This window comes from Anarhichas minor, unplaced genomic scaffold (assembly GCF_050575085.1).
Source record: "Anarhichas minor isolate MPS153535 unplaced genomic scaffold, ASM5057508v1 ptg000087l, whole genome shotgun sequence".
In the NCBI taxonomy this organism is placed as follows: domain Eukaryota; kingdom Metazoa; phylum Chordata; class Actinopteri; order Perciformes; family Anarhichadidae; genus Anarhichas; species Anarhichas minor.
The window spans coordinates 1,297,222-1,369,310 of NW_027466533.1; the positions used below are offsets into that span (position 1 = coordinate 1,297,222).

The 72,089-nt window shown below is 41.5% G+C and overlaps 1 protein-coding gene across 5 annotated transcripts; it reads right to left on the bottom strand.

Moving 5' to 3' along the window:
- Positions 1–2,413: 2,413 nt before the first annotated feature.
- plekhm3 (pleckstrin homology domain containing, family M, member 3) lies at positions 2,414–47,270 on the bottom strand. 5 transcript variants are annotated; one of them, XM_076081766.1, is made up of 9 exons: positions 47,217–47,270; positions 43,412–44,459; positions 34,010–35,104; positions 28,975–29,034; positions 23,449–23,594; positions 23,024–23,217; positions 17,652–17,715; positions 10,069–10,226; positions 2,414–7,241 (listed from the first exon to the last, which is right to left on the bottom strand). In XM_076081766.1, the coding sequence occupies exons 2-9, from the start codon at positions 43,932–43,934 to the stop codon at positions 7,079–7,081; spliced, it is 2,403 nt and encodes an 800-aa protein (XP_075937881.1). In that variant the 5' UTR covers positions 43,935–44,459; positions 47,217–47,270; the 3' UTR covers positions 2,414–7,078. The 5 variants fall into 5 exon arrangements, with proteins under 5 accessions (XP_075937881.1, XP_075937883.1, XP_075937882.1 ...); XM_076081768.1 differs by lacking the exon at positions 47,217–47,270 and adding an exon at positions 45,144–45,630; XM_076081767.1 differs by lacking the exon at positions 47,217–47,270 and adding an exon at positions 45,140–45,630.
- Positions 47,271–72,089: the final 24,819 nt, after the last annotated feature.

A 72,089-nucleotide genomic window follows, 5' to 3' on the forward strand; every position in this document is an offset into this window, starting at 1 on the left:
GGGGCACTGTGTGTGTGTGTCAAAGCCATACACCCTCCTCTCATGTTGGGAGAGCAGAGGCCCAGTCCTTCACTCCCCTGTGACCGTTGTCCACCCCCCCCACCCTCCTTCTCTCTTTTTCTCTCCTCCGTCGTCCTCTTTTTCTCCTTAAACTGTCTTTTGTTTTCATTTTCGTTGGCATTTCTGCTCCGTCGTTGTTCGGGTCCTAAATGAGTCTTGACTGGCCCGCGGGCCATTGGAGAAGCACAAAGGACTTCGTTCTATTCGCTACAGTTGATCCATTGTGGGCGTCCCACAATGCACTAATTGGCGATGACAATTAAGCGTGGTCGACACTCAGCTTCAATTTGCCCGCTGCTGCGACATACATCACAGGCAAAGGATTCAGCCTCCAAGCCCCCTGCTCTCTCTCAGACAATATGCATATTCACTCAGGCAGGTTTACATGCACCTTTTATTCACATGAGTCTGTTATTTCTTTTTTTTCTTTCTCTCAGCTCGGTTTGAGGCTGAGCTCATAACCTGACAACCCAGCTGCAATCTGACACATTATCGTTTGTCATCTCAGCAAAGTTTGAGCCAGTTTGGAAGTTCATCCTTGACCCCAAGGAATCAGCAGTTGACAAAACAATGTCACCACAAAGGTCTATTTAGTAGCTGTTCTGGAGCTTTCCATCATATCATACAATCTTCTTCAGCAAATACAGTTTATTTTTCTTGTCATGAAATTGCAGTGGAATGAAAAATTGTTTTGACTTCTATTTGAATGTCCATGTTGGCATGCTAGCAGCTCTGTGAGGCGTTAGAAGAAAAGTCAGAAGATCACCAAAGTTTCATGCCATTTCATGCTGAGGGCGACATTAATGTGTGTACCAAACTTCACGGCAATTAATGTAGTCGTTTTTGAGACTTTTTATTCACAACCACAAATGCACCAAAAGTCATTACAAAGTCAACAAAGCCGTCATCAGAATTCATTAAATAGTTGTGGAGATATTTCAATCTGGACTGACCAAACCTAGTCATGCTGCTAGCATTGCTAAAAACACCAGTCCACATGTGTTAATAAACACCAGTAACCATGAAAGGGACTTGAACTTCAGCAAGAGTTCATCTTTAGTGAATAAAGCCATCTCAAATTTCAAACAATCCCACCTTTCTGCATGTTCTAAACTGCTTTTCTCTGCGTAACTAGTCGGCCATCATGCTTCTTAAGGCTGACCCCTCACCGTTTTAATGATCTGCCCCAAACTCCTGTTTTCAGCAGGAGATGCTTCACGGCAAGGAAATAATGAGACCTGTTTCATGGGACCTTTAAACGTACCTGTGCATCAGTGATACTCTGATATTCTAATGGAGGGTTTTCCTTTAGTTACAGATCTGTAAACTCAGAGGATGTCGACAAGACCAGATGTTGAGTTCAGCGTTGCTGAAGTGAAGCAGGAAGTGTTCCGTGAATGTCGAGGTCAGCAATTTGCTTTCTTTCAGTTACGGTAGGGATTTGTCTACCCGGGAATGGCGCGTCTGGTCTGTTTCAATCGACAAAACAATCTCACCGCAAGGTTAGCTCTTATAGAACTTTTGATCCTAACATAAGATCTTCTTCAGCAGATGGAGTTTTCCGTACAATTGTAGATGTTCACATTTTATTTTTTGAAGTTAATTTCCACCTGCTGACGAAGATTGTGTTATGCTGTTCCTTTGCGGAGGATTGCAGTGGTTGTCAGCTTGACTTCATAACAATCCAGTTTTATGGGGAAAAAATAAAAAGGGCTCAAACATGAATTAAAACATCTCAAGTCATTCCTGTTGCCCAATTTACTTGTCTGCTGTCAATTCATATGCTCAGTATATTGCTGAGGTAATAAATACTATACACAGCTGCCATTTGTAGCCAGCTCTGTTCACGGACCCTTCTCTAAGTGCTGCCCCACGCTGCTACTCCGCCAATCTGTCAGAGCCACCACACTGTCACTAATTTCACTCCCTGAATAAATGATCTAATTTATGAAAAAACAAAAAATGTATTTCAGAGAGAAGCAGACAGAAGGCTCTACGATATGACAAACTGATTCAGCAGTGAAAAACAGTTCAAAAGATAAAGATAGACGCTAAAGTTGACAGATTACAGAGTAAAAGTGAACCAAGTCTCTATTCACTGTTATAATCATTACAAAGCCAAAGCAGCATGTGTAGACATTCAGTACACCTTCAGTAGCTAGCGTAGCATAGATGTGGTAAAGCTAGTTAGCAATGTGCTAACGTACTCTGCTAATGTTAGCTCCACAAGTGTTTACGTAGAGCTGGCCGATGCAATGATGCGATTGGCCAGTTTGGTCAACTGCAGGAAGTCAAACCCAAATGTCCTCAGGCAAACAATAGGAACATTTCTCCACAAAGGATTCAAACACCATTTACTATTAAGAAGTTTGTCTTTATTGGCATCAGTGGCTAGCGGACAAATTTGAACAAAACCAGACAGGAGGATTAAATCAGAAAATCAACTCCCCGTATTTGCATAAGAAGTTTGGCTGCAATTAATAGGATAAAAAAAAAGAACAATAACTTAAAAAGTGCAAAAGAGAGAAGAATTTCCGTCCAGTTGTTCTACTACTTAAATACTGTACAATATATTCTTCTCCAAACACGTCAAGTAAAACATACTGCAATGATGGAAATGTGCCTGCAACATAAACATAAACATCTTCAGTCGTGTGACAACCTGTAAATACACTTTAATGTACTCATCGTTTTGTCAAACTGGGTTTCACTACAGCGAAAAGATAACAGAGATTAACAGGAATAAATTAAACACAATTCACAACAGGTTGTCTGACATGGAAATGAAAATTGGCAATATTGTACGAAGGACAGTCAAACAAAAAAACAACTAAACACAAACCTGCACGAATGAACAGACAAACATACTGCATAAAACAAGCAAATAAATAAATACAAGTTTTAAAGTCATCAGATGCAGAAGTCTACAAGTCGGCTACTGTAACTACATAGAGGCAGACTACAGAGCCCAGCAGGTATTTGGAGTAATTTGTGCATAAATGAATAACTCATACTCATGAATAAGCATCAATATTCTGTATTTATTTTGTCCCACTATATTTGGATATGGTTCGATATATTTTCTTCAGTTTGATGTACCTTGTGAACCAACAATTACTGACAAATTAGCCTAACAATGTCTAATGTGATGTCTAGATTTAATATGTGTATAACAAAAACTGTAAATGGCAATTCACACTTAGAAAATGTCAGCAATATTTCAAAACTAAAAATTAAACATGCTTAGATTTGATCCAGATTATCTAGAACAGTCCGGAGGTAAAACTGAATATATCTAGATTCATATTTTAGCTTCAACATATTTCACAAGCTACCAGTTTGTTTAAAGACATGTTGAATCAATTACTTCTCTCCCATTAATACATCTGTGATAGTATTGCTGCCTGAAATAATGTATGGCGTAAAGCTTTGAGCTTATTTTCTGTCAGTCATCTACTTCTGTGTTTGTCACGTGTTGCATTGTAACATTGACGACGTGAAGCTGAACTATAGCGCCGGATTGCAAGTTGGGTTGGGGTCTAAAATTGAGCTGTACCGGTCTGGTTCAGCCGGGTTAGCGCTCTGTTTTAGGACAGTGAAGAACTCTTATGTGTGCATAAATAAATAAATAACAATGTAACAATCCCTAAAACATGCCGGGCTCCGTGGTACACAAATGAACATGATTTAAAATAACCCAAAATAAAACATTGACATTCTGTCAAAATAGCAATCAAATTTCAACCAAAGGGTTTACTACCCTTCCATCGTTTTTTATGCAGCAGGCACAATCAGTCAACAATAACTTAAACATTACATTTTTAATACCACCTGTAAATGAAAACAAAAGAAATGTAATCAACTGACACATCAGTGCACTTTTCCTGCCACATTTGAAACTACACTCGGTTATTTAGTTTTAGTCTACAGTACCCTACATGCTTCATAAACAGGAATAACTTGTCAGTTTGAGCTCAAAAGTACCTATTCACGCATAAACATACTGCCGACTACGGTGGATTATTCATTCACACATGAATTCTCTTCAAAGTTAAAATGTTTTATGGCTCAAACGAGTTTGGAAAAACAGGATGAAGACAGATGAGCAAAAAGAAATAACACTGAAATAAAGATAAAACCCGTCTGTTAGCACTGAGAACGCAGTTTCTCAGAAAAGACAAGTAGCAGGAAGAAACAGCTGCTACGTTTGAAATTCTTACAAATTCAACCATGGAGTGCAGCCTTCAAAGATCAATGGAAGCAGCATTTACTAAAGGTTTTCAATTTGTGATTGGAGCAACAATGTGTTTCGAGTTGTAGAAAAATAAAAACTCACTGTTTCTGACTTTAAAAATTCTCTTTGTTGGATGAACCACATTAGTTTTAGAAATCCACCGAAAACTTTAAACAGATTCTGAAACAAATATTTGCAGAGTTTTCTAAAAATGTCTGTTTTCCTTTCATTTTTGGGCATCAGTTAGCTGATTTATTAGCTTTAAACCTGACTAATGTTGATTTTTCTAACAGTTTAGTAAGATTAGCCTGAAAACAGGATGGAAACACAGCATCAATGTAAAGTGTTTCCGGACCTTTACACATGAAAGCAGTGAGTTCTAAAGGCCATCTAGGTTGCATAGAGATACTAAAAGCTAAAGCTGCTATCATGTGTGATAGAGTCTGCATGAAGAAAGCACAACAGGAAGTAGAATCAGAGGAAGAGGGGAGGGAAGAGGCGACAACGAAAGGATACGTGAAAGATTATTGCCCCCGTTAATTTACAGTAAGACTGATGGAGGGAAGAAGATGTGCTCAGACAGACTGACAGAGTCCCTTTCTAAATTCAAGTCCGTTTGCAGTTTTACATTAAAATAACACCGATTTAAAATGAGTGACTTAAAAATCATCATTCATTCCACATGTACAAGTTAAATAACTTTTCTCAAGGAAAATGAGATCTGATGAAAGATGGATTTCTATACTTCAATCACAGCTATTTATAACTTCTACTATTAATAATATTATTATTGAGTAAAACATCCCAATTTATTGGCTCCAGTTACATCCCAAATGAGCCCAACATGTAATCAAATATGTTTGGATTTGTTCAGTTACCATAGATTTCACGACACGTTGTCAAAGCTGGAGAGAGAAAATGATCAGAACGTCAAATGAAACTTCTGACACCGTCCCTGCAGCACAACCCGTTTCCTGCTGTTGATCCACAGAAGCACAACAAAATAAGACTAAATACACTTGATTATTACTAGTAATTAATAACTTTACTGGGGCTATTATTTTCATTATCGATACTTTTCCTTGATGAATCTCTTGGTCTCTAAAACTTCAGAAAATAGTAAAATGCCCATCAAGTTGTTTTTTTTGTTGCTCTTTTGTCGAACTAACAGTCCCAAACCCAAAGAACTTCAGTTCATTGTGATGTAAGACGAAGAAACATTCACGAGTATCTAAATGTACTTGTGAGTCTACTGGAGCATTACATGAAAACAGGAAAAGCATTGTTGCATTTGTAATAAATATATTTCTTATATTTACACAGCCTTTTTGTGTGTTTTAAACGATATTATAGCAAATGTAACAGTCTGGAACAGACTTAACTCACAGACGGACGGTGAAATAACGGATTTTGCTGCAGTGGTGGTTTGAGAAGCCTCTATTGATGTTCTGATAACTGATTAAAGGACAGGTTCACATTTTTTTCAAGTGCATCTTAAAATAATCCCCACATACCCTTATGTGCATTGTGAAGTTTTTGCTTGCTGTAATCATTCCTCCTGTTCATAGCGGCCTTTAAAAGATCATCTACTATTGAAAATTCAATTCGAGTGATGGGGGACAAAACTCCACAGTCCCTGTTCTGTATAAAAGTATATTTCAGACTTTATTTAAAGTTCATATGAGGCTTCAGGCCGAGTTAGATTGATTTGTCGAGGTAGACAAATCTAGTGGATATATTCCAGCCTTTTTTCTACACAATTCCCTTTTTTGGTTCCCTGCACAGTGTTTCTTTGCTGAGCTGAGGTGGAGGGACAGTTACACAAAGATTTATATTTAACAGACAGTAACTTTGGAAAATAACCACTTGACTTGACTGAGACTGCTAAAAGCCTTGAATTCACTTGCATTTAGACAGGGATCTTTATAAATGCCACTGTGAACAGGAGGAATTATTACATCCAGCAAAACCTGTCCCATTGCTCATATTAGCACCCATACTTTAATATTTAACTTCATAGCAATGGACATTAATGAAAGTTGACAACAACTGATATTCTCTGTAAAGAAGGAAACTTTTTGCAGCCACCTATTAAGACTACAGTGTGACAGTTTAATACTGAAATACTCATGTACAGTCATTTAATCTGTAAACAAAGACAAAACAAAAAAGGATGACATGTTCCCAAAATGAGCTTCAAACAAAAAAACTAAAAGGAAAACAGCAAATCTTCACATTTGAGAGGCTGGAACCAGAGAATGTTTTCCATATTAGATAAATTATTAATCAATTGATAATTCATCTTCTGTCCATTCTTCTAATGGTTTCATCACAGAACTTGTGCTGGAAGACGTTGGTTAAAATAAACCACCGAAATGTTCCAACTGTTACTTTGAATTTCTCTAGTTTATCAGCCGTGATTTGGGATTAAGTGAAAGTAGCGATGTGGTAAAAGGATGGAGACGGCGGACCTTGACGTGTGATGTTTGAGTACAAAATACAAGCAGTTCAGTCTGTAAAGCCTGGTGCAGCAGTTCTTCAGGTGGTGTTCTCCCTGCTCTTCACTGTCGCACAAAGAGGGCTGAGCTCAGGTGTGTGTGTGTGCGTGCTAGCAGGTACACACACAAGAAACACAAACCTGAAACAAAAAGGTCAGAGATATTGTTTTGGTGCAGGCTGAACTCTTGTCACAGAATTTGTCCTGTGGTGACACATGATTCAGAAAAGCAGGCACTTTGTCCAGCGTCATGGCCTGGCAGCACCCTAATTGTGTGTGTGTGTGTCTCAGGTGTCTTGGTAGGGCAGGTGAAAGCAGCCGGGGCTGTCGTCATCAGGTGACCAGAAGGAGGACGGCCTCATGTGGTGGAGCTCTCTGCGAACACAGCGAGGACACGGCTGCGCTTTCTGCCGACACTCTGCGTGGAACACGGCGCCGCAGCCGTCACACCTGCAACCACCAAGGTGAACACACAGGTGAGTCATCGAGCTGTCTGTGGGAGACAGCCATCAGCATGTCATAATTCTGCATTACACCTGACAAAAAACACTTACAAGTGAGAATGCTGAAATTAAAAGACATTTTCTGCGTTCCAAATTACACCAGTGTTCAATTCAAAAAATATTTGGTAACCTTTTTTTCCCCACAACTACTGCAGGAGTTGTGTGAGAGTTTGTAAACAGATGCTTTGATGATGTTAAATGCTGACCCCATTTACTCCAATTCATCAAGACTTTAGTCAGTTTTTGGATTCTCCTAAATGTGGAGGCATGAGAGAAAAACAAAGTTCTCTTCAAGAATTCATGGTAAAATGAGGTCGTTTTGGGGGTGAAGTATTCCTTGAGTATTTAAAAACTACTCCCTTGCAATTTTGTTAACAAACATTTTGAAGAACAATATTCTTGACCCTTTTTCAAATCTTAGATTTTTGTCGTGACACAATTTCAGATTAATACCAGTGTTCATTTTGAACTATGAAGAAAAAGATTTGTAGACAAAACTGTTTTCACAACAAAAACAAGACTTAAACTAAATGAAGAGTAACCTTTGCTAACTTTGATGCTATGTAGAACATTTTCGGTGTGTCACAATTCCGTATTGCATTGTTAGTTTCGTTAACAAAGAAATATATGCATCTACACACTTCTTTCCACTTACAAGTCAGCAGAATTTAGATAGCGTGTTTTTGATTTTGCAAAATCTTTCAAGCATTCATTTTGTCAGTGAAAATATTTGTTGACTTACCTTTTTCACGACAAAAACAAAATAAAGTAACCTTTGAAAACTATGAGACAATGTATTACATATTTAGTCACCAAATAAAAACTAAATGATGACGTGAAAGACAAACGGACTAATCACTGTTTTAATGCAACAACCTGCATGTGTCTCACAAACTGAACATGATCCATTAAGTATGGTACCGCAGGCTGATCACATCCAGTTATTGCTCATTTCCTGCACCGACGGAGTCTGAGTAACTAAGTCAACAGCTCCACTCAGTTCCGGTAAGTACAGTAGGTAGAGCTGTTATCAGTTAAGACTTCACACCTCCTTCACAAGTCATAAAACACAACTCAACACACTGTGTGTGCGTGAGTGTGAGTGACAGCACAGACTGTGTGCCGGTGTGATTCTTGTAGGAATCGGTCCTGATCGGCTCTTATCTCTCTGCTGTCCGTCACTATGAGTTTAAGTGACGAGGCTCTGGACTCTGTTAACTGTCCATGTCGGGAATGAGTGTCCACACACAGCTCTCTCACATCAACCAGTGTGAGGAACAAGCTGCAGATACCCCGAGAGACAACTCACTCACACGTTTCATCTCTTTCCTTTATTCATGCAAAATTTGGTCATTAGTTTCATTGTATACTATTTCATTAAAATGTCATAAAAGAAGTCATAGCATTTTAATGCCAAAAAAAGTAATAGTAGAATATGTCATAGTATAGTATGTCACGTCTAAATGTCACTATGAAAACTGTTCACAGCATGTTCTGTTGATTACATAGAGAAATAAGAACATTGTTTCTGCAAGGAGACGTTGCTGTTGAATTTTTTTTAAATGTTATGTTTATCTGCAGTGCTTTGTACCACTTTTTAAAAATAACGTATGTTTTCTAACATTTGGATGAACCGATCCATTGGCCCGGAAACAACCCTTTGATAAAGTCAGCAATGACCAAAATGTCTTTCCTCTCAAACTTAAATTGGTCCTCACAAAGACAGAAGAACATGAGCAAACACTCAGGTACGCAGCATGTAGAAACGCATACTCAACCTGAGGGCCTGGAACAGAAATAAATGGAGCTAGTAGCACAGACAGTGACATTACTACACTTTATGTCCTCTCACCCCTGAGAGTTTCCCTATGGCTCTCTACTGCTTGCTTATTATAAAAGGAGTTCATTCAGCATGTCAGTCTCAAGAGATTTTTTTGTTTGTAATGCAGGTGCTTTGCTTTTAGGTGCACTCTCAGAAGAAGAAGAGTTCTTGATTCAACTCATTACCTTCTGAAGAACCTCTCCAGAAGCTTCTGCAGAACGGCATTTCTCAAGGTAGACCGAACATGAAGCAAACTTTAGAGGCAGCAGAGACAGTGGAGAGACACGAGCTGACACTCGGTCCAGGAGTAGTCCCCTCCAAATGAAAATGTTTTAGCCTGAGCTACAGATGTGCTGGTCCTCAAGGTGTTTGACGCCACTTCATGAATGTATAGAAACAAGGAAATATATATAATACCGTAATACAATAATATACTTACTGGTACTGCATATACATGGTCTAGTACACTGGTTCTGTCTGCTCCAATACTGTTTATATGTATATATACTGTATGTGTGTATGTGTATATGTGTGTGGATACACATTTACTACAGTACTGCATAAACTGTTTACATCACAGTTTATACATTTTACAATAAAAGTACACTTTTATACTACAGTATTATATTGCATTCCTATATTGTAGTTGCTGCACTTTTTGTATCTTTGATTCTAATTAGAAATGTCATTGCAAACGACTGCTTCGCTGTTAATCGTTGAATGTGACAATAAAGAACTTAAACTCGATCTGTCCTTTGGAGCAGTGGTTGTGTCTATACACAATAGTTCTTCTGCTTTTTCATGAAATCCTGTCTTGTCTAAACCTTTTCCACTGAATCAAGTCTTTTCAGATCAAATAATGGAATGTCTATGATGAATGAGCAGCCCAGACTTGTTTGGCTAAGTAAATGTTCTACTGTTCTGTAGAGAAACATTATCTGAGGATATGTACCTCTTGGTGGCGTTCTCCTGGAAGGGGTAGATGACCTGTCTGTTGTGGCAGAGCTCACAGATGAAGCCTTTCTCTCGACACAAACTGCAGCTGAACACGTGGGAGCTGGCAAACTTGATCACCTTAGACAGGAAGGGAGCCAGTTTCCCATCGATCACCTGGAGGGTGAGGAGAGAGGGATGAACGGGGGGAGAACAGAAGAAAGGACGTGGTCAACAACAATAAAGCATTTTAGCACTCTGCTAAAAGTCTACGTGGGTCTGAATTAGTGAGGATGAAATATGAGAACCTGAAGTGCGATTCAAGGAATTTAGTTTGGATTCAGAAAAACCTGTCAAAAAGAAGAACAAACTGCTGTTAAAGGAAGGATGTTCGCTTTTAAAACGCCTTCAAAGTATTCTCCGTCTTTAGAGTTACCAGTAGAATTAGATTTAATTAACTCGCTACAAGGTAATTAAAGGAAGCAGGACATGCATGACGGGGTCAGAAAGTCCAGCTGCTGTTTGACAACAAAGATCACAATGTGCACAGTGATCGATGGTATTCAGTTAAATGTAATCATGTTTAATATCAATCTAGAAAGCAACTCAATAAAAAGAAACACTGCCAATGGGTCATGTAGTATCTATGACCAAAGTATGTGACCATCATCCTGGCGTTGCTTTGAACCGATATGTTTTAATCTGTTGTTATTTGGGATGATGATAGGTTGTTGTGAAATCTCTAGCTGTTGTTTTTTTTTGCACATATTCTTTTTTCTTCTTCTTTATACTGTGAACATTTGCATATTCTTTAGTCAACATTTGACATATTCCACTCTCTTTATTTCAGCATATATGTACACATAATACATATATAAATTGCACATTGTTGTTATACATTTCTGGCGGATTTTTTGACTTCACATTACAAAAAAACGTATTCTGAAACTGTCCGACTGTTCATGAAAGTGCTGACATGACGGAAAGGAAGGGCCATGACTTCATGGTAGATTTTGAGATCAGTTAAAAGGGCTTGGAGGAAAGACTGGAGACAGGAGGAGGAAACTGAAGGAAGGAAGGAAGGAGGAAGACGGTGAAGGTGGTGAACGCCTTGTAATGGCAACGCTTGGCAAGTTCCTTTAAGAACTCAGGCGGGGGTTCTGGCGGCGGCGGGGGGGGGCTGTATTGTAGTGAATAGACAGTGGATGACTTAAGAGGACAACACTGTTAGTGAAAAGAAAAGCTGTGCAGAATCTCAGAGATATAAAACTGAATATGGTTGTTTTGTCGTGTCATGTTAATAATGACACGACAAATACACTGTGTATGTGAGACACAGAGTATAAGGTTGGAGAAAGACTGCGGTAGAGATACAATTTACAAGAGAGATCTTGAGAGAGAGAGCGAGAGAGCTTGTATTCAGATACAAGTGGTTCCACCTGGCAGAGCTCTGGACCTCCCAATTATAACCTCCTTCATGCTGTTTGTTACACGACGAGGAGAAGAGGAGGACGAGGAGGACGAGGAGGAAGAAAGCACACAAACAGAGGAAACATGGAGGAACACAGATCCTGTTTACAGTAAATCATAGACTGAGATTAAATGGCCTACACTGAAGGCCTTTACTATAACAGACCTTACGTACAATCTTGATATGAAATGATCAGTCTCAGACCAACATGAGGGTCGTGTGTCAGATCAAATCTCACTAAAAACAAGATATATTCCAGTCAGCCTCTGACTCGACTTTTACAGTAAAACAGATTAGTGATTATTCATTTGGTGTTGTTTTCAAACACTATGCACTGGGCAAGATAGAATGTCCCAATATTAGTCCAGACCTCTACATTAGGCCTGGGTGATAGGGCCAAGATCAATCTCCATATAGGTCATTTCATATCTCGATGACAATATAAATCACCATACTGCACGTTATTCTGTAATTCCATGATTAAATAGTCCATACAACATTAACAAATGATGAAGCTTATACTTGTGTACGTATACTCCTGTGTGAATGAAATACTTGGCAAATGAAATATTAAGTATTTTGTCCTTTATAAAAATCTTTAATTTAAAAAACGGTTTCAAGGGAAACCATAGAGAAAAAATATAAATATATGTCCATATATACATCATTGCTGTATTTCTTGATGAAACAACAGTTTAGCAATCAGCGAGCAAATCCTTCAGTGTCCATAGCTCTGGTTGTATGGAAACCTCACTGTGTGACGACAACCACAAATTGTCATTTTAAAATTTCTGTTCGTGAACAAATTATACAAACAAGAATTTACTTGTTAATTAGAGTGCTTTCGGGATGCTGGTTTGGCACATTTCTTTCTAGCTGTTAGGCTAAGTTATGCTAAGCTAGGCTAGCTAGATTGGTAACAAGTTTTGATACAGGCTGCTGGTGTGTGATGAGATCTGAACTTTTATTCAAACATGGTCTCGACAGATGTTTTTTACGTAGGAAATGGTTCAGACATCGTGTCTTACGCACACTGAGAACGTTTCGTTTTAAAGGAAAATTCCACAATGTACCTCCAAGTGTCCCTAATTAAATTTTTGCGTCTGTATGTGAGAACAAGTCCAGTACAAATGATGAATGTTATATGTGTCCCCACACTAAACCTAAGCAGCCCCGCTCAGTCCGGTCCAGCCCGGTCCGCATGACGAATGGCTCTCCTGATGGAGGCTGACAGGCTCGGTAATTAAGGCCCTCTATAATTGGACTGGGCAGAATCAAACGACTGGCAGCACAGCTCTGGTGGCTGCTGGGTACTCTAGAGGGACGGTGGGAAAGATGGAGGGCGGCACAGGAAGATGGCTGGACGGGGAGGGACGGAAGTAAACGGACAGGAGAGAGCAATATAAAGAAAACAACGTATTGTACATGTATGAAGCCTGGACCCAGTCATATATCATAAATTGATTAAAAAATAACTGGTCCATGATATTATCAAATTAATTTCTCTAAAGTCACAAATACTTTCCTCCTTTTTAAAAAATAAATGTCCATATATTTGCCGTACTGCTTGCTATAAATATCCGCTGACCATTTTATTTGCTACTCCAAAGTACAAAAGCCCCGCTGGGTCACACTGGGACAATCATTCAGACAGGAACCTAAATTTTAACCCTATTAATTTGCACACTTGCTCGCGTCCAACAAGGACAACAATGAAGTCAAATATTGATGGCTGTCCCGAGTGTCTGGGCCAACCAGCAGCGAGCCCGCTGGCAGACCTCTCAGTGCTCCGATGGGAGTTCAGGGTCGGCTGGCTCGGTCTAACTTCTGTCTCCACAACGGACAGGGTTTGTTGACATGTGGATCCCGCAAAACGATTAGAGTCCCTATGAGGGGTCGGCAGTCGGCACAGGCCCCGAGATAAAGTGAAGCAGTTCTGAGATGATTAACAGGATGAGAGAAAAGAAATATATTCTGTTAGACTACTGTTTCTCTAACTTGTATTTTTTTAATTTTTCCTAGATGGTTTAATGTCTTCAGGTATCTAAAATGATTCAAAGGAAACAATCTGAGAATGTAAAAGAGCTCTTTGATGAGGGGTTGAAAGCAGGCATTGCTCAAAAAGGTTAGGAACAGCTGCCTTATGTCTACACTGACGTAACAGTGTGACTGCAGGTTTCATGACGATACATTTATGACGACAATATTCCTTAAAATCATCTCCATTGTGGAAACACAAACAAGAATGCTCAAAGTTACACATTTAGTTCCTGATTTTCATTTAGTTCATGGAAGCTCATGGGTAACTATTGGAAAAGAGCTGACATGTCTGATTCGGGTCAGTGTACACTTATTAAAACATTGCAGAGGAAAAAAAACAAACTTTCAACATTTCAACATATAAAAGCATGTGCAAGACAACAGTAGTATCAGTACCAGGATTAAAAAAACAATGTTTATTGTGAACAGTGCAATGTTCACAATATGATTCTGGAGCAGCCAACAGGACAACGCCCCCCCCCCCCCCCACCTTAACCCTCTTCCCCTCCAACACACACACACTTCACCTCCTCTCCTCTCCCTCCCTCCATCCTCTTAAACTCCTCCCCCTCCAGTTCAACCTCTTTTTCTGCTCCATGCAGAGTCTTTGTGCTCCAAAACCTCCTAATCCCCTAAAACTGCTGTTTAACAGCCGTTCGCCTGCCCTCCCTCCCTCTCTCGCACACACAGAGTACCACAGCTCCATTGAGGAACTAGGAAGCCAGCTGGGATTACATGACTGGAAAGACCAGCTCTGTTTGGATTCTCTGTTTGGATTCTCTCTCTCTCTCTCTCTCTCTCTCTCTCTCTCTCTCTCTCTCTCTCTCTCTCTCTCTCTCTCTCTCTCTCTCTCTCACAGACTTGATGTTGATTGTCACTGTCTGCATGCTGGAGTCTCGAGGTTCCAGAAATCTTTGAGTAACATACCGGATGATATATTTTTTAGATTAATAAAGAAAGGATATGTGTCTATGTCAAGTATTAAATGAAAAGCAAATGAAATAATGAAATAAAAGTAGCTAAATTTAAGTAAATTGCAATTGCAATGATACATCAGTATCGGTATTGTGTGTGAGCCTGTGCTTCAGTGATCTGGGAGGACTTGAATCAAAGGTAGACGAGTCCAGAAAAGAAACGTGAGCTTTTCAGTTGTTATCAGATGCTGTTAGTGCATTTTGCCAAAGTTGTGCTGCAGGAAAAAAGTTGAAATGACTCTACAATGACGACATCTACAATTCTGCTATATAGAGATTATTACACAGAGTTGTACATTCCTTTGATGGGACAGGTAGATCTGATGACTCACTAGCCCAAGGCTTTGGTGGAAGAATAAGCCCTCAAGCTGTGCCATAGTTAAACCATATACAACTCAGCTGATGTTGGCCAAAAACATGTTTGTACAAATACGAAACAACATGCCACTAAAGTCAATTTGACACTCAAGTTGGTCGTGGACATGTCTGAAGTTAGCTGGCTACTTAAAGGTTCACAAAACTGAATCCAGAGCACATCTATTGCCTCCACATGGCTCTCAACATGGCGACGGCTGAGCCGGCGGTTAGCAGCTAACAGTGCTTACGGTGCTAACAGTGCAAACAACCGTAACAGCGCTTAAACAGTGTTTACCTGAAGGGGAGGTGGAGAGTGGGCCTTACGCTTCTGCAACGACAGCGTTTTCAACGTTACCCCTTCATACCAGGGCAGAGCGGGTCGGCCGGTAGCTAGCCAGAGAGAATCGCATGCACTATGAGGCGGCGGGCTATGTAAACAAAGCAATGAGAAGCTCAGATTACAACACACACAGACGGAGTGTGACTTCTCTGCTTCGGTAGAAATTGCTCCACTATATCTTTACACAGCTAATAGGTGTTTGCTGCTACATCAAATCTTTTCAATTTAGAATTTAGCAGCTTTCATTTCTTGTCATTTACTTATCAGTGCTCTCTGGTGGAGAAAAAGTATCAACATTGCATTGCTGACACTTTCTAAATCACGATAAACTTACAGACAAAGAGAGGTCCATGAGCTTAGTTAAAATGCCTTTATTAGTTTAGGGCATATCACAGTAAAAAAATACAAAAAGGAGAACGTCGACCAGTCACCTCAAACCTAGTTTGGTATTTCTGTACTGCAACTTCTTTCTACTTATTGGATTCTGAATATATATTGATACCGTGCGGTGCAAGAGTATTAATATACTTCTAGCTGTAGTTGAAATGTCGTTGCAAGAGGTAAACATTTGTTGCCCAATTTCCAGGATAATGAGGATGATTCTCATGTTGCTCAACTTGATCCGATCATATAACTCTAAAAGCTACTTTTAACATTTACTTAAGAGGCCTCTGTGTGTCTGGACAAGTGTGAGTGGAGAGGGATGCCTGGCATAGAGGGAATGCCAGAGTATCACTGTGGGAAGCCTGCTGCACACACACACACACACACACACACACACACACACACACACACACACACACACACACACACACACACACACACACACACACACACACACACACACACACACACACACACACACACACACACACACACACACACACACACACACACACACACACACACACACACACTTTGCTACTTTAGTCCTCACACAAAACCCTAGAAACAATCCTTAAAACCAGCAGAGGAAAAGGGCAGAGCGTCCTTAGACAAACACATATGTTTTCCCCAAATGAACTGGCTCCTAATGGGGGATATGGGTGGAGGCTATTTGTCGGGAGGTGAATAGACTTAGTGTGGTCCAGGGTTTAGCCAGGGGAGTTTAGCCTCCACTGACCTCTGAGCTGGAACAAAAAAAGCCACGTTGATTAAGAGCGTCATTTTATTCAGGAGGTGAATCAAAAGAAACAAGCTTGTTAATATGGAAAACCAATTAAGGGGCAGAGTGCTTGAGATACTCAGAGAGATGGGGGAGGTTAGAGGGGGGAGGGAAGGAGAAGAGGGAGCGGTGCAGTCTCTGCTTATTGTTGAAATTAGTGCTAAATCACCAGTTTGGTGTTTATGAGTAAATCACAAAGTTTAGCAGCGACAGAGAGTGAGGCGCACACACACACACACACACACATAACACATGTGTGCTGAGCGTGTGTGAGGCCAAGGGGATGTCGGGAAGAATGGAGGGATGTCACGCTTTGTTTTTCTGCCTGTTGATTCTGAATGTAACCAATTAGTGAAGCAGAGAGACACAGAGTGTGGGAGTGGAGGAGGAGGACGAGGAGGAGGAGGAGGAGGCCCAATCTCTTTCACCGTGAGAGTCTGTGGCCGAGCTCTGAGTCAGAGAAGGGGGGTTGAAAGAAGAGAAATGGGGCAGGGTACAACATAATGAACATAATGACAAACAAAAGAACTTTTCAGTCATTTGTGGTCGCTTTCCTCTGACCCCCAAACTCAGTTCGAGGACTAGATACTGAACCGCTGAAAGGCCAGGCTGTGTTTCCTTTTTTTAATGATCACTGCTAAAAAAGAAAAAAAGAATTTCTCTACTTTCATGTTAAACTGAAGACATTTAAATTGTCCAAAAACAGAGTTGGGCGGCGTAACTGATATTAGCGGCAGGCATGGTAGAGATATGCCGTTTGATAAGAAAATCTGCTGATTAGATAAGCGGCAGAGTTAAAGGTTTTCACAATGCCAGATATGAATTCTTTCCACCGACACCATTGTTTTCTTGGATCAGGACACTTGAAAGAGCTAACCTTGTTCTAAATAGGGCTATTAGAGGGTATTACCCTCTCTTAACACTGTTATGACACGGGCTCTTGCCAGAGATACAAGGGAGAGGTTGTACACTACATAAGGCCAGCAACATTCTGTTAGCTAATGTAGCTAGCTAGCAAATGTTCTCTAAAATGGCGATATATATATATATATAAGATAATATAAGATTAAATAATTATCTAAACTAATACATATCATAAAAAAGGGTCTTTGAGAATCAGTCCGGTCTGAGGTTTAAAATGAAAACTGATTGCAACGTCAATTTAGTTTCAGTTCATGTTAGACATGTGAATGGCGTCACTATTACTGTACACATAAAAGCATGTAAGCATGTGTGTGTGTGTGTGCGTGTGTACCTGCTGCAGGTCAGCCATGGAGTACAGGTGGATGTGCTGTAGCAGGTATTCCCTGGGGAAGATCCTGTGAAAAGACAGGAGAAAAACATCTGGATATGTTATTCTCTGTGAAGCAGGTCATGTGTCACAATATTCAGCATATTCTCTTAATAAATGCCACAAACAGTAATCAACACATTACCCGGTTCTGTCAAAATAATAACCACAATTCCCAGCTTCCTTTACCAACAAAACAGGTGAAGGTAAAATATATTATCTTTTATTGTCACTGTTTTAATATGTCATCCAGACAAACCCCATTATGTGGTACGACGTACACAATAAAGAACAGAGTACACTAAATCGTGCCGCTAAGGCAGAACAATTTTGTTTGGAAACGAATAAATACAAAAAAAATAACATAAACCGAGAAAATGTAATGAATGATAATAAAGTACAATTTCACATATAAAAACTGTAAGCACAAATGCAACTTGAAGCCTAAATTTGCTTTATAAATTAAATTGTGCAGGCCGGTTTTAAAATAATGAACTCAATCTTTGAACTCAAATGTTTAAATATGGAAGACAATGGTCACATAAATATAAGCATTACATTGATTATATTATGGTTAAACCACCAGTCAATATCAATCTGGGAGTCTGACGCACTCCATCTTCAAACAATATGTGACAAAACACAGACAGGACACAGACAGGACTGTGTGCGTGTGTGTGTGTGTGTGTGTGTGTGAGTCCTCCTCTGAGACCGCTAAGATGGATGGCACCATGTTAAATCCTGTCTAAGCTGTGATGAGTGTCACCAAAACACAAGTATGTGCATGTATTCATATGTGTGTGTGTGTGTGATCCAGACACCTCATGGTGATAGGCACCTGATAAGCTACTCTGTTAGGTATGTTACCAATGGTTACCACATCAGCATTCACAAGACTACAAACGCACGCACGCACGCACGCACGCACGCACGCACGCACGCACGCACGCACACACACACACACACACACACTGTGGTCCAATAATCAAACACAGACTGGCTCCTTGTTGAGTGTGTGGTCGGTGCCAAGATGAACACACCTTTAAAGTGTGTGCCGATCTTGATAAACGTACTTGAGAACTAACACATTTTAGGATTAGATTACAAGCAGAAGATACACAGATTCATGCATATATGCAAACACACACATATGACAACGAATGATAATATTTGCATAAGACCGGATGGTATTTAATTCCATATTTCATTTCACTATCCTCTGTGTATTTCCACTGCAGCAGACACACCTTTGATTCAGATTTTGTTTCCACTCGGTGATTTTGATCGTGTACTGAAGGAGGGTCTGACCTGAGTAAGTGTGTGTGAACCTGCAGATGTAGGATGTCCTGCAAATAAGTATGTGTGCGTGTGTGTGTGTGTGTGGAAAAAACAAACACATTATAATCTAATGCAAACCAAAACTAAATCTTATCTTTGTTAAACATAACATTCAACTTGTGTTGACACAGTGTCATGGTTGAAAAAACTTTCAGGTTGCTGTATGTTTGTGGTGTTAATGTTTTGAATGATGCGATAAGTATAAAGTCCATCGAAATGAAAGTTTCTGTAGTTGTACAAAAAAAAACATAACCACCTACATTGGCAACTTGCTCTTACCCCTACAAGTATTACTACTAGTATACACGAACTCCTACAACTACAACTTCTCCTACCACTACCTTAACCACCTAGTATATCTTCACAACCTCCTAATGAACACAATAAACCACTTTAGACACACTAAGAACCACCTTGTACATCCCAGCAAAGACTATAAAAGACCTATTAACACCACAGAAACCAATTATTACACCACAACATACAACCAGACCCACCCCAACCCCCAACAGCCACAAATATGTGCCTAAACCATCAAACAGCGTCATGGCAAGTGCTGTTTGTTTTTTAATCACTTCTTCATAACATTTTGGGTATTATATGACCAAACCAAGAAATCTTGTATACACAGACATAATTATTCTGCAAAAAAGCCATATTAAGTTATATCCTCACTTATATAAATGAGAAGATACATACACACCTCAATACTAATAAATCCCTAAAAGAAAACTATAATAATGCTGCCTGAGTACATAAAAAAAAGAAACAATCTTTCTGAAAAAATAACGGATGATCACCCAACAATTTCTGACACCTTGGCAAACACTAGTAATCATCTAGCAAACTCGGGGCAGTGACTCACTCCTAACCCGAAGTGCAACCTGTTTTCCGGCAGAGAACCATGGCCTCGGACCTGCAGGTACTGACTCTCATCCCGATCGCTTCACACTCGGCTGCAAACCGCCCCAGTGCGAACTTAGGGTCACTTTCTGAAGGAGCCAACAGAACCACGTCATCTGCAAAGAGCAGAGACCCAATAAACCCGACACTCTCCTCCATGAAAATCACAGACAGGATTGGTGACAAGGGACAACACGCACTGGAAACATGTTTGACTTTATGCAGAGTATACAGCCAAAGCTCTCACTTTGGGGATACAAGGGCCGGATGGTTCGTAGCAACGACCCCGGTACGCAATAATGCTGCAGTACCCCCCACAGGACTCCCCGGGGGACACAGTCGTAAGCCTTCTCCAAGTCCACAAAACACATTTAGATTGGTCACTCCCATGACCCCTCCAACAGACCCGCAAGGGTAAAGACCTGGTCTACTGTTCCGCGGCCAGGACAGAATTCGCATTGCTCCTCCTGGATCTGAGGTCCGACAGTCAGTCGGAGGCTCCTTTCCAGCACCCTGGAATAAACTTTGCCGGATTTGACGGCCTCCTTCACCGCTGGTGTCCACCAGCAGATCCTTAGGTTGCTGGACTGACAGGCACCAATGACCTTCCGGCCACAGCGCCTAGCAGCCGCTTCCACAGCGGACGCTTTGAAACCAAGAATAGCAACCTTGAAATAACACTCTAATATCCACATCAAATCATCTCAGGAACAAAACGAAAACAACTCACCATTTCAAGTGACACACGTACCTAACGTTAGCTTTCTTAGCTCGCTAACTAGAGCTGATGAAATCTGCTAGAGACAGTTGTCATTAAAACCAACAAAATGAACGGTTGCTGGCTAGAAATGAGAAGCCTTTTGTTTACTTCTGTCTGAAATCAAGGATTGTTCCGTTGGTAAATCTGCAACCATTGTAAACATTATGTAGCATGCTATATAGGAACATATAGCACAGTACATGCTATAGCACCAATATAGCACGTACCATGTAACATTACCAAAAGCCTTCTGTCATTAAGACATTAGACTTGCCTCATTCACCACAAACAATTACCTAATTCCCTGAGAGTCATTCATACCGTCACCAAACTTTGACAATAAAACAACAAAAGGCAGCTTTTATACTGCATATTAGGCCGATCAAAGATTACTTTGCAAAGCTATCAAAGATGTAATCCCCTGTTAATGTTTGAGAAGTGCTGCACAGGGCCAAAACTATAGTGCTCTCTGACCTACAGACTTTGGTGCCTCATGTGGTTGTGAGTGCGATTGAGTTTCCATGACTTTCTGCATGCATGCAACAGACATCTCCCTTCAGATCCCCCCCCCCCCCTCTCCTCCTGAAGTAGACTGATGATTAGGGAAGGTTTTAGCGCCACGGCCCTCATCAATCCTGCAGTGTTTGGAAGTGGCGGGGCACCAGCCGGCACTGGCTAATGGGACAGGAGTAAACACAGAAGGAAATGATGCTGCTCGTCTCTGTGTTGCAGTCGGGGACGACTAATATGGAGGTCAGAGACAAAAACATTTCAATCGTGGCGGACATTAAAACTCTCATTGAAGACCAAAAATAATATATAATAATCAGATTTGATCTTGTGTTGACATTCATTGACGATCAGTGTGTTCAGAATTCAGAATTTATAGCTGGCATCTGACATATGTAGCCTTTAACATTTTGTCTGTAATGTATACTTTTTTGACAGCTTAGTCAAATTATTTATTTATATACTATTTATCTTTATTTGTGGTAACTGTGAGGAGTATAAAAGCCCAAACTAAGCACAAATGATAGAAATAGTTTAGCGTAATATAAAGATTTGAATATAGACCTACTAGCAAAATGTTTTTTTCTTTTACTTAGCCGGAAATTAAAAATCAAATGTAACAATTTGATTTTAGTTTGAATTGCATTACTGTAATTAAAGGGTTAACCAAATTCTTTTCAGAAACAACGTTCATGTTACTTTGGATAATCCACAGACCTGGCTGTGAACAATTATTTTTGGAATAATTTATACCAAAAAATAAGTCTCTAAAAATGATTTGCATGGTTAGATACCGTTACTGGTGGGTGATGATCATGATAGAGTATTAATTACATTCCAGCCAGTCTGCTGAGGTGGATGCTTCTCCTTTAGAAATACTTGGATCAGAGTGTATTAGTGACCTGGATCGGGGCAAGGATCATCCATCAGCTCACAGACAAGGCTTTCAGTGAGGGACCCCGCTCAGATAAACAGTACCCCCCCCCGATCATCACACACACGAACATGTGCACACACAGGCACACATCCTTTATGTGTATGCAGTGTATAAACAGACAGGAATGCATGCAGATAAAAGTTATGGCAATACACATGCATGCACTCAGACACACACATGTAAACACGGATCATACGGGGAGATGTTAACAGCCTGTGAAGTCCATCAATCACCAGAGGAATAATAACAGGGTATCAGTCAGTGTAACTCTGATGACACGGCCTGCTAATGTTAGACGATAGCAGTAGCTGCACAGAAAATAACTAAAATGAAATTTACAAATTTAAGAATAGTTTTGTTTTCTGTGTTTTGGTGTGATGTGGGAGAACTCACCCTTTAAATCCGATAAATGTCTTGCAGACTGGTCACAAACAAGTTCCTTATCACTTTGAACCTCTTCCCTACTAGTTAAAAGTCCATTTTTGTTTTTTAAATTTTTCTAATTCCAGTTCATTTTTTCCACTTAAGGAGCGCTACATTAATTAAATTGACACGACCGTTCAGGGACAAAAAAGTAGAAAAATAATGTAATTTTGTCTGTTCGATAATAATCTACATTCAACAAACAGAGGCTGAACATCTCTGGCGTTCAGAAGGTGCAGATTAGCTTCTAAGTAGAACTACAAGATTCAATGTCCCATCCAAATGTATGAGCTCCTTGAAGGTGCTTGTTGTTGCTTGTTTTAAAATATATTTTCAACCTCTGTGCAGGTGAATAAGTATCATCTTTTAAAACTCTACACAAATCACATTTCTAATGTGTAAAAGATGTGTGTTAAGAGCCTTAATATTGCCTCACCACCACAATAGACTTCACCGACAACCTACCTTCGTCTGAGGTCCTCTGCAACGGTTGCTCGGCAGCTGAACAGGTAGGCCCGCAGCGACTGGAGCTGCTGACGGAGACGCAGCACCGTGCTGAGAGGCTCACAGTGCTCATACAGACAAGGGTTGAGCTGCTGGACGTCCAGCAGAGGCTCCTCGTACACAAACTCCAGGAACTCCTTGGCCTGTTTAGACACCTGGAGGAGCACATTAGATTTTCCATCAGAGCCACTGCACCAAGGACAGGAGACGAGAGGGACAATAACCAACAAGCTGGATGTCCCATGGTTGTAAGCATCAACAAGATACCCTGCTGACGCTCAAGTTGCTCATAATAAGTTATAGATCAATAGTAAGAATCATATTTTGAGAGAGACAGTGGTTATTTTTTCATTTAGTTGTGTGTGCATGTGTGTGTTTTCTCCCACCTTGTGCTTATTGGTGTCCCAGTTGTGCAGCAGACGTGCTGGGATGAGGAAAGAGTTGTCCTGATGGCAGCTCTGGCAGTAGTACCAGCCGCTGTAGTAGCACACCTTTGCCTTTCCTCTGGAGAGACCGACCGGACGCTGACAACCTGAGGAGAAAGTCGTCGGGTAAGTATGTGTGTGTGTGTGTGTGTGTGTGTGTGTGTGTGTGTGCTTATATCTCATTAATAAACAAATATATGATGTGACATGATACTCTAGAGTCTCTGAATCAGGGTTCGGCATTAACAGTTGCCAGGTTGCCATTGAGTACCAATCCATGGCCTTTAGTTCCCGTTAGTGGCACCTGCTTTTTAACATGTAAAAAATAAGAAAACAGGAAAAAATGAACCCCCAACTTAATACATTTTTTATATTTGTTGCATTAGGGATATTTGAATATTGCAATTACAGTCAGAACCGTATATTTAAACAACCATTGCATCATCATCTTTATGACTGCTGGCTTCTCACCCGACCTTTGAGTGTGGCCTTTAGGAACAGCCATAAACACTTCTGTTACTTGGTCAACAATTTTAGACTAAAACTATATTTAAGTCTGCTGTATTATTGTGGTATGAATCTATCTTTATATGTCAACACAGCAGACTTCAATGAGAAAGTGTTTTGTAGACCTAAAAGTCCAACAGAACCTGACAATGCTACAAGTGCGTTTACCCGCACCCGCCAACATCACAAACCAATGTGCAAATTGATTCAACGGACAAAGAACCAGATGAACCGAAACAGAAAAACCGTAAGGAGATTTGTGAAGTCTTGGGAGGAAAAGTATCCTGGCATCTTTGAGTTGGATGGAAAGAAGAAGAATTCTGTTTTGTTACTGTAATAAAGCTTTTCTTGTCAAATTTACATCATTAAGCTGATGTATAACTGCATAGTATCGTGAATAAAAACAAAAAAAAAGTGACTAGAAATGGCAACCGTATTTTCAGTTTCGCCAACCACTTCTAAAAGTTATTGTTGAGCCCTGCTGAACGTCTCTTTAACCACGAGGAAAGCATTTAAACCACTTTTAAGAAAGTGTCAAAAGTGGAAATCAAACCAACACAACAATCTTCTAAATGTGGAACAAACACGTCTGTGTGCTGAGGTGTTGCACAAGTCTGTGTTTGGTGTTAACAGTCTGCTGGAGCCAAGATCAGGAGATCACAAAGGTTGTAGAGCAAATGACTTGGCGTTAATATGTGTCAGTTTATTGCCCCGCACTAAATACCACACTAATCCAGCCGAGTAAACCCGCTGATAATAAACGAGATAGTCCAAGTTTAAAAAGGCACTCGGAAGATAATAAGTTGTATCGTGGTGGATGTGACCGGGACAAAATAACTGGGACAGCTGATTTTACTGAATTGTAGGGACATCCTTAAATGGAGGTGTTTTCTTAAGGTCAAGTGTGTGATCGCCAACCTGTTTTTTTAAGTTTTACAGTTGATATGTACATGTACACCATACAAAACAATGAACCAATTGTGGAAAGAAATCGAAACAATAAGCTCTGCATTCGCCACGAGCGACACCGAAAAGTTCAAAATGTGTTTCTTCAAGAAACAGCAGTCACAAAAAAATTACACTTGTCTGAGTGCTCACATCGACAAAGCAAACCATCAGGTACCTTTTTGCACAGACTTTCGCATCTTTGCCTACAAAATAGTACAACACTCTGAATGTCTCCCAGGTCTGAAAGTGTATCTCCATTAAACAACCATTGCATCACTCCCCGCTTTATGACTGCTGGCTTCTCACCCGACCTTTGAGTGTGGCCTTTAGGAACAGCCATAAACACTTCTGTTACTTGGTCACCAATTTTAGACTAAAACTATATTTGAGTCTGCTGTATTATTGTGGTATGAATCTATCTTTATACGTCAAGTCTCTATCCACAAAACTAAATGTGGTGTTCTCTCTGGAGGAGTGCATAAATGTTGTTATGTTTGACTGCTGATGATGAGCTATTTCATCATGGGTTGTTATATGCTGGAGATGCAGGGAATATCAATACCATAACTTTTGTTTTTTGGATAAGTCCACCTAATTTTCACATGTTCACACCCATCAAACTCCCGAATCCACATTCGGGAAATATTGCACACAGCTTTAGACATACTGAAGGACGTACGTCCTTCAGTATGTCTAAAGCTGTGTGCAATATTTTACGGATTATTTTCCTCCTCTTGTTTAGTGCATCTTCTACTATTAATATCCATGTTAGCTTAAATCTACCTGCCTTTCCCTTGACGCTATCCCTCAGATAACAGAGTCCTGGCTCTTCCAGTAGTCACAACACAGCAGACTTCAATGACAGAGTGTTTTGTAGATCTAAAAGGCCAACAGATCCTCAGCTCCATTCAGCCCGAAAGCTGCCCCACTGCAGGCTTTGTCTTCCCCGACTCTTTAAAGTTCACTCCTCGCCCAAACACCCGGACCTGGTCTGTGATCTCTCTCTCTCACACACACACACGCACGCACGCACACGCACACACACACACACACACACACACACACACACACACACACACACACACACACACACACACACACACACACACACAGCTGAGCGCCACACCCTATGCGACAGGTGTCCCCTATCCAGCACCATCTCGGAGGACGTGGGGCCTGGAGGGAAAACAGCGAGCGAACAGAGGTAGAGAAGAAAAGAAAACGGGAGATTGTTATCTCGGTTTTGGAGAACGGAGAGCTACAGAGAAGGCGAGCGGCAGAGGAAGAGAGACGTGTGTCAGCCTGTTTGTCAGTGGTGCTTCAGAAACAAGCACACTGACAAAGGGGAAACAGAAAAAAACAGGCTGAATGAGTAAAAGGCTATTGAGAGATGAGAGGAGCGACGGAATCGCATGAAAGAAAAGAGCGAGATCAAACAAGGACAGATGAAGGCAGACAATGAAAGAAGAAAAAATACGTCAGGTCAACTGCTTTTATATCATAGACGAGAATCTGATGTCTGAAAAAGACAGATGACGGTCTTATCAGCACTGAGAGCTGAAATTAATCCGCTTTAAAGTTGGAGCATCAGTCAGCCACGAATATAGCCTCGATAAACAGATTCTGCATTGATATGTAGAATCCAAGATTTGAAATCAAAATTGTTCTGCTTTCTGTTTACAGTCCGAGTAGTATTGACCAATCACGTTCCAGCAGGCTTCGGGTGAATGCAGGTAAACAGTCCGTGTGGAGAGCAAAAGAGGCAAAACGCATTGGCTGAAATGCAATCTGAGAACCCACTAGCTTTCATGTGACGATGATTTAGATTTTTATTGGTTCAAAATGAGCTCGTAAACTGATCATACATGTCGTCTCTCAACTCCAACTCCAGTCTCACGTCTCAAGTTGATAATTGGACTGTAAACAACAAGCAGCGTGCGTAAAAGGAAGTCTTGGCCCAGATCCACTAGCTACACCAGATCCCCAAAAATATAGCCCCTTGCCTCCTGAGGCTTGTCATCATCAGACCAATAGCCAATGGGTTCAGAGATTGAGCCACATATAGACCGAATGACGGACTGGACTAGAGTTGTAACCATCGATTAACCCGTTGATTGATTTATACATTATTGATTCATCCTTTGGTGAAAGTGAAAAAAGGTGACGTCTTGACCAGTAGTCAAAAAACTGGTTCCGGTTTATTGCAATTATTCCGTTTTTGGTAATCCAATTTATTGATGATAGTAATTTGCTGATCGATGCAGATATACAAAAATCACAAATATATCGGTATTGTATTTATTGTCGATCAGTAAGTTAAAAGATATTAATAAGCATTGTCTTGATTTTGCCCACACTGTAATCCAATCTCACTATGCAAAATAGGTGGGTGGGGCTGGCAGACTTGCCAATAAACATGACGTGTCCCAGGTTGAAGGGAAGCTACTGTATGCGTGACATGCATACAGTGTGGACGGCGAGGGGCATGAGTGACAGATGAGGCATCACCTGATCACAGTGGAGAAGTGGTCCAGCACTGGTGCTGACTCAGCAAACCCCTCTCAGTGACATGGCCCTCGTCTTTGCGCCTCACATTGGTCCCTAGGGGATCTGACCAATGCTGCTGTATGGGCTCCGCTTACTTTTCCTTTGCCAAGAGCCGGGTTTGTGTGGAGCCTTTTGAAGGGCAGCTTGAGTTAAGGTTTCCTCCTTAACTTAAATATTTTTTCCTGTGAGAAAGAATGTGACTAAACTGTGCAAACTGCATTTATATCCGTCAGACATTTGATCACAGTGCGAGTCAGACCACCTCCAGATGTGGTCTGGCTGTTGGGATCACATTCTGATTGCAATGCTTTTCTGCCGTTTTCACTTTATCCCTAAAACCCTTTATTGAAGAGCTTTGTCAAATCATCTATTTTCATTGCTTTCAACAGTGGATGTTTTTTTTCTTTTCCTTTGGTTTAAATTACTGCTTGTGGATAAGACGGAAAACAACAAAGTCTTATCTCACTGAAGGAGCCAGTGATCGAATACACGTGTCGGCTAATTACGGCAGTGAGCTCATGCTGTTGTTGGGGTGGATGCTCTTTCAAAGGAACCACAGTCCACTGGTTGGGAGCCAGCAGGCCGAGTGGATGGTCAACTGTCGGAGAAACACTGTGTCACTTCGAGGAAAGAGCTGACCACCGAGCCGGCCTTCTGGCCAACTGTGGCCTTGACTCTGGTCTGCCGCCGCTGGGACCAGAGGAACAAAGACACATACGTATGTAGCCTGAAAACATTTGCAAACTAAATAACAATCTTTAACCCTGAACCTCAAATTCTATATCATGAGACGAGAAGAGAACGCGCCCACACGTACACACGTACACACACACACACACACACACACACACACACACACACACACACACACACACACACACACAGAGGTAAATACTGAGGCAGTCTATAAACAGCTCTGTACTGTAAAAAAAAACTAAAGTAAAGCCTCAACAGATAATGCATTTGGGACTATGATACAAAGGATTAAATAACACCAAGCGTATAAATTTGATGCTGACCTTATATATATTAAAAAAACAACTGCCCTCTGCTGAGAGAACATTTAAGTAGACTGAACAGATTGTGATGTTGTATGAATAAAATATAAATACATTATGCATTTGTTTTGCTTTAGTTAGTAAATAAGGTATGTAGCATAAGAATCTACGTAAATATAAGAATATAGGTACATAAAGTATACATGTATACACTCAGTGTCCCCTTTATTGGGAACACCTGTGGAGTTTAATGTGATCCGATCATTTTATGCCATAGTCTGACTTGTGTAATAACTCGCCAAATTGTCAAAAAGCTTCACTAAATTTTATCTGCTGCATTTTGTGATAGAGAGCTTCAACGCAATATGAAATAAATGTCCCCCCGCGTGTAATAAATGATTACATTTTACAGCGGTTATTAGAAAATGCGGGAGTTGCACTTTTCTTTATGAAAATGTAGTAATACAGACATTATGTAATAACCAACCAAAACAGATATCTTCTCCACTGCTTTCTCTCCTCGTCTCTGATCTTTCACGGCTCTTTCCTGGGACGAAGAAGAAGCGGGACACAGGGGAGACATGAATGGGAATTCAAACATAGCTCAAAGGTCTACCGATTGTACCGCGGCTCTCTGTAGTGAGAGAGGGTCACTTTGACCTGCCTGGGGTGAGTGTACGGTGGGGGGGAGAGAGAGACAGGGAGAGCGAGAGAGACAGAGAGACACACAGAGAGAGATGACATCAGGGCAAAAAAAAAAAAGGGGGACTCACGCTTTTATCTGTCCGCCGCTGGTTTTAAACCAGCACACCTCTGTGTGAGACACTGTGTGTGTGTGTGTGTGTGTGTGTGTGTGTGTGTGTGTGTGTGTGTGTGTTATGTACACGTGTGCGAATTAAAACTGAAAAGACGAGAGAAACTAGAGCTTTGATGTGTCCCATTCACACCGACCAAACACTCGAATGAAAACGTGCACAAATGGAGAGTACTATGGGTAAGACTGACTGTGTGTGTGTGTGTGTGTGTGTGTGTGTGTGTGTGTGTGTGTGTGAGACAGAGAGAAACTGTCTATCTTTTGATGTGAGCCCACCTCCTACTTCCTCGATTCCCTCATATCTACTGTTTTCCACTTCACCCGAAGGCCCCCCCCGCCCACCCCTGTCCAACAGATTCACATGGTCCATCGGGGGCCTGAGAATGTGCTCCAGCGCAATGACAGGGGTCACCAAACCTGAGGACGCACTCTGCACTGTGTGCGTGTGTGTGTGTGTGATGGGGAGGCACGGTCTTCAAACAAACACTAACCATTTCCTTCAAAAGGATTAAAAAACGCAGCAATTCCCATGTGTAATTAGCTGAATACATTTGTACATTTTGATGTTAAATTACCAATCACTCGATAGGTATGGATGGACGTAGCATGCATATGCAGGTGGGCAGACATGAAACAAGTTCAAAGAGAGACCAGTGGAAACTAAAGTAGCGTACTGATCATCAAGAGATCTTGTTTAGTTTAGAGGCTTCATATATGAATAATCCGACGTGCATTTAGGTAAACACAGTGGTGGGCCGTCAGGGTCTATGGCCTAAACAGAATCACAAAGTTATAGCTATTTTATAATTTTTCACAAATACACTACATGTATTATAATCGGCCAACCCCACAGCTAAGCAGCCCTGACCCAGCCTTGTTCCTCCAAAAGTTGCAGCTGCATGAGTGGATGTAACAGTCGGAACATGGCTGGACTTGAAGTTAGGACAGATGTCAGCAGGAAGAGAGCCTTGAAGCTATCATCTTTCCAGTCCATGTGCAAGGGGAGCTCGTCAGGTTCCTCCAAGTAACAAATGAGGGGGTGGAATCTTGAAGGACTACAAACGGTATTCCTGGCTGACAGCGTTGGAGAAGCGTTGCACATGTTATGGCTAAGAATGCGTTTTATTTGCAACTGAGCGTCTTGGTGTTTGGAGCTGGACTTGCTAACCTGAGTTGGCTAACCAAGGCAGCAACAAGACACCATAGCAAGGCAGGAGACTTACAAGCTACAGTGCTTTTGAAAACTTTTGCTGAGACCCAATACGTGTTGTAGCGCCGCAGGTTTACTGGATTGATTTGTCATGCTTTGTTGTCATATAAATATATGCGACTGGTTATTGTGAGGTTTTTCTTGTCATTGTGTTAATTACGTTGATTTTGACTATATGCATTGTTCGTTAATGACGAAACATCCTGTCTTGCGCGTATTCATGTATCTGTTTTATTTTACAAAGCAGGAATTATGGTCTGGAGAAATGGGGATTGTGTGGCGATTGCTTTAGCCCTGTTTGAATCAGTAGGGAACAGCTAAACGCTGCGGGGAGAGTTTTCAGCGTGTGTACTGCTGTTGATTTCCTGTTAAGCTAATTTAGCATAGTGTGTCTCCCAGAACACACGTGGCTCACCAGAGTACAATGTTTTTCTTCCGCGGTGGGCGTGTCAGACAGCACTTGGGTGGGTTTCCAAGTTGAGCGCTGTGGCTTCACCGAAAGAACATTATATTTCCCACAATTTAAGCTTCTGCATTTTCCAAACGTATTGTTCGGTTCGTAAGCCTCGTACCGAACAGTTTAATACGAATACGTGTAGTGTTACACCCCTAGAAACAAATAATAGCCCATAGCTGTGGCGTCATAATGAGGTTATTAGGAGGTGGTTCAACTGTAGTAGGACAGCACTGAAGGCCCGGGTATAAAATGCACGGCCCGCCACTAGGTAAACAACAGAAGATGAATATTGTTGATGAATTAATGTTACAGGGGTTTGAGGGCCGATCTACAGCATTTACATCCATGGCAAACTTTGTAAACTGGTCCTATTCTGCATCAAATATAGACGACAACAGTCAAAGCACCAACTCTAGATCGTTACTAACACAACTATTACACTAACTTAAATTATAAGGCCGAAATAAAAGAAAAAATCGTATTCTCAACAAATCCCATAAAAATCAACTAATAGATTTATCAATTCCAATTAAATTCTGGAATTCAGGCAGAAATAGAACTATATAGTGTATAAAATACCCCCCCCCCCCCCCCCCTCCATTGGTTCCTACTGAAGATCTTCAAGAACAGCTCATCAATGCATAGTTGTTTTTAGAGCCACTTTAATAGTCACTGTACAATAAATATATAGTGCAAACATATAACATCATAACACAGACTAACCGGAAGAACCAATGATTATCTTTTTTGTCATTGAATAACATGTTGATTGTTTTTCATTAAATATTTAGTTGATAAAATGTCCTCAGTTCCCAGTGCTCAAGTTGACAACTCTCAACTCGATCAACGGCCCGAAATCTAAAAACATATTTAATTCACAATTATATCAAAGTGAGAAAAGCAGCAATTGAGAGTGAAATTTAGAGTGAAATTTAAAGATCGACAGAGTGATAAAAGCACAAACAATTAAAACTATAAACCTATAAAAACACAAGAACTCTAACAATAACTAGTGGGCTTAAATGCACTTTAAGGCCTTGAAATGGAATGGTGTAAAAGCTTTTCTTTTTTTTCAGGCCCTGCTATGTAACACTGCAGGAGACTAAGAAGGGATACAGTCAAATAAATGAAAAGGGGGGGGGGGGGGGGGGGGGCAGAGGGAGACAGGGAGACAAAAAGAGGGAAAACGCTACGGGTCTGAATGAACTGTTGAAAGGAAAAAGAAAGAAAGGGAGGAAAAGGAGGGAAGTAAACGGACTGAGCGAGCAGAGGTGTGCTCTGTATAGAAACAGCACGTATCCAGCTGTCCCTCCCATCCAGCTCTACCCAGAAACCCTTCAATCAAACAACCGCGATCGAGCCTGACCACTGTAGCATCCCCAGGCCGCTTTCATTCGCTCTCATTCATTCATTCACTCGTCCATTTTTCCTCTCCTCCGGTGCTTTAAGCCTACCAATTATCATCAGCGGGCCCCAGACGGCCTCTGTGCTTGTTCCCGTTTCAGCTGGCCTTTCAAACAGCCCCTGCATTAATAAGCCAGTTGTTACAAATAAAAAATAGGGAGGTGAGGGGTGATTATTCAAAGCCCTCCTAAAAAGAGAGGGAGGAAGCCCACGTTTCACACCCAGGGGAGAGTAAAAGCACCGCCTGCCATTTATGGGGCTGTCCAAGGGCCTGGTATGGAGGCTAACAAGGGTGGTAATAAAGGAGGGAGAGCGGCTGTAATGGCTCCGGACATGAAAAAGCTCTAGATACTGAAAAACTGGGGGGGAAAAGTAGCTGACTGACACAACAATAGGTAGATGCTTTTAAAGAGGCAGCAGCCCTCATATATCAAAGCGCCAAAAAACCCCGCAATGTTTCTTTACATAAATCATGATCCGGTTACTCAAGATAATCTACAGACCCTGTTGTGAGAAATATCTGTATTTCTGATTTTGGGTTGAGCTCTACCTTTAAATAAAGACTTAAATCCAGTCAGGTTATTCTTTATGTTCCCTGACTGTGATGTTTCTCTGGGTTTAACAGCTGGACCTGGTATCAGCAGGACTTTGTGACATCACGGCTACTTTGGAAGCCAGCTGTGGTTCAATATGCCAACTAATGAAAGTGTGTTGTGGAAACGTGGACTTTACAGTGAACAAGAAGACAATATTGTGTCCAGATGTTAAACATTTGAAATGAAAATTATTCAAATTCACATATTCACAGAATTAATAAATTCTGGATGAACGGAGAATGAGAAGAATTTCTATTGGAATTCTTTGGTAGAATATAAAACATACCAGCAGAGTATTTTGATGTCTCTACACACGGGGATGTTTGTCAAGCACTGTCTGATAGTTTTGCTTAGCTTTTATATGTGAAGCAGAGAAATCTAATAAAAGTAAAATGTTGCAAAACAACAACGTGAAAATATTCTCTTACACTGAGTAACAAGATTCTATTTGGCCGGAAATAATTGTTGGCTGCACTTTTTGTTTCTTTTCTTTATGATACGAAATGATAATGTGTATATATTTTGTGTATAGTCGTGCATGCTTCATAGAAGTATCCATTTGAAACACAGCTTTGTATTTTATACATAATACTGTGTTGATACACATTTTTGAATCAACAAATAAGAACCCTCTGCCAGTCAGTAATAAAGATTTGTTCAATTTTCAACCCCCTATCCTAAAAGACTTAAGAAAAATAAAAACATGTCACTGCCCAAACACATATTATACTCCCATTTTTGCCCGTTTCCTCTCCTCTGTTTAGCACTCAAACAAACAACGCCTGTGTGTAAAGGTATCTGTATACCTTTAATATACTGTCTGGGGAGCCAGTTGAGGAAACTTGAGATTGTGGATGCCATGTTGAAATTTCTACTGTTTGTGGGTAAATTTGTGTTGGAAAGAAAGACAACCTCATTAGGCTAAAAGAAAAGAGGAAAATAGAGAAAAATTGTGATATAATCTTCTTATACAACAGTTTGTGAGTCTGTGTGTGTGTGTGTGTGTGTGCGCGCGTGTGTGTGAGAGAGAAGGTCATTTACCTGCACACCTGAAGCTCTGAGCCGTCAGTCCCTTCTCCACAGCCAGACAGGTGAGAATACTGAGGAAACTAGTGGTGACTGACTGCCGCTTGGCTCTCTGGGCCTCCCGCTGCCTCCTCTCCCTGGATGGTTTGGATCTCAACAGCACTCCCTGGAGGGCTGGCGCTCCTTCTCCCAACTCTCCCGCTTCCTCTTTGGCCGGCCTCTGCGCTGCGACCGCACCCCGCAGGGCCTCCACCCATTCCCGGGCCTTGAGCTGATCGTCCGCCCGAAGTCTGAGCACCTCTTTGGGGAAAACTACCTGGAAGCAGTCCCCTCTATCTGTCCACGGCTCCCCGTTTTCCGGCTCTTGATTGTGCCGCACGGCCAAGCAGGAGGCCAGGGAGAACTGGAGGACGGGCTGGGACACAGACCCGCGGCCCTCGGTGGGGAAGGCCCGGAGGGCGGATCTGGTCAGGACGAAGGTGAAGGCCCGCGAGTTGTTCTGATCCATCAGCTGGCGCAGCAGACCAGCTTTGAGGACGTCCTGGCAGCGCTGGGTGAACAGAGGCAGGGTGGTGGGTCTGCTCAGGACGCCAGGGTTAGGCTGGAGGGGGAGCGACGCCTCCGACGACGTGGGGGTGTCGCTGTCACCGTCGGGCCTGGTGTCGAGGCCCGACGGTGAGGGCGACGAGGACGGCGAAATGGCCACGTGGAAACTGACGACCTGTTGCTTTTCCGCTCCAGTCTTCCGCTGATGGTTGTCCTTCCTCGCAGGTCTGGCCGCCTGCACTTTCTCCCACATCAGCCGCCTCCACTCCACGGCCTCCCATTGGTTGGCCGCCCTCAGCTGCAGGCGCATGCTGTTGAAGAACAGAGCCTGGAGCGTTCTCTGGTCGGCGGGCTGGCCACCGCAGGGTGCTGGTGAGATGACGCTCTGGCAGTGCGACAGAGAGTAGGCGGTGCCCAGCTGGCGGTTGGCGCTGCTGTCCAGAGTGTACAGCCGGAGCTCACAGGGCGTCAGCTCAACGTGGCAGGGTGTCCAGCGACCCCGGGGCCCCTCGCGCTGCTCCATCGCACCCTGCTTCACCACACTGCTATTGCTGCTTTTATCAGCTGGACAGAGATACGGAGGCGGAGGGGAAATAGGGAGAAACAACACATAGATGAGTAATGAGAGTGTGTGTGTGTGTGTGTGTGTGTGTGTGTGTTCAGGATAACCACATTAGAGTCAACAAGTGGTTTTATTCTGAATGATCAAAGCAGGTCAGATACTTATGTCCTAAACATGTTTTTAATCATTCTGATACTAACACATTATCACAGAATAAAAGTTTTAAGAGTACTGCACTCAACTTTCGAGTATCAAACCCGCTGTAAGCTTGACATTTGGATCTGAGAGGTTTGTATCCTTCGTTGATGGCAGCTGTAGTTTTGGGATGTTTCAGTAATTACTAATTGCGTTTTTCCACCTACATACTCTTTAGGGCAGCCCTTCTGAACAATATAATGTATCTCCTGAGGTTTTCTTGATCGTTTTCTTGAACCATTAATAGGACAATTGTTTTGTTTTTTTTAACCACATGGATATCGAATGGGTTACATAACACACGATTACAATTTTTTTAATTTAACAGCATAGGAGACACAATACCCCTCGACAGAAGTAGTGTATTTAGGTTTGTTGTGAGGTAGAAACTAAGAGTGTTTGGAACATACGGATCCATGTTTAAGTGTATTATGTTGTAGAGGTGGTGTGATCTTTTTAATGCTTTTTGCCATGACTTTGGGTCTCCGTTGGAATCCATTGTAACTGCTGAGCATCCAAGCTGTCTACAGCTGCTATCCTACATGAAGCAGCAAGTTACCTATTTTCTAAAGTCACCTTTTGACTGGTTGATGCTCAAAAGACATTTTCCGTGGCGTATTCCTTTAATGAAGTGCATCTATAGCATGGACTGTATATAAGAAGAGGACGTAGTCGTTGTGACGTCACCCATTGTTTTGCGGACTGTGGTTTTGAAGCCTCGAGTTTGGCATTTCGGCCGTCGCCATCTTGGTTTTTTGCTACCAATGAATGAAAGTAACTACGGACATTTTGGACATATTAATAGTGACACTGAGACGCCGTGTACAACGACCTGTCAATCTCAAGGTAGCCCCGCCCTAAAGCATACCCTGCATTATGGTCTATTTCACTCTATGGACCATAATTTACTAAATGAACATCATTGAAGAATACTTGAAACTAGAGATTGAGACCATAAACTCATGTTTATTGAGGTAACAAATCAAGTGAGAAGTAGAGTCATTTGCTCATAGACTTCTATGCAATCTGACTTCTTTTGGCAACCAGAGGAGTCGCTCCCTGATGCCCATTAGAGAGAATGCAGGTTTAAGAGACTTCCGCATTGGCTTCACTTTTCAGAACTGGAGGTTGCTGCCTGCTCTTTAGCTTGAAGTCAAGAGCACACATGGGTCACTGTGAAATCCTTACACTCTAATTGATCTACGAAACCTTAGTCTAGATGGGCCAGTTTCCTACACAAAGTAGCTTATCGGAGGCTTGCGGCTCCGACATGAGCGTTGGTATTTTGGTAAGAGATAGCTGTGGGCTGGTGCTCCTCTGAGAACGTTTCTTGTCTCCACAGCAGGAAGAAACAGTGTTGTTATGGAGCCCACAGGGCAAACTGTTCCACTTTCTTAATCTGAAGGCCGGAGGCACACCCTCTCCCTATTTTGGCCTTTCCTCTCCATTCTTTCACTACAGGTTTGTTTTACCCTCATTTATGTCTTCTCACGACTCCTCCTGTGATTGTGATGTGTTTTTTCTTTGATTTAGGAGGCTTCAGACTCGGGTAGAAGCCTGAACTCTGTTTGGACATACAACTGCGCTTGCCTTTATTATGAGGAAAAACTGTTCAGATGCCAGCCAGGAGAAAATATATTGTAATTAACAAAATGTTTCATACTAAATGTATAACAGGGATCGCAACAATGTTCTTTAAGGACCTGTGTGTAGCATTTAGGGGGATCTTTTGGAACAAATGGAATAAAATATTATATTGTGTATATTCACCTGAAAATAAGATTGTTGTGTTTTCGTAACCTTAGAATGAGTGGTTTATATCTACATAAGGAGTGGGTCCTCCAGGTTTCTACAGTCGCCTAGAGCGGACAAAAAAAACAAAACACTGGGTCTAAATATGGCCATTCACTTTTTCTCGTCGACGACCGTAGTTCTCCTACACACTCGGCACACAGGAGAAGTTTCAGTTGATTGCAATCTGCAGCCTCACCAGTAGATGCCGCCAATCCTACACAATAGTCCTTAAAATAAAAAGGGAGTTATATCTCTATTTGTTTGTTGTTTCTTTGCATAACGCTAACCTAGATCAGTGTTCTAGTTTTAAGAATTGACTCTTCAGTATGTTTGTTCTCTCAAAGAAACAGAAAGTGTCCAAAGCAAATACACTACTGTGAAACCAGACGGGCAAGTTAAGGGAGTGGTGAAGGTAAAACTAATAACGATTAGAGCCTGATGGATATTTTTGAGGACAATACATAAACACATTTTGCGATAGATGTGCTGATGTAAAGATGTTTTACATTCATGCCATCAACTTTAAATCAAAAGTATGCAAGAGTCAACATAAGATAGTACACTTTGAACAGTAACTTTGATTTGAAATTACTAAAGAATGCGCAGTATAATAAACTTGAAATAGGAACAAATCTAAATGAATTCTACATAAGAATGCAGCCTATAAAACATGTATATCATATCTGCCTGCTGATTTATTGTCGAGGCTCAAATGAAAATAATTCTTTGTAAAGTAGCACTTTTCTAATAAAAATGAAATTACCGAGAGCATTTCAATCAAGAGCGAAAAGAAAACTGCATGATTTAAAAAGATAGTATTAGGAATGAACACCCAGATGAAACCACATGCTGGACAAAGGTCTCATCATACTTGAGGGTTTCATTTTTGTTTCAATCTCAGCCCGCTGTGTCTCCACTGAGGGATGAGGAAGAGAGAAAAGCACCTGCTACACAGAGCAGGCCAGCAAGAAGTACAAGCTACAGTATGAGACTTGTGACCAACAGATTAATCCTCAGGATTTATGAAGGGACAGCAAAGACTAAAGACTTGTAAACTGTGACTTATTCAATGAGCTGTGTGCAAGCCACCAATTTGGTAATTTGCAGGTCAAAAGACATGTAAACATCGAAAATTGGATACATTTGGATATAAGTGAAAGATTTTAAGTTAAGGATATATACAATCTTTATGTAGACAGTATGTCATCTACTTTTTTCAACATGCAGTTAGGACCTGCTTCGCAATAACATTATTAATTATTCAGGATACTGAAATGCTGTTAAAACAATGGGTATATGTAACCTGGACTTCTAAACAAATTAAAGTCTATATCAGCCCAGTTGTAACCTTGTTTGTAGACGTCTTTTATTGGGTTGACAGGTTTTCTTAAAAATCTCAACAATCACCGTGCGCTAAACCAATCCACCAATCTGATAGAATTGTAAACCCCCAACCAGGAGCCGTCTAATTGGCAGACATTGCACTTTGTTTCTTTAACGTGCTAAATCACTCAAGGGGGAAAAAAGGAAAAGCTAAATCCTTCACAGCTCCGGTGGTGGGTCGAGTGCCTCATCAATCTTATCAAAACCGCAGTAGACACGGTGTCGGTCCGGGTCTCGGACTTCGCATGTTAACAAACCCTTTTCGCTAAAGGGACAAATGAATATGCAAATTCGTTTGCAGCTGGAATCAGATTGGCAGTCGTCACGCTCGGGAGGACCGAGATGAGAATTAGGCATCGTGGCGAGTAAAAACTTTCCGTTCAATTAGCCTTCATCTCCACCTGGTAGGTTTTCACATCACACTCTGGTAATAGTCTACGCCGTCAACCAGAATTACCTTTTTTTTCCTCAGGACTCCAAACAAACTATCAAGCACTGCTGCCTTTAAGTCAATCAAGACCTTTAACAAGCAACCTCACGTGCTGATAAGGTAGCATACGATAATATTACACATATATATTACAATCTAACAGACTCCCACGGTTTCCTGGATACAATATGTACACGACGACTGCAAATAAGTAAAAGCAGAAGAAGGCACCTGCAGCCACACACAGAGGTACACCATCCACTTCTAAACCACAGCATCTGTCCTGTTCAGGTTCATAGCGGGGTGAAGCTATCCCAGCATGCACCGGGTGAGCGGTACGGTCGGGTTCTGGAAGTAAGAACCAACACATCAGTCAACGTCAGCATCTAAAAGCTGCATTCAAGTGTGTGTGTGTGTGTGTTTCATCTGGGACCGAATACAGTTGAACATCCCAATGTTGAGTGAGGCCAAAAATTAGGGGGGAAAAAAGGATGTGTGTCACGAATGAGGAGTTCAGAGACCACAGGATTTGAAAGACAGAGAATGCATGAATGCATTCAAAGTCAGCAGAAAGACTTTCATAAACGTGATGAGAGGCAGATCGATTCTAGGAAGCAAAAACTGAGAAAACTTGAATTTCAAAAGCAAAAAAATTAATAAATGGTACACACTATTATTGTAGAGAGACAGGAGCAAATAACACAGAGACAAGCCGGTGGGGAAAATAACTGAAAAAACTTTCCTTTATTGTTTGCTGTTGTATACTGTTAGGGGGGGGGGGTGTCCGTGGCTCAGTGGCTTAAGAGGGTTGTCTGGTAACTGCAGGATCAACGGTTCGATCCTCGACTGGGACGTGCCACGTGTCGAAGTGTCCCTGAGCAAGACACTGAACCCCGGGCTCCCCGGGTGCCTGTCATTGGCAGCCCACTGCTCCCTATATACAGGGATGGGTCAAATGCAGAAGTCAAATTTCGTGTATATTTATATGACAATAAAAAGGCTTTCTATCTTCTTAGTCTGGGAACATGTCCATTGGCTTCTTGCGAATGATAAAAAAGAAACTTCCGTGTCAAACTTGCACAAATGCATCCATCCTGGGCAGTATAATACCGGTTTTAATTTCCCGTACGATATGAATTTTTCATATACCGTCATACAGCCGAAACAACTTCTGTCGCTCTTCAACAGGCAGCAAAATATATTGTTTGCTGCAGAGGGCGGTACGGTCGGAGCTAGTTATCTTAACTGTATTGAGAGGGAACCCTAGTCATGGTTATAACTTTATAACAACAATTAACAACCCACAACTAATGCTCTTTAACAGGGCAAAACACGACGACACAACAGTTTGTGACACATAAACAATTTGTAACACTAATAATTGTACATATATAAAATTTCACCGCGGAACTGCATGCTGGGTACAGCTCGCCAACAACAGTCTGCTAACAGCTGGGAGAGGCTCTGTCGCTCCAATAACGTTATATTAAAGAACAGAAAAGAGCAATGCAGGATGAACAAAGACTGAACAACAAAAGGTATTTTGGTTATCGTGATATACCGTGAAACCGCCAGAATCTTACAAAATACCGTGATATGCATTTTTGGTCATACCGCCCAGCCCTAATCCATCCATCCATTATCTGTAAGCGCTTATCCTATTCAGGGTTGCAGCTGAGCATTCTGATTGTGTGTTATACGAAGTCAGTGCCTCTTTTGTAGCCATTGTTTTCTGTGGTTGTTTGTGTTTATGTCTTCTTTTCTCTCTTCAATTTATTAATTGACCCTTTGTTAAGCCCCGCCTCTCTCTGCTACTCTGTCAAGCTGTCAGAGCTACCATGGAGCCCACACTGTCATTAACAGCACACATTATACATTCAGTATACCTTCAGTATCTAGCGTAGCATTGGCAGTGCCAACACTAGTTTATGATGTGCTAACGTATTTTGCTAATGTTAGCTAGTTAATGCGTATCTCCTTCCAAGATCTCTGAGTGACGAGTATCTCTATCACACAACGTTTAACTATGACTAGAACCAAATCCACAAAACCAGCCTGAAAATGAAAAACATCTGAAAACATTGCATGAGAGGCCGGTCGATGCTACGCTATGACAGGCCAGTCTGCATTGCAGACTTAGTGAAGGGTCAAACTAAAATGCCACAGGGGCCCAAGGTGACACCTTCAAATTGCGTTTTCTTCTGAACTAAAAACATAATGATATTTAATTTGGAATAAAACAGAGAGAAGCAGAAAATTCTTAAATTTTAAAGGGCCTGAACCAGCAAATATTTGGCCTTTTTGTCAAGATTTTTTGTGATTCATGTTTGGTTAATTGACTAATTGCTTCATCTCAATAACCCTGCCTCAGTACAAGTGGCTTCAGAGAAACTTGGTGAGTTGACCAATTATTTTTTTCACAAGCTTATCTGTTCATTAAACTCTTTACCGTTGGAGTAACAGGTGCATATTTTGTTATATTAAAAGCTGCCAGCAAAAAAATGGTTTCCTTGCATGGACCCTGAACTTTGAAGAACACAAGTTTATCGATGAATGCTCGCAACAAAGTGCAAAGTGTGCAAAAAATAATAATGAACAAGAACAATGGCACACAAACAGATGAATGTCGCGAATGGCGATGTTATAAAAGACAAGAGCTACATGCAGCTTGTTTGGTTCCATATATACATGTTCATTGTGTATATAATCATTTCCATTTACCATCTAAACATCCCCAGCTGTCACTAATGGAAAGGCAAACAGGCCACTTTTCTTTTCTTTTTTTTTCTCAATGTGAATGAAGAGACATCGCGAGTCCGAGCTAAATCACTCTGCCTTCTGCTTATTACCGTCCTTTTCCTACTTCTCTCCTTTCAATGCACGTCGAGCCAAACTAAATAGCCTGATGCCTTTTCACACATATGCTAATACTAAATAATCCTGCCAGTATCAGGGGCCGGGTAATTGGGTTGCCTCTTCTTTCGCCTCATTTGAGTCCATTTGCTGACAGGATTACAGGCTATTATCCCTCAGGATCCCTTAGGATCTCCTTAGGCCTTCAGATGGCCAAAACACACACAAACAAATGCTGTGTGTGTGTGTGTGTGTGTGCGCGCGCGCGCGCATTGGGCTCTCTGCCTGAATACTGACTGTCATAGCACAGCTGTGTCATTTCAAGTTATCATCATCTTCTATCATTATTGCTTTCTCTGAGGATGCTTCAACATAAGTACAGCATACGCCCCGATCTGCAGCACAAATAGTCAGAGACTTCCGTCCTCCGAAAAGCCTCTCAAAGGCTGAGAAAACCTTGCGGTGAATGGACGGTCGATCAGAGCAAAGGAGGAGGGAGGAGGTGTGCATGTCTCCAGGTCGGGACCGGAATGATGGTCACCGGACATGACACCGTCTTTCTGGAGTCAGAGCACGAAACAGCTCTCCGTTTCACAAATGCCTAATTAGGCAAATCCGATGCAATTAAAAAGGGTCACTTCACAAAAATTAAGATACATATAATTTACCACTTAGCTTTGCAAATAGAGGTAACATTTCTCAAGGTTTTGACACAATGGAGGTCAATCAGACAGCAACCTCAGACAGCAATGCTGAAATGCCTTAAACCTGCATTCTTTCTAATGGCCATCAGGGGGCGACTCCTCTGGATGTGAAAGTCTGATTATATATAAGTATCACTCACTTGATTTAGTCAGTAAACATTGTAAACATAATCAATCTCTAGTTTCAAGTCTTCTTCAATACAGCATGATGTTCATTTAGTAAATTATGGTCCATTTAGAGTGAAATAAAGCAGGGTATGCTTTGGGGCGCATTATAACATTTTGGTGGCCTAAAAATGTCTTATTCAGCGTTCGGTTGTACTCAGCGCCACCCTCTATTGCCCTTGTCATTGCAAAAACCAAGATGGCAATGGCAAAAATGGCAAAATAGAGGCTTCAAAGCGGTAGTCCACAAACTGATGGGTGACGTCACAGTGACTGCGTCCACTTAGCAACATGTGTTTTAAAAAATAGTGTCTGAATAATACGTTATTATACTGAACATTTAAGGTTTTAAATTTAATGTTTTTCTGCCATAGGTCTCTGGTCGGCTTCTGTAATATCTGGATGGATCTGCACGTACACAGTATCAGCTCTGACCACATGGTACGTCATAATTACCACCAGAGAAAATACTTTAGGATATCAGTAGCCTATGTAAAAACTGGATGTTATTTGTTTTGTTGAAATTAATCGATACAGTTTCTTTCATCTTCAATATCAAATATTGTTCAATAGGGACAGGCAATGTGGATGGAAGTCGAGTCGATTTCATTTACAGTATATCGCCCAATATCAGAAATCCCAAATGTCCGTTTGTCTGATACACTGTCTAAAACCCAAAGATCATCAACATCTTTTCAGCTCTATCATAGACCTGAAAGATTTGGTCTGACAAACACCTCCTGCATCATATCACACAGAGACTCACACTGCGCATGTGAACTCACCCTCTGGCTGGTGGTTGAGGATCATGTTCTTCAGAGTGTTGCAGTCCAACGTGGGCAGTCCGTTGTCGGTGTATGCCGACGGCCGGTAGTTGACGTCGGACCTGGACCGGTTGTGTCCCTTCTTGAAGGCCGACTTGGACGAGGAGTTGGCCGTGTTGTTGGTGCATTCCTTGGTGTGGGCCGCCAGGTCGTTGGTGGAGCGAGCTCTGCTTCTCTTGCCGTGCCTCAAGCCCATCCCCAGGCCCAACACGCTGAAGTTGTCGGCCCAGGCCAGGCCTAGAGGCCCCACCTCCGGCTGCTCTCTGGCCAGCAAGCCCCACACGCCGCTGGAGCTCAGCTTCCCCAGTGCGGCGCTGGAAACGTCCTGCAGCTGCTTCGGCGGCCTGGAAGGCTGGAGGGTCCCCGTTTGAGCTAGGCTCGGACCTTGGCCTTGTATCCCGCCCATGCAGTGGATGAAGTCCTCGGTGGCCTCGAGGGCCGGGCTGATATCGCCAACCATGTCGAGCTGCTCAAGGCCCTCCATGGCTGGGCCCCTTCCCCTTGAGCAAGAAGTCTCACAACTAGATGGTTTTCCAAAATGGGCACAAAAACCCAGTTAACATCATTCACATGTCCAACGAACCATGCTGGCTGTCAGCCGGTCGAATGCAAGCTAAGATCGGGGTGAGGAAGATCCAAGCAGCCTGCGGGCTTCACAGACGGCTGTCTGAAGCCAAGTCCTGCTCTCCTCCTCGATACAGGGCCTTCATCCAAGGTTACGGTCTTCTTTTTCAGTGGAGTGTCTCCAGTGCTGGAGGGAAAGTCGACTACCTCTCGGGGGAAAGCTGCTGTGGCTTTATGCCAGCGCTAAACAGGACTGGCAGTCGCCTGGGACTCCCGAAATCAAGCCAATTTGGGTGGCAAACTACGTTACTTAGCCAGATACAGACACACTTTGGGCAAGAAAAACAGTCAAATCCCCCTGCACATGCTGATACTCTCAGGGGCGGCTTATTTTAGTCCGTCAGGTGGCTGTGACATCATCAGATGGAGACTATCTGTGGCTTTACTGTGAGAAACAGAAGAGAGAAAGGGGAAATGGTTAAGAGGAAGCATGCCGTACAAAAAGAAAAATAAGGGAACACGTCTAACAGTAAGAATGGAGTGATTAAATTACACATAAAACAGTTGTGTTCCAGGCGCTTTCTTAAACTCTAAATACAGGGTTTGCCAAGAGAAAAGTCAGATTATAGGATAATGAAGCCACTATTTTAAAAATGCTGAATTCACAATTCAGAACACATCTATTGCCTCCACACGGCTCTCAACATGGCGACGGTCCTAACAGCGCTAACAGTGCAAACAACGGCAACAGTGCTGGCAGAGCTAACAGTGTTTACCTGAGGGGGGACGGCGTTATCAGCTACAACCGCTGTATGAGCGTAGTGCAGAGCAGCGGCTGTGAGCTAACCAGCGGGGCACGCTCACGTGCACTAACATGCACTAAAAGGCACAGCTATGTAAACAAAGCAAGGAGAAGCTCAGATTACCACAGAGAGAGAGAGAGAGAGAGAGAGAGAGAGAGAGAGAGAGAGAGAGAGAGAGAGAGAGTGATTTCATTCTCTGCTCAGGTAAACAATACTCTCCTCCATCTTTACATAGTAAATAGTTGTTTTTTCTGCTATATTAATGCTCGTAAAACGTCATAGAGAACCTTCAACAACTTTAAGCATCAAACTACCGACCCACCTACAGTATCTTCATCACACTGAGACCGGAGCTTCGCCGATTCCTCCCCAGCAAACAGAAACGATCGTGCTCCCTCACACGTCCTGATGAAATAATACTTGACTTCCTCCTCAGCTGCTTATCACCAGACCGAGCAGGCAGAGAGGAAGCAGGCCTGGGTGGGGTTCACATCCATCTGCCTGACCGCCTGTCTCTTCTGATTCTCTCCACTCCTATGTCTCTCTCTCTCTCTCTAAACCTCTTTCTTTTATCATTTGTGCTCCCTCACCCTCATTGATTTTCTTCTCCTCCACAACTCAGCCTCTTTTACTTTTCTCTACATATGAATTATTTAAAGGTCATTACATCACAGTCGGGCCCGGGCGATACGTTGAATATTCATAATTTATCCGTGATGATTTGTTGGGGGTACAAAGGGAAGATGGCATCGCACATATCGCTGAGAGTTTAATGCTCTTTATGGATTATATTTGAGCGTTTATTAACTTATACGCATTATGCTGCAGACCAGTACTGCATAGCACCAGGATGAATGAAAACACAATGAAACTGCTACGCCGCTCAACTGTTTGCCGTTTTCACTCACAATTAATCACAATTTATTTATTTTTAAAAATCACATTTTCTCTTAAATGTGTTTTCCATCTAATTTGATAAACAAGAAGAAGAAGTTCAAAAAAGTTTTCAATAAAGAAAATAAAATTGCACTCATTCTTAGGAGCCTGCAGATACAGCTCTGACCTAACGTGAGCATCGTCTCATCGAGCCTCCTGTTGACTCACACACTCTGTCAGGCTCATATGGCTGACATCAGCAGGGGAAGCACAGATTACAATACGTTTGATTGGTTATGACGTTAACTGAAGAACTTTACAACCATTACAATTGGAGTCATTTTGCTTTTCAACCAACCAAAGCTAAATAACGTTGATCGTAGAAAACGTGAGCACAATGTGGAATGTGATCTGGCTTGAAAAACCTATATTCGTATAACAATAAATATGTTAAGTAAACAAAAAAAAAGTCTGAGTGTTCTGCAGAGGTTAACTTCCTGTTATAGATCTTAGGCGAAACAGCACAAAGCATGGACACATTTTGAGCTAAATGCATCAGCTATAGTCACGTGTATTTTCTCTTTCATGCAGCCCCTTGTGTCTTATGGTTTACTGCGTAATTCAAATTAATTCATTATTAATTCTTACTCTCAGGCTGCTGGACGATTTATAGCCATTATACTCAACCACACCGTAGTTAACATTATTACTCACACGTGTATTGCTACTTCATACGTATGTGTATAAGTATTTAAATCTTGCTTCATGGTTTTACTTTACTGCTATGCACGTGATCTGAATACACAGGTACAATGAAAGCACCCTTACAATTTGGATGTTTCTTTAATGTTTTGTCAGCTGTTGTTTATGCTTTCATATCCTGGCCCTGGGAGCAGTTATACCTCATTCAGGGAATAGTAAAACTTCAACTTCAACACATGCTACAAACATTTTTTGAAATACAAGTCAATGTTAATGAGTGGTTATCTCATCTTTAAACTCCTAAAGTAACGTTACACAATAATGCTACTTCAGTTTAATAAGGATAGCAGCAACCAGAAAGGAAAAAAACAACCGGGTTTAAGCCTCAGCCCTGTTTGTGTTTGTCTCTGTATCAATAAACACACAGTCAGCAGCTGAGCAGTAAACACTGACAGAGGTGAAGCCACGGTCAGCCTCTCGGGTAGCTACACTAACTTGCCACGTAAGATAGCACGCTAACATGTCCCGTTTATCACGACACTTTCACTGTATAAAGCGACATGGATGAACGAATTAACCACTATGAAAGCGGACTGAATAAGGCCTGTTTTTACCCCTAGCTGATGTGATGTCAGCCGGGGCTAGTTAGCTAGCAGTTAACGCTAGCCTCTCTCTCTCCATCCTTGATCAATGTCACTTTAGCACACGATAGAGCTGGTGGCTCGCTCGTGTCTTCAGCATCACGTGTCAGTGGATGTATACTGCTAATGTGTGGTGAAACTGGCGCGTTCGCAAGCAATAAAATAGAAATCGAGACTCACCTTACTGTGTTTACCACTATGTCATTTTGACAGTCCGTCGGCGATAAAGTTCCCTGAAGGCAACTGGGGTTACAGGATAAAGGTTCCGTGTAACGTTTCAACCCAAAATGTAGTTTAGTCAATGTTAAACATTTATTACATACAATCAATACATTATAGACGTACTTATGAGACAATAAATACATAAAAAATATTTTATTAATCGTTGAATTGCTATGAATAAATACAGAAGTGACCAGTAAATGGTGAAATAATTCAGTAAATTATTCAAATTCAACTCAAGACAATCTTTTAAATTGTTTATGTTTGTAGGAATTGGGTCACATTTACATGTCACATGTTTTTTTAAATGTTTTACCTTCTCTCCTGAAAATATCTTCCTCAGTATAACAAAAGAGAAAGAAACTAAATACTTAAAGAAAAAACATATAATGAAATCATTGTTATGGTAATTATTGAGGCATACATGGCCAACAAAATAAAATATGTCCTCAATGGTGAAACAACAACATCATCACTGATGTAAAATTATTGTCACAGAGAGGCATATCGGAGTTTGGTTTCATTACTTTGTAGCCATTTCTATTTCAAAAACAATTGTTGAAAATATTATGGTGGCATTTTCCCAATTAAATTTGTGACATGTTGGAAATATGCCAAGACATATCCATTTTTGTTTTATTTTTTCAATTCTTGATTATAGCTGTATTTCTCCATACAGAATCTCATTAGCTTTTCAGATTCACCCAACGCCTATTCTCTGTCTCTGACTAATGTGTTCTGTATTAAGGCAATCCTGTTATACACAGGGCATTTAACTCATCTCTATTATAATGAAATGGAATAAATTCCCTTAAAGCCATGATCAATACCACGGTTGAAAGCAGGAGGTGGTGCATTTATTTAGTCTCACAAAGAAAGGTCGTGACACATGTCTTCACGGACAAATCTGACCAAGATGGAAAGAGGACCAGAGAGTGGAGGACAAAGCAGAGGTGGAGAATAGTTTCCCTTTAATGGGCTGCTTGAAGATGCCCCAAAACCCAAAGTGTCAGTCCAGCAGAGAGACGCGTCATTCCGGAGTGAATCTCCTCCAACCTGGGATCCAACAAAGGGCTCAATCAATAAATGGGGCAAATAAAGGACATTTTCATTAAAAAGACATACATGTGAATCAATTGTGTCCATATACCCAATATCATAGACATGCAGTTTCATTGATTCGATCGGAATAAATATGTATTAAAGCTGTTTAACGGTACACTGCTCTGACTGGCTTTGAGAAAACCTTAAGAAAGCTAAATAGGATTATGTATGTGTGTAACGCTGCAGTTCTGCACCCTGTGCCACCTATAGTTATATAGGTGAACGTTTTGTTTGGTTTTATGCACTAACAAAGCAAAATAAAAACTGTAATGGACTGAGTTCCCATCTTTTAAAACCTAATTATAATGTACAAACTTGTATTTAGTTGTATATGTTATCATGTATAAGTATAGGTAACTCTTTGTGCTGAAAATGTAATCAATAGATAGTGGTTTCTCAATAACCTGCATGTTCTCATCTGAAACCATGATTACATGATTGTACTGTATTTAAAAATTTGTTTATGGATGTGGTTGAACTCACTTATGTCCTGTTTCTTTACATGTTTTTAGTTGTTTGTTTAAAAGGGATACACTCCCAGCTTTGGACAATATAGCTCTTGCTCATATGGTTTGAATGTACTTATTGTAAGACGTTTTGGATAAATTGCAGTATGATGGGTTCACCCAAAAATGTCTTTGACATGATGGAGCTGAATGTCAATATGCCTGCACTTTTGCAGGTTTGATCTTGAGGACTTGTTGCAGACGAATATTAAACCAACTTTGAAGAACCAAAAGAACCCAGACTCATGCCAAACCATCAACATTGGAATCTGGAAAACTCGGTTATTCCCGAAGAACGAGGCCCTCGTCTTTGAAAATTAAATGAAACAATAAATTTGTGTTTGGTGTAATTATTTTTTTTTTATCATTTTTTTTAAAATTATTTTTGGACAGTAGTTTAGGTTATCAAGTTTACGTTCGCATCAGCATATATGGTGTCCACAGTTTTTCAAAGTTAGGTAACTTTGTACAATTTGGGAGAGTGTACACATAAACAAAAAAAACAAAAACAAAAAACATCAGACAGGGGGACTTGAGAGAGAATGTGATAGAGGTCGATGATGCTTGCTAAGCTAAATCAACGTTACAGGGTCATTCATTCACTCTTCCACAAAATCTGTTTGTAATGGTTTTACGTATCTCACCCACTTGTCCCAGAGTTGAATAAACCTGTTTCTCTGAAGGCGAAGGGAAAAAGTGATCCTTTCCATAACATAGATGTTGTTTACTATATCTATCCACTCCTGTATCGTGGGGGGCTCAGGAAGCAACCAGCGCCTTGTGAGTGCTTTTTTACAAGCCGTTATTAAAATGCCAAACAGGTATTCATCTGGACGCCCTGTTTGGAAATCTAATTTTCCTAAGAATAATGTGGAAAATTGCAGGGGCAGGTCAGTGTTAAGTATGCTTTTTAATGTTTTATGAAACTCTCCCCAGAAAGGTTGTATCACTGGACACTCCCAGAATACATGCCAGTGATTTGCTTCCGGAGTCCCACATCGTCTCCAACATGTAGCATCTCCTCCAGCGAAGCGTGCCTTCTGCTTCGGTGTGATAAAGAAACGAATAACACACTTCCACGCAAATTCCCGCCACACGTGAGAATTGGTGCATTTCCATTGAAATTTACATACATCTAACCAGTCCTCGTTTGATATTGAGAAGTTACCTTCTCTTTCCCATTTTTCCTTAACATATCCTACATTGTGCGACTTTTTTGTCATAAGGCCTTTGTAGGATCTAGAGATAATTCCCTTATTTGAATCATTTTGGTAGGCACCGAGAAATATTTTCAATATTGGGTCATCGAGGTCCGTTGTATTTCTAATGTTATGTTCAAAATGGTTGCGTATCTGGAGGTATCTATAAAAATCAGATTTTTCAAGAGAATATTTTTTCCTCAGGTGTTCAAAGTCCTTTAGTTGTCCCTTTTCTGTCAGAGAATAGAATGTTGTTATACCTTTTGGGATCCAGGATTTAAATCTATGGTCCATTTCATTTGGTTTGAACCCCGGATCATAGGCACACCATTGAAGTATTTGTAGTTTTTGATCTAGTTTATATTTTCCTTTTATCACGTTCCAGATTTTTAAATGGAATTTGATCCATGGATTTTGTAAATTGTCTATAAGTTTTCCCAAGTTTTTATGGGCCAATACTGCATGAATTGGGGGATCATTCATAATAGAGAGTTCAATATCTTTCCACCCGGCACAATAAGATGGGGTACACATGTTAATTAAAGGTTTAATCTATTAGGTAGACCCATTCCTCCTTCCTCTTTTGTGAGTTGTAGAGTTTTAAATTGAATCCTTGGTTTTTTCCCTTGCCAAATAAATCTTGAAAGGTGTAATTATTTTAATACTATATCACTCTTATTGTCAGACAATACTGATAATGACCTCCTCTCAAATGGAGAACTGTCCCATGATAAATCTAGATTCATAATGAATTTGTTCAGAATAATGGTGTCAGGAAAAATACCGCAGCATTTTCTGGATGTTTCGTTAGGGGAAGGGGAAATTTGATTATTCCAAATATCAGAACAAATAACTGATGATCAGTAGCTCGAATCCAAGAAATATCATTACCAGTTTCCATTTGAAAAAACCCAAGTCGGGCCTCCTCCTCCTCTTCCTCATCATCGTCCTTTCTCTGAATGCTCTTTGTCTGAATTTGCTTCAAAAGTTCTTTCCGGTGAAGGAGAGGCCGGACAGGCCACCCTAATGGGCTCTACTGAGCTACTCTCCCTGCAGCATTGTTGTAGAATAACAGTCCTGCATATCTCAGAAAAATACATATTTAATTTGGAAACATGTTCAGTAAAAAGCAAATAAATGAAGATGGGAACATCTTATCCCAGGATTTGAAATTCTATTCAACACATTTCTATTGGCAAATAAGTTTCTCCTGCCAGTGAGCACATTTTTGTTAACTGAAGAAAGATGTATTACGTTTTGTCTTTTTTCACTCTCCATGTCCATTCGGCTTTTGTTATTTGATTTGTCATAATTTTACATAAGAAAAGGCATGAATGGACGTCCAGGTATTGGTGCTTATGACTGAGTCCACTGTCTTTGCAGCACTGTGTAGCTGCTCGTGAGCCTCAGAAATCCTTTTAGACTAAGTGCCTCTGCCTGGGTATAGATGGATGCAACAAATAAGCTTCAGCTTTAGGAATAAGACCATCTCTGTCCACGAGGCTCCATCATTTTCCATCTAACATCAATCTACCCCCCCATCCCTTGACTCATGCACTCAGTTCCCTCTCTGTCCCGTCTTGCCTATTTCCTTCTTTATTTTGATCATCTTCTAGATGACTAAATTATGATTAGATTTAAGGATGTGCAGTGCTTTCATCTGTCTAGTGCGTTGTTTAATGCTGCCCCCTCTAACCCCTCTCGAACCACAACTCCGACCCCCCAAACACACACGACACAATAGCATCTACCTCGACTCACTCGCTCACTATTGAAGAGCAGAGTGGCTGCTTGGTTCCCATGGAAACTCTGCGTGTGTTTTCAGATTAAGTTGGACATGCACACACACACACACACACACACACACACACACACACACACACACAAACACAGGTTAATTTTTTTAAATATGCAAATAATCTCCAACGCTGCTGCATTTTAAATCTGCATATGAACTGAGAAGTTACAATAAGAAGCAATAACTGTTTAAAGCAGAGGTCTTCAACAGGGGGTGCAGGTACTGCAGGGGGTCCGCGAAATTCTTTGGTTGATTAGACAATTTAAAAAAAACATGAATGTGTCCATTATTTTAATAGTTCAGTATTGTATCTAAGATAACAGGTATGTTTTTGCATGGCAGTGGGCAATAGGCCATCACTCATTTTTCGTTTCCACATTTGTTTAAAATAAAAACATCAATTTGAATAGCTTGTATGCATGAGTATCATGCAATTGACAGACAATGTTGATATTGGCATTGGTATCAGCTGACAAGGTATGTTTATAAATGGCAGTGGCACGGCCACCCTACTCACTGTACGTTGTACATGTTTAAAATAAAAACATGAATATATGAACCTGTGTATTATTTGAATAGCTTAGTATTGAATGCACAATAAAGAGGTATACACGGTACTAGGCCCATTTAATATAAAACACAATTTTATACAATATATATAGTCGGGGGTCCCTGCTCCATCTCTCTATCAGTTTGGGGGTCCTTGGCCTGAAAAACGTTGAAGACCCCTGGTTTAAAGGATAGGCTCTCAATTTTTCAAGTCTGTCTTAAAACAATAGTCAGGCGTCCATTTGAACACCGAAACACGTTTTGCTTGCTGTGTTCATTCCTAATAACTTCTTGTGTCTTTTCAATTTAGGGGATGGGAAACAAAACCTACAATTCTGTAGAAAAATGTATTCCAAAGTTTATCTGAATTTATGAGGTTTCAGCCGTGTGAGTTGGACACAACAACTGGATATCTTCCAAAGTATTAAAGTATTTGTTTTGTAGAAAACTCTGTCTGCGTTTTCCTGTTGAGCTGCAGTGGAAGAATAATAACATAAAGAGGACATGTGTTAAAGAGACTTTATATTTGGAAAATACCCACTTCATTTATCTAAAGAACTAAAGCCCTATGTAAAGAGTTTGGAACACATTTTTGACCAAAATGCAACTCGACAGCCTACAGTTGGGTCGGAGAATCAGGTGTTATTAGCAGCTAATGTAGCCTAGAACCACAAGCCTCAAGCAGAGATGACAGGAGGCAACAGAGCTCACTACTTTCTAAATCCACACCAGGCAACAACCTCTATGTCTGCAAAGTGAAGCCAATGAGGAAGTGCCTTGAACCTGCATTCTCTATTGACTATCAGGGGGCGACTCCTCTGGTTGCAAAAAGAAGTCCGGTTGTATAGAAGTCAATGACAAAATGATCCTATTTCTCACTTGATTTATTACCTCAGTAAACATTCTAAGCATAGTTTATGGTCTCAATCTCTTTCAAGTCTTCTTGAATACAGCATGATGTTCATTTAGTAAATTATGGTCCATTTAGAGTCAAATAGAACATAAAGTAGGGTATGCTTTAGGCTATCTTTCGAGTGACAGGCGTTGTCCGGTCTGGGAGTTGTCTGGGAGTTGTCCGTGTTTTCGTGTTCAAGTTAGTTGTAACATTTTTGGTCTCCTAAAAATGTTATATTCAGCGTGCGCTCCACCCTCTCGTACCACTTTTGTTTGCAAAAAACCAAGATGGCGACAGCCGAAAACTAAGATGCAGACGGCCAAAATGCAGAATTAGAGGCTTCAAAACCGAAATCCACAAAAAATGGGTGACGTCACAATAAACCATGGCTTTGCCCATTATGTCAATCTGTCAGTGGACAAACCACTGCCATTAAACAAAGACAACTGTCAGATTGACAGACCATTACTCCTGTAAACTAAACTGAACGGGATGTGGCTACTTTAGAGGAATAGCTTTTCATGGTAACTTAGGTAGGACTAATTTCAACATGCTTTAAGGAACAGTTACAACAGTCAGTGGTTGAAATCTTCCCCTATGAAACGGGACAACCCTTTGGGACCCTGATACTTCATCAGTAGTCGTTGATGGCGTTTACTCAAACAGGCGTGACCCCTTCATGACAGAATAGTGGTGCTCTGTCGGCTAGCAACCTCCATGCTCCTAACCTACCAGACGAGCGGTGACAAGTGCAGAGACTTCGCTGCTGGAGTTAAGTTAAATTTTGGGCAGTAGAGCCAAGGGGTGTACTGCGAAATCTGTTTTAAGTGAATTTGCTTCATGAATCATCTCTCGCTGTGTGTTTGGTTATAGTATTGACTGTAAGGGTAGAAGAAGAAATATAGCTGTTGTCCTGTTTGTTCTAATGTTTCAGTGGAGGTGAGCTTTTAGAAAAACATCTGACAACACACATTTTGTGGAGAATAGTGTTTGACATGAAAACAGCAATTTCAGAATAGTGTGGACGCGTGTGTGTGTGTGTGTGTGTGTGTGTGTGTGTGTGTTCGGCCCGGCACCACACGTCTCATTCACACCTAATGATCGCAGCCTCTCACTGGCAGCCATCTCTCCTCCCAGACCAAATCCAATTACTGGGGACAATAGAAACCAGCTCCAGGCTCAGGACTCCATCAGCTCCACTGTGCTGCTGCTCCCTGCTCCGAGACTCCGGCTGGACCCCTAATCATGTCGAGGGTCCACGAGGGCCACAAGGTACACCTGTAAGATGGATACAAGTATACAAAGAGCAACACAAATACAAACACACATCAAGGGTAAATGCAAACAAATAAAACACACAAACGTGCACAAGCAACAGTCAACCAGAAGATTGAAGCAAATATGAATAAGAGCAAATAACCAAACACAGATGTAACGGATGCAACAATTAGAAACACAAATAAAACATAAGAAAGTAAGACAAGCATAATCAATAATCATGCAAATACAAATGAGCACAAATGCAAATACACATTTAAAAACACATGTAAACATGACAGAGAATATTGCTAACCTCTAGTAGTACACGCTAAATTCAATAGTTATCATCAATATATATTCAATCTCATTCCGTGCAAGGGGCACACACACACACACACACACACACACTTTACAGCGCCACAGGGTTAATTTGTCAATGGCTCCATCCTGTGGCAGAAACATGAAACAACAATGGCTTGATCTAGAATCTAGATCAACGAGAATAACCTCAGGAATCCTTCGCACAAAATGTTTAAAAATCACAATTAATATCAGTCCAGCTTTGTTTTTCAACTTGGAAACAGAATCTTACAAACTATTTAACCTCAAGGAGCCATTTAATAACTGCTCTAAAGCTTTCAGCACAGCTTGCTGTGAAGCTTCATTTTTAAGCCAACATGGACAAGTGCTAAGGAAAAAAATTATATTATTGGCTTAGAGTTATTGATGCATTCAGGCATAAGGATCACCAATGTAGCAGCTGGTAATGGTCTGTGGGTATAATTTTGTATAACTTTATATACTTTAAGAAAACTTGTGAATTTTCCCACCTGTGATTATCCCATTTTAACGTACAATAACATAGCATCATTTATTTTTTGATCAGAGTTTTTATTCTTAATCTGAATATACAATGTAAATGCAGCCATCACACAAATGGACCTGGTAGAATGTACAATATTTCACTCTTAAATGTAGAGGAGTATAAAGTAACAGAAAGAGGATGTACCAAAGTAAAGTACCTCAAATTTGTAAATAAGTTCTACACTTAAGTACTTTCTACCTTTGGATGCGTCCACCATAAAGAGCTTTAAAAATGATATATTACATGAATAACAACAATAACAACATTTCTTATTAGAATACATTTAACTTTGTGTCGTTTATTTGAAGCAGAAACACAAAATAATACAAAAGCTCAAAAACCTTCGTGAGAAATGAATTCTCTACCAGGTTTATCCATCGTATCGAATTTGTCCACTCTTACTCCATCAATACAAATATGTTACAACTGAGGAGGCCCCTATTTAGTAACAGTTTGTCCAAATACTTACTGCTAAAACTGATTCCTTATCATGCAATGTGAACCATGCAAAGCCATGCATGAATTTGTAGGATAACAACCTCAATGTTGGGTTAAAAAAAAAAGAAGTAAAAAGTTAGCTTTATTGTCAATTCCACAATATGTACCGAACATACAGAGGAGTTGAAAAGACGTTTCTCTCCAGTCCAACATATAAACATATAAAGTGAATAGGGGAGAGCGGGGTAATGTGAGACACCGGGTAATGTGAGACACCCCCTGTATCTAGGCAAAGGAACACATTTGTGGTCATGTGACCATTATGTTTTCAAGCCCCTCCCATTCCCCCCTTGCCATGAAGGAGAAGTTGGTGCTGGTGCTGTGGTAAGTATGTTTTTTCACAAAAATGTGTTTTTTGCATGTAAAAGTAAATTTTCTTGCTGTGAACTTAATCAACTGTTGTGTCAAAGCAAATTGATTCAGGTAGAAAAACTTATATCATACATGTTGATGAACTTCCAACATATAAAACCATGTGATTGATGCTAGCTGAAGATTAGCCTGAATTGCTAAGAGATGTTGTTTTTTCTAAAATAGTAGCTGTGGGGTAAAGTGAGACAAATGCTGTATGAAGCACAAGTTAAGTTTAGTCTTAAACATATTTTAGTGTAATATTACATTACATATGTTTTATTTTTAATGTCATAAACATTGTAGAAAAGCCATCATGCCAAGAAACTACACCAGGAAGACAACCTGGGGCCAAACACCCCTCGCAGAGATGGAGAGTGCAGCCGCTGAGGTCATGCAAGGAAAGAAGTCCTTAAGAAAAGCTGGAAGGGATAGAAATATTGACAAGACAACCCTCAAAAGATTCATAAAGAAAAAAGAGAAAGGGGAAGTAAAATCAGTAGCCTGGGGTGCAGTAGCTGAGGCAAAGAGAATATTCACAGATGAGATGGAGGAGGAGCTTGCCAAACACTTGAAACAACTAGCTGACCAGTTCCATGGCCTTGCTCCAGTTAAGTGCCGTGAACTGGCATTTGAATACGCAGAGAAAAACTATATCCCTGTCCCTGCCAATTGGACAGAGAAACAATGTGCAGGTAGGCTAGGGTGTGCAAGAGATCACATGATTCTGTAGGTTAACTTAGGCCAACTGATCTTGCCACAAAGCTAAATCTTATAATAATGAATTCTCTACTCTTTAGGAGAAGAGTGGTTTGGCAGCTTCCTAGCACGTCGCCATCTCTCTGTCCGAACTCCGGAGGCAACATCCCTGGGAAGGGCTACAGCCTTCAATAAAACTACAGTGGGGGAGTTATTTGAAAATCTGGCTGTAGTGATGGACAGCTGACAGAATTAATTCTTTAGTTGCAAATGTTTTATGGAGAACCTCAGAAGAATCCAGGGAAACAAGAAAGAGTGGGAGAGACCCACGTTTGCTATAAAAGAAAATGATGTGGCACATGTTCCTAAAGGTGATGTGGTGAAGAAGCTGCCTCAACCTAATAGGCCTGGAGGAACCACACGGAGAGAGCAACTCTTCACCTTTCCCTGTAACCTTCAGGGCTGGAATGTAGAGTAGGTCTTGTTATAGAGTATGAGGCTGATGTTCTAATCCAGGTGGGTCTAGTCCTGTGTTCTGACACAAGACCACTTTTTTAAAAACAATCATATTTTCACTGCCCTTTGTCCTGAAGACATTCTGATCATCAAATGTGTACATTTTACTGGTATATCATTTTAGCTCGCCTAGAGGGGAGCAAATGTAAAAAATGTCTCACATTACCCCGCTCTCCCCTACAGTGCAAATAGATAAAAAAAAACATTTAGACAACATCAGTGGTGGGCTGTCAGGGCCAGCTAAGCCTTCTCTGCTGGCCTAAACAGAATCACACAAGTTATAGCTATTTTATAATTTAATAATTTGTTTTACTTATTTTTTCATTGCACAGCTCCTGTCTTCCTCTGTTGCTCAGCACAGCTTGTTTTAAGGAGAGATTCAGCCCGGTGTTTCTTTCGCCGACCGGTGTTCCGTTAACGCCGGCCGGCGGATTTATTTGTCACGCTTGACAATTTTACGTGACTGGTTCTTGTCATTGTGTTAATTACATTGATTCTGACTTGTCCGTTAATGACCAAGCATCCCGTCATCGCGGGGTTATTTCGGTTTTTTGTTATTGTTCCGGGTTCAAAAGGTCACACATCCCGTTGTCTGTTACGTGAGCGCAGTCCATCGAAAACATTATATTTCCCACAATTTAAGCTTCTGCATTTTCCAAATGCACTAGTATTATTCAAAGGTATTGTTCGGTTCGTAAGCCTCGTACCAAACGGTTTAATACGAATATGTGTATTATTACACCAACAAATAACTGTAGCTCACTAGGACAGCACAGAAGGCCCAGGTATAAAATGCACGGCCCGCCACTGGACAACATATATATTAAGAAAAAAACTATCAATCTGTATTTAGCAGCAGTCAGACATAGGGAGTCTTAAAAGAGAGGAGGGAGAGAGTTCAGCTTCCTAACAGCCTGGTGGTGCGAGCACAGAGGCTCCAGTATCTTCTCCCAGAGGGCAGGAGTCTGAAGAGACTGTGGGTGCTTCTCAAGTCTCTTAATTGTCGTTTCCTCGCTTGAACCGGAAGTTGTTTCTGTGCCGCCATATTGACGGCCGTCCCAAAGCTCTAATGTAGCTCTGAGGAACGAGGATCGAGGATGGAGGAGGGACCTCGGAGGAGCCATGACCGAGGACCCACGAGAACAGACTTCCAGGAAGGCTTTTAATGGCCGACACGCCCCCTCATTGTTCATCAGTTATGTGATTGGACGCTGCAGCCGATCGGACTGACTGACTTGAGTTTCATACCAGAGTGAAGACAGATCACAGAATAAACTCAAGCTTTATATTTGATTAGGTTTCTGATTCACCGTCTGGTTTAAATAAATGTTCATTGTAGACTGAACAACAAAAGGACCACAAACAACTTTCTTCATTTATTAGAAAGATTTGTCTTTTCATGATCTGATGTTTCCCTCAATAACTTTTATTATGAATACAATTAAAGTCAGAGAGAGCTGGAGAGACGAAACACTTTTTACATCATTCCTGAGTGTTTGATGAGTTTTATCATTTAAGAGAAACAATAATCATATTCTGGGTTATTTAATAATGTTTAATATTCAAAACGTACAGACGCATATTCAAAACGTACAGACGCAAATAATTCATAAATAAGACGATCGCATTCCGCTGGTAGAAATCGATCCTGTGCTTATAAACAGACCACAGGACACAGTTTGTTAACATACTTCAGAGAGAAACACCTCTACAGTGATGATAACTGTGTGTCTTTATTAGTTATTAGTTCCTATTATTAAGTACAGTGATCATATGAACAGACACAAACTTATCAAAAGTCTCACCAGCTGCTAAAGCCGACTGACAGCTGATCCTCCGTCATCAGAAACAGACGTCACTTCACGTGAAGCAACTGAGGAAAGGACGTCTCATGTATCTTAAAACATATTTCCTAGTTCCTCTCTCCTTGCATGGTTTCCTCCATGCATCCCTGGTGGGAGGGACTAAGACGCAAGGAAAGGACCCAAGTGAGGGAAACGGGGATGCAATTAAGAGACTTGAGAAGTACCCCGTGTGAGGGGTGGCTGGAGTCGCGCACAATCATGGTCACTTTGCGGGAGAGGCGGGTGTCGTATATGTCCTGCAGGGAGGGGATTGAGGGGAGTGAGGCACCAATGATCCTTCCAGCTGTGTTCACTATGCGCTGCAGGGCTTTCCTGTTGTAGTCAGTGCAGCTTCCGCCCCACACAATGATACAGTTTGTCAGGATGCTCTCAATGGTGCCTCGGTAAAAGGTGCACATGATGGGTGGTGGTGTTCTTGCCTTCTTTAGTTTGCGGAGAAAGTAGAGGCGCCTCTGGGCTTTCTTTGCCAGTGATGTTGTGTTGGCTGTCCACGAGAGGTCCTCACTGATGTCCACCCCCAGGAATTTGGTGCTGCTCACTCTCTCTATATCAGCACCATTGATGGTCAGTGGTGGGTGTTGAGTGTGGCCTCTCCGGAAGTCAACAATAATCTCCTTGGTCTTGCTGTTATTCAGAAGGAGGTTGTTGTCTCTGCACCACGTGGTCAGAAGGCTGACCTCCTTCCTATAGTGGGTCTCATCATCGTTGGTGATGAGACCAACCAGAGTTGTGTCGTCTGCAAATTAAACATTTGGGAGCTGCAGCTCTGTCATCAGACTAGCTGAGGTTTTAGGTGCTTTTCATGGAGCAAAATCACATAGTCTCCTAAACCTTACTGCTGTGTCCCCAGAAGCTGCAGCTACAAACTGCAGCTGTGGTTTAGTAAACCTCATCTTGGCATCAAACATCAACTGAAGCATATGTCTTTTTATTTTGTATGATGAAATGATATTACATTAGTTGGACAATATAATAACTTGTCCTCCATTGGGTGGTTAAAGATTTAAAGATTTAGAAGTTCTGAATCTCCTCTGAAAACCAGCATGCAGCAGGATCTGTTTACACCTGCAGTGACATCTAGTGGCTTCAGCTGATCTCTCAAATGTTAACTATCTGTCAAACTGAAGCGGTGGATTCATTCAGGTCACAGATAACAAAACCAAACTGAAATTATTAGAACAATGTATTCTATGACTGATTCCCACTGCAGTTTTAATGTAAGCTAGTTGACATATTATTGATACTATAGATTAAGTGTTATGGATACGATGTACTTTTTTTTTTAGATAAAAATTAGTGCTGGGCAAGTTGACGCATTAATTTCACGTTAACGCATTCATTAATTAACGCCGACAATTATTTTATCGCGCGTTAACGCATTTTTTTATTTATTATAATTTTTTTTAATTTTTTTTTTTAATTGAAAGACAGGAGACAATACATATACATAACAACAATAGGATGACGATTACAAATGTAATCGTATCATTTGATTTGCGGCCGTATGTCTTGGACACTCGGGTGAAGAGAGGAGCAGAGCTGTCAACTGATCACCACCTGGTGGTGAGTTGGATCAGATGGCAGGGGAACCGGTTGGAAAGACCCGGTAAACCCAAACGTGTAGTGAGGGTAAACTGGGAACGTCTGGCGGAGGAACCTGTCCGGGAGGTCTTTAACTCCCACCTCCGGAAGAACTTCTCACACATCCCGAGGGAGGTTGGGGACACGGAATCCGAGTGGACCATGTTCAAAGCCTCTATTGTGGACGCGGCCGCTAGGAGCTGTGGCCGGAAGGTCATCGGTGCCTGTCGTGGCGGCAACCCGAGAACCCGGTGGTGGACACCGGAGGTGAGGGAAGCCGTCAAGCTGAAGAAGGAGACCTTCAAGGCCTGGTTGGCCCAGGGGTCTCCTGAAGCAGCTGACAGGTATCGGCAGGCCAGAAGGGCTGCAGCTGCGGTGGTCGCGAATGCTAAAACTCGGGCATGGGAGGAGTTCGGGGAGGCCATGGAGAAGGACTTTCGGTTGGCCTCAAGGCGGTTCTGGCAAACCATCCGACGGCTCAGGAAGGGAAAGCAGGGCTTACCCCAGGCTGTTCTCAGCAGGGGGGGGGAACTGCTAACCCGGACGGAGGACATCGTCGGGCGGTGGAAAGAGCACTTTGAGGAACTCCTAAACCCGACTAACATGTCCTCTGCAGAGGAGGCAGCGCCTGAGGACCTAGGGGGAGGCTCACCCATATCCCTGGCAGAGGTCGCTGAGGTAGTTAAAAAGCTCCTTGGTGGCAAGGCGCCGGGGGTGGATGAGATCCGCCCTGAGATGCTGAAGGCGCTGGACATGGTTGGGCTGTCCTGGCTGACACGCCTCTTCAATGTCGCATGGGGGTCGGGATCAGTGCCCATGGAATGGCAGACCGGGGTGGTGGTTCCCATCTTCAAAAAGGGGGACCGGAGAGTGTGCTCGAATTACCGGGGTATCACACTACTCAGCCTCCCGGGAAAGGCTTATGCCAGGGTGCTGGAAAGGAGGCTCCGACCGCTTGTCGAACCTCAGATTCAAGAGGAGCAGTGCGGATTCCGTCCCGGCCGTGGAACAGTGGACCAGCTCTTTACCCTCGCAAGACTACTGGAGGGGCTCTGGGAGTTTGCCCAACCAGTCTACATGTGCTTTGTGGACTTGGAGAAGGCTTTCGACCGGGTCCCTCGGGGGGTCTTGTGGGGGGTGCTGCGGGAGTATGGGGTGCCGGACCCATTACAACGGGCGATCCGGTCTCTGTACGACTGCAGTAGGAGCTGTGTCCGCATTCTCGGCAATAAGTCAGACACGTTCCCGGTGGGTGTTGGCCTCCGCCAGGGCTGCCCTTTGTCACCGGTCCTGTTCGTGATTTTCATGGACAGGATATCTAGGCGCAGCCTGGGGGCGGAGAACGTCAGTTTCGGGGGTCTCGGGATCGCCTCTCTGCTATTTGCGGATGATGTGGTCCTGTTAGCCTCCTCGGATCGTGACCTCCAGCATTCACTGGGACGGTTTGCAGCCGAGTGTGAAGCGGCGGGGATGAGAGTTAGCACCTCCAAATCTGAGGCCATGGTGCTCTGCCGGAAACCGGTGGATTGCTCCCTCCAGGTGGGGACGGAGTGCCTACCTCAAGCGAAGGAGTTTAAGTATCTCGGGGTCTTGTTCACGAGTGAGGGTAAGATGGAGCGGGAGATCGACAGACGGATCGGTGCAGCTGCAGCAGTAAAGCAGGCGCTGCACCGGACCGTCTTGGTGAAGAGGGAGCTGAGCCGGAAGGCAAAGCTTTCAATTTACCACTCGGTCTACGTTCCTACCCTCACCTATGGTCACGAACTCTGGGTCGTGACCGAAAGGACAAGGTCGCGGCTACAAGCGGCCGAAATGAGCTTCCTCCGTAGGGTGGCCGGGCTCAGCCTTAGAGATAGGGTAAGGAGCTCGGTCATCAGGAGGGAGCTTGGAGTCGAGCCGCTACTCCTTCGCGTCGAAAGGAGTCAGCTGAGGTGGTTCGGGCATCTAATTAGGATGCCTCCTGGACGCCTCCCACTGGAGGTTTTCCAGGCACGTCCAACTGGGAAGAGACCCCGGGGAAGACCCAGAACACGCTGGAGAGATTACATCTCCCAGCTGGCCTGGGAACGCCTCGGGATCCCCCAGAATGAGCTGGAACATGTTGCCGGTGAGAGGGAGGTCTGGGTCGGCCTGCTTGACCTACTGCCACCGCGACCCGACCCCGGATAAGCGGTGGAAAATGGATGGATGGATGGAATAGGATGACAAGAACAGTGGGATAAAAGCCAGCAAACATCCTATAGTCAGTAATTTTAGTGCACCTATATGCTAAAATTCACGGTAAACGCATTTAAACGGCACAGATCGGGAGCGAGCGAAGGACTTTGAAAGTTAGCTGAAAGATTAACGTGAGACAACATCCGGTTTCTTCAGACGAACATCCGGTTTTCAGAATAAGATGCCAACACAGTATGAATTATATTCACATTAAGTATAAAACATGCTACCTGCATCTCGTGAACCAAAGGTTATTGCACTTTTGTTCAAATAGCAGTACTTTTAAAATAAAAGTGCGCAATACACTACTTTTGAATTCATGATTGAACTTTGCCATAACAATGCGATTAATCGCGATTAATTGCAAAAAATCCATGCGATTAATCGCGATTAAATATTTTAATCGTTGCCCAGCACTAATAAAAATATAAACCTGATGCTTGTGATGATCAAAAGTGCAGCTCCTGATATATTGTTTTAGAGGCATTTCTGAATATTTCCTTTCAGGAATTAGTGTTAATAATGGTGCAAAGTAAAAACAAAACAAAAAATAAGCTTAATTGCAGTTTTCCAAAGTAAATGAACTAAATGAACTCACAGCATTGTGTGAAGTTGTCTGAATGATGGAAGGATCGTTATGTGTCCAGTTTAACTGCAGTTTAGCTGAACGTATGTCAGAAGAGAACGTAGTTATTTGCTGTTACCTCTAAATCAGATTTACATTTTACAGCTTTGAGGGAAGATAATAACCACTGCTGGAACACATTTGTAATCCCCCATCATTCATGTGCTAAACTGGTCTAAAATAATATGAAACAAGCTACGAATCGTTATGCTTGGTGAACCTTTCTCGAGGCTACTTCTTCCATTATTTTTATTATCAGTGATCTCAGGCCAATAGATCAGTAATCATTTTTACACAACCTTTACTTGTAGCTCAAAGACATTCATGACATCTTACAGTTGGTCTGCCAGAAGAGTCTCTACAACACCGGAGCAGAGCCTATAATATAGTGACTTAACGATATCTGTCTGACTTTGTGCAATATTTGTTGAAATGATTTCATTTTGGAACTTTATTTCTGTTCCTTTTTGCTTGTTTAGTCATCATGTTGGCTAAAAGTAACTTTGTCCTCAAACACAAAACCTGAATCATTCAATATTCCACATAGGTAGTGACTGTATTCATCAGCTATTAAAAAAGTGCACATCTAAATATGAGGGAGCTGTATACGAAGCAAATATTTTCCATTCGACAATTGCATACGTTTTTATAATATTACAACTGTTGGCTATTGGGTCAGTTTTCATCGTTAATAACTAGGTTATGACCAGGTTAGTGGTTATTAATCCTTTCAGATTAAAATATACTATTACTTTGATTTTACTCGGTTAGTTGGCAACTAAGTCATTTCATGATATGTAAATGAATATCTGTAAATAAAGTACTGAGTATGAGATACTGCAGGAGTTTCTGCAGAGGCAAACGAAGATGAGACGCATCACGAAACAGAAAAATCAGTCCAACAATGTTTTATCATCCAATAACCGTCCATCGACCCTCTCACTCGCTCACACGCACGCTCATGCACGTCAGTGAAAGTCATGGAAACCGAACGGTGACGCTCTACCGACGTTACCTCAGGTCATCAGGTCTCTCTGAATCCTCATTCGCACTTGGACTTTACACGAGTTCACCTGTGAAAACCTTTCTGCTGGAAAGCTGAAATCTTGAAGAATACCTGACCGCCTGGAAACTAACTTCTGGAGAAGCAACTGTTGGATAACTGATCTGAAGAAAAACCCCAAAGAGCAAATCTACAGCAAAACCAGTTCGGTAAAAAGTTTGGTAAAGTTGGAAAGATATTCAAAGATTCGGACTTCACGGATCAATAAGTCGTTAGCGAAATGTTGTTAAAACACAAACGTTACCTCTACGTAACCTCAGTGAGGTAGAAAACAAGCTACAATCTTAATTCAGTCAAAACGATCCGTCCTCCGAGCTGGACGAATAACATTGGTCTTAATGTGCGGCCGGCTGTGAGACGAGTGCTACAAAGTGCAATGCGGAAATACTACAACAATATTCGATCGCTTCACTGTCATGCAATGTAATGTAACCAAAATAAATGCATACATTGATAGGCTGCTCTTGGTTGTAGCCAATTTTAGAAAAAAAATGCTTTTGATTAATTATGGTGACTTCTATTGAAAAATCGTTTCAATAATTTCCCTCTTATAGTGTAGTGTGACTCAATTCCCTTCTTACATCAGTGGGATTCTCTTTGTACTACAACTGTTATTTTGAGAAAATATGCTTTTGGTTAATTATGGTTAATTATTATTGAAATAAAACTTCACTCTTATGGAGTGTAGTGTGACCAAAATCAGTTTAACCACCAGGGGTCGCTTGTATGGACACGTTACACGTAGGCCTATAACGTAAGCGTAAAGTCACCACACATTACTTGACGCGTTACATACACATTTATTACACCTATTCTCATCATCAGACATCATTTTTAAACAGTTATAGTTTACATACTATTTTATTGTAAATTTCCATTCTATATTTAAGATTCTTATCTTGCAGTGTTGTTAATTTATATTTTCCTCTTGCTATGTTTATCATGCCCGTTATGCATTAAAATACCAAGGCCATTTAATTTGGAAACGTACTATAAATCGTATATAAACCTGATTCTGAGGTAAAGTGAAGCGTGGTGTCAGATACCAGAAACTGCAGAATGTGTGCTTGTTAATTGCAGGAAATATGGAAGAAATAAAAAGATTAGGACCGACAGAAACATGTTTAAAAGGCATACTGGGGTAATATTGTGAGAGTGGACAAGGCACAAGATGTTTGGTGAGTTACCGTAAGAGACCAGGACACTGCAGGAGTTAACTAACTCCAGAAGATGGCAGTAATGCAACACTAAAGATACAAAAGAAGAGGCAGGGGAACCAAGTACTGTCAGGTGGGGGAGTGTATTATGAATTGTAATAAGTATAAACAAGATACACTATACAAGAAGATCTCAGGAAAACTGAAAGTCAGGATCCTAAAATAAAAACATGAGTGAACCTGTGAAGTGGATTTTGGAGTTTATCAGACAAACAGGATTAGCGGGCTGGGTTCAATCTCTTTGTTCCACGTGGTAATGTCAGAGTATGCCATAGAATGCAGTATTTTATGTAGTACAGTATTTTAAGCTCATTATGAGTCACAAAACTAGGGGGGAGGCCTTGCTTTAGTCTTCTCTGACTCTTTTGCTGTAACTTCAATTATCTTTCTGAATTTTTAACAGAGGTTTGGATGTTTTAGTCGGCAATGACTTACACAGCAGGTACATGATATTGAGAGTGGATTTTCTACAGAGTCTACAGCCATGCTATCGGCCCTGTGAGGCTGGACTCAGGCGCAGCTAAATGCAAATGCTCGTTGTTCAACCATAGCTGTACTCTTATCTTGTGTTTCCCCCTACAGACGATCCCAGCTGACATTGGGCGAAGGCAGGGTTCACCCTGGACAGGTCGCCAGACTATGGCAGGGCTGACACATAAAGACAGACAACCATTCACGCTAAAATTCACAACATAAGGGCAATTTGAAGTCAGCAGTTAACCAAAACTGAATGTCTTTGGACTGAGGGAGGAAGCCGGAGAACCCGAAGAGAACCCACGCTGATACAGGGAGAACATGTAAACTCCACACAGAAGGGCCGTCTAGTTCGGGATTTCCTTGGAAGATTTCCTAAAATATCCTGTATAGTGTTTGTTACTATATCGGTGGAGACTGGCGTGTTAATGTAGTGCCTTCCAAATGTCTAAATTCAGAGATAAATTCAACCTGCTTATCGCTCTTTAAGATGATATTTTTTTTCCTCCAGCGGTCCGTCCGAGGAGAGATTTCAGTGTTTTATCATCTCTGGTGTTTAATGAGTTCAGCTCAGACTTCTGGGTGTTTCCTCTCACCACAGAAGAGGAAAAGGTGTCGAGCAGCAACAGATGGTCCTCAGATCAGCGCGTCCCGCAGGAGGAACAACTCTGCTGTGATTAATGAGCACACAAACACACACACACACACACACTGCAGGTGATAAATATGTGGTTCAGTTATTATGATGTTGTATTGTTTTATACAGTCCCCCTGGTACAACATGCATACTGCACACACACACACACACACACACACACACACACACACACACACACACACACACATACAGTTTTTGTGCTGTACTTTATCCTTTATTCTTTTCTTTAAAAAAACACAGCTCTGCAGGTTTGTATTCCTGTGACGCATATTTCAGATCACAATCAGTCGATATTTGTTTAATGACTCAATCTGAGTTCTTACAGCCTGTTATAGTTGGCCTGTTTTTTCTTATTATTTTTATTCTACTATCTTTATTTATTATTTTTTTATTCTACTGTAGAAGTGGTTCATTTGATCCGATCGGATTCATTTTAGGGCACCCTTTACATAAAATCTGTCCACCCCCAAAAGAGAGATTTAAAATTAGATCAAGAAATCAAGAGTACACAACATCACTGTTTTTACCTCCTTCGTGTGAAGATGTGACACCTGTGTGTGGGCAATTAGCAGTTAAGCTAACAGTAAAGCTGACCACATTAGCCACAGATGAGCTAAATGGTAATTATCTTATTTTAGTCTTACCTTGACAGCTGCTTTAGATGACTCCGTGTTATTTATAATCAGTGATAAGACAAAGATTATGAGCATCAAAAACTTTACAAATCATTTTCCACAGTCAGTGTTTTTCTAAAATGGGAAGGAAAGGGTATCAGTACTATCAGTGCACCAAAACAACGATTGGGTTCTCGGTTGCGCTGCTGTGGAGCACATCAGCCTCGTGATGATGCTGTTGTTAAGCATGTTTAGTGTCCACATGGCGTTCTTGATCATAGTGGGACTCCAAATGCAGGCAGGTTATACCTTTACGGCTAGCATTACAAAAAAATTATTTTTTTCTGAATGAAGACAGTTTCACTTTCAAATGATGATTAAAGCTTCTTGGCAGAAAAACACGTACAGTCAGTGATGTTACTGCTGTTACTGCAGATACAAGTGTGGGATGTGGAGAGTGGTACTTGTGTAACTGACTGGAGCTTCTATCCTGTGACCTTTGACCTCTGATTGGAGCTGCTGTCCTGTGTTCCTACAGAGACATTCCCAGCATCCTTTTTTAGTCATTTTCACATTTTTCAGCTGCATGCAGTAAAGATTTAAGATATTTTCTACCTCAGATCCTATAACCCGTCTGGCTCGTTCACTCCTCTTTAACTTCAGCCAGCTGAGAAAACAAGTGGAGACCTCCGTGAGAATTAGAAAGGGACACTGTGATCAGATAGACTAGCTGAGTATAATGTGAAAGGGGGGGACGCTCGTGGTGACAACCTCCAGATAATTATCACCCGACTCTTACACTCAGCTGTGCATGGCTATTTAGCTTAGCTCTTTTTTGTTTCTGATAACTGTTGTGCTTTTGGAACTAATGTTTTCATCCAGTCTCACCGCTCTTATAGCGCCAATGATAAAGGTTTTAAAACCCACCGTACACTGCTCAGCACCAAACATGCAGACAGTCACAGTTAGCGACTAACAGGTGAACATAGTGGAGCATTAAGCAGCTAAAGAGACAGATATTTCCCTCAGGAGTTGGTGGAGACTAAAAACAGAGCTAAAAATGAGTGAATTTGACTATATCTATCAGGCGGACAACCCAACTCATGGGATAATCATGTTGCTCTGTGTGTGCTGGATGGGTAAATAATGTGCTTCAGGCATGAATCCTAAAGCCCAGAAATGAGTTAGCATTTTTGCCCTCATCTCAAACTCAATGGGTTTTTTAAATGTTCTTACGTCAGATACCTGAAATAAGGTCTGTGGTTAATGCAAGCTTAAGAAATTTTAATGTTTTGTTTTATGACATAAAATGCGTCATGAAATTATGTGTCTTCATCACACTAAACACAAGTTCCGTGTTTAGCTTCGTGTTGGTGACGTGAAGTCATGCATCCATGGTGTAGTTTGTTTATAGCATAACGTTAGCTTTTTACTTCTTCTGATTGGATTCACACTTCAAAAATCCTTTAAAGTAGTGGAAGATTATCTTGCTGAACAAAATATGTAAGTATCTTTTGTTTATCACAGTTTATTTTCTGCAATAATCCAAAATCATCTCATTGGATTTTTGTTGAGGGAACCAGGGCGATGCCAACTCCCTGGGTTGGCCTACAAAAATATGTCGTCCTTGCAGCTCTCTATACCAAGCGACAACCTCCGTTGCTGACAAATGAAGCCATTAAGGAAGTGCCAATAACTGCAGTCCCTCAAATGGCTCCAAAAGTAAAACCTCTTAAAAAGTCCAACTTTAATGATTACAGGTTTAGAAAACATTGGAAAACAGCTTACAGAATTAGTTAATTCATGGTGGAAATGAGCCGCCAAGTTCACCACAAGACGGTCTGTAAGAAGATAGAACATCTGTTTTTGGATTCACAGGCCTGCTCATCCTCACCTGTGTCTGTACAGCAGTATTCCCTCTTTGTAACAAGTCCTCTGCTGAGTCTGCTGAGTGAAGTGAACAAAGGGGAACATAAACTGCAGTCACACCGAGACTCAAGAGTAAGCTTTAAGACATCAGAAAGGGAGGTGCGGCTGTGGTGACATTTGACCCCTGACCTCCCAGTGGTGGAATAACCTTTGAACCCTGCAAGAAGGAAACTGCAGAGAGCTGCAGATGTGACAACAGAGCTCCATTCTGCTGTCCAACAACTTAACACCGCACCGTGTGTTTGTGTGTGTGTGTGTTAGCCTCCTCATCATTAATACAGTTAGCTTTGTCAGATCTGGGACAAAACAGAACAATAGAGCTGAAACACCAACAACACACACATACTGTTCTGTATATTTTACTGTTTAGTGTAGGGAAAAAAAAAGATCCTGTTTCCTGTCCTGTTTCTCTCAGATCCAGAATGTGTTTCTACTCCTCTCCTGCTGCAGCTCGGGACCATTATTAATGACAAAAGTTGGACAAATGTAAGCATAAGTCTAATTTGAGATCATGCAGGAACAGATTTATACACTTTAAGAATATATTTACAGCAAAGAGGTTTAGAAAACGTTCTGCTGGCCTCCCTAAAAGGTGTTGAGATTAAATAAGTGCAGTCAGATCTCAAAGACTTGAAGACAAGACCATGTATGTGTTAAACACTGCAGGCAGAAAGATCCAAAATGAATCCAAATGAAGTTAGTAGGCAATGATGGAAAGAATGCAGATCCTTTACTTCAAATTTTTACTCACAATCCAGCAGGGGTCGTACTTAAAGGAACAGTGTCTATTTAGGGGGATATATTGGCAGAAATGGAATAGGACATTCATAGGTTGGTTTTCGTTATGTATAATCACCTGAAAATAAGTATTGTTTTGTTTTCGTAACTTAGAATGAGCCGTTGATGTCTAGAGCGGGTCCTCCGCACAGAGCATCATACCTTCATATTTCTACAGTAGCCCAGAGTGGACAAACCAAACACTGGCTCTAGATAGCTAAATTTCTGCGTATTTCCTGCATGCTTGGCACTCGGAGAAGTTTCAGTTGGGTGCACCTGCAGCCTCACCGCGATGACGCCAAATCCTACACACTAGACCTTTCAGTAAAAGTAAAAAAGAATTGTCACGGAAATATACTTAAAGGAACAGTGTGTAGGATTGATGGGGATTTATTGGCAGAAACAGAATATAATGTCCATAACTATGTTTTAATTAATGTATAATGACTTGAAACTACCTGTATACCAACAGCTGCACCTCCAGTCACCAGTCCGTCAAGCTCCTGAAGTTTGCGGATGACACCAACCCTCATTGGACTCATCTCTGGTGGGGAAGCAGAGGATGTACTTCCTGAGGCAGCTGAAGAAATTCAACCCTTCTTCTACACAGCCATCATTGAGTCCATCCTCTGCTCCTCCATCATGGTCTGGTACGCTGCAGCCACTGCCAAGGACAGGGGCAGACTGCAACGCATCATTTTTCTGCTGAGAGGGTGATTGGCTGCAATCTGCTGTCCCTCCAAGACTTGTTCGCCTCAAGGACCCTGAAGCGATCAAGAAAGATTGTAGCCGACCCCTCTCACCCTGGACAAAAACTGTTCATGCTCCTTCCATCTGGCAGGAGGCTGAGGTCCATCAGCACCAAGACCTCACGCCACATGAACAGTTCCTTCCCATCCGCAGTCGAGCTCATTAACAGAGCCCGGGACCCCCACTGACTCTGTCATCCCCAGGACAATTTCCTACCGGTCACTCCCCTGCACATCCCTTCTAGGTTCTTATTTAAATACACTCGGCACCTTTACATTACACTTATATTACATTACACTTTATAGTCCTGTTATCTGTTCTTTTGTGCACTTTATTTTATATTTCACTTTATTTTATATTTTACTCTATTTTATATATTTCTGTAAATTTTAATATGTTTCTACTTTGCACTGTGTTGATTGTTAAATGTTATGCACCTCCCGTCATGTTAAATTCCTTGTATGTTCAACATACCATGGCAATAAACGGTTCTGATTCTGATTCTGATTATTGTTTTCTTTATCATAAAATGAGCAGTAATATCTACATAGGTAAGGATACATTGCGTTCTTACGTTACCTAAAGGCCACCGTAGTTTGCCGACATGTTTGGAAAAGAGGGGTGAGCGGAGGGGTTTTAAACTGCATGCAATCTACAACCTCACCACTAGAAGCCACTAAAGCATCCACACTGCTCGATTAAAGCAGTGTTTTTCAACCTTATCTGAGCCGCTATACATTTTTTACATTAAAAAGATCCCGCGACACACCAACAACCAAAAAAGTTACAAAATGACACACTGTAGCATAATACAGCATATA

Coding starts and splice junctions, on each gene's coding strand:
- plekhm3 (XM_076081766.1), bottom strand. CDS start 43,934: ATGGAGGGCCTTGAGCAGCTCGACATGGTTGGCGATATCAGCCCGGCC. Junction 23,595..28,974: donor TGGAGAAGATATCTGTTTTG/GTTGGTTATTAC, acceptor CTTTCTCCTCAG/GTTGTCAGCGTCCGGTCGGT. Junction 7,242..10,068: donor CAGGAGAACGCCACCAAGAG/GTACATATCCTC, acceptor TGGTGGTTGCAG/GTGTGACGGCTGCGGCGCCG.